A 72,089-nucleotide genomic window follows, 5' to 3' on the forward strand; every position below is an offset into this window, starting at 1 on the left:
TCCTATTTCTTAGTTCACTCATGAAATTAATTGAGCAAATCTAATGAACTGAATACATAGAAACCTTAAAATATGAACACAAATCATTAAACAGTGTATTTTCCACAAATTATAGTCTAATTTCTTACCGCAGGCTTATAGATTTGCAGATAAGGAGCTCAGTCAATTGAATTAGCTCCAGTACTGGAATGCTTTCATCAATTCCAAAAAGATGATTGGTTAAGGCAACAGATTTTAGTATAGACTGTACACTGACATACCTAATTACCAAAATGCATGTTTTCCCAACAAGACTAGATCTTTTTAAACACCTTAAAGCAGAGGTTACCAAAAGTTGCACCATGGCCAACGCTATGCTGTAAGATGTATCTAGGTCTGTCATATAAATAAAATTATACTTAAAAAACTCAAAAAAATACAAACTAAAACTCTCTAACAGCTATGTTACATATGTTGAATAAAGAAGTAAGTACATAACATTTTGTAGTTTAAAATTATTTCTTGACTTTATACACAAAGTGTACAAAAATATTTTTATTTGCTGCAAAGTGTGCCACAATCAAAAACAAAAAAAAAAAAGATGTTTAGGAACCACTCCTCTAACGTATAAGATACTGAAATATAATTTAGTTAGATATTATGGTGCAAATGCGTAACTTCCTCTTTAAGCAAATTTAGAATTAAAGAATTAAACACATTGTTGTTATACACACAGTCACATTTTTATATACAAACACCTACTTAAATATTCCAGTGTAGTTAAAATATCCAAATACACTTCTTTAAATAGGTCAGCTGCAAAAAAATATAATTATCATAGAGAAATATCTTCTTGTAAATATATCTCTACATTTGCAACTATGTTTACAAAAAAGAAAAGGGGCAGTTCTTCAATGAATATATATATATATATATATATATATATATATATATATCCTTTGTATTTTTGTATTCTAGAATAAGTCAAAGAAAATCAAAGAATTTCAGATTTATAAGGAACTGTTAATGAGAAATTTCAAATTGACAGACTGACAAAGGTAGATGCTTGTAATTTCTGCCCTGGATCAGCAGCACACTAGCACAAATACTCAAAGACCCCAGCAGAAAATTTAGACAGCAGCAGAGTCCAAGTGAGTTTATAACAACAGCAAAGTGGAAATACTTGGTTGCTAGAATGCTGTAGTATTTTGTTTTATTTTTGTGGTACTGTTCAAAATTGTTCAGTTTGGTACTTGTTAGGTGAAATTCACTAGTTGCTAGAATGTTTAGAGGTAGCTATTGGTAAGAATTTCCAAAAATTGGCTTTGGTGGTAACTGCGATGGATCTTCTATTATACTTCTGTTTGCTACAAGGATTAAAAAAAAAAAAACACAAAAAAGACAATTTAATAGCTAGAATGATGTGTGTTTGCATAAATGTAGATACAGAAACACTAAGAAATTGCAGTTAGAATTTATTAACTTTTGTGAAGATTAGGGAAATAATTCAAGCATGTAATAAAATGGTACATTTTTATTTAAGAAACACTTAATAAAATTCTAAAATAAGGTAATAAATATATTAGACATGATATTATGGAGGAGTATTTTTCGTCACAGGCAAGTGAATTTTGGAAGAGGGACCTTGCAAGTCTACCAGATAGATGGAAGAGCATTGTAGAAAATGAAGGGGAGCTTATTATAGAGTGGTTGGCATTAGGAAGGGCATCCAGCTGTAGAAATCTTGCCAAATCAGATTGGACCCAGCTTGCCAGTTCTCAGTCAAACCACCCAACCCATGCCAGCATGGAAAGCAGACGTTAAATGATGTTGATGATTGAAAGCATCCCTAAAAAAATTAGTATTAAGGGATTAAAAATGCTATAAAATATAAAACAATGATTAAAAAATACACAGAAATAAAAAGGGAGACACATTGTTGGTCTTTTATTTATAAATTTTGCTTATCAATAAAATGTCTAAATAAAGCACATAACTTCTAAAGGAATGTCTATGGTTTTATAACTGGACAAAAAGAAAAAATAAATGTCAAACTTACCGGGATTGAACTGTTCTGCAGAAAACCGGGTAATTAATATGCCTACACCTTCAATTAATGCAAGTAGTACACCACCTGATGAAAGAAAGAAGGTTGTATTCAAAGGATTTGTGACAAAGCAAATAGAGTGAACACATGGTTCAGGGCTGATAAATATCAAGGAGTAATGTGTTCGTAGAGGCCACACCTCATGGGGAATTAGCCCGTAGATTTAGGAAGGCTCTGAAGGACATCAAACTCAACATTAAGATTGCTGAGAAACCAGAGAGCTCCATCAGATCACAATTACATAGGACGAACCCCTTCAAAAATACTGGATCTTTTCTGTTTGGCTTCCCAATTTTCAATCTCTTCAGTTTCTGTTCAAATTGATTTCATATTTGGTGTAATGTTATAGTTTTATATGCTAAATCAATGCTTTGAAATTCATTTTTGCCATAAATCAATTAATAAAGAGTTAATAGCTTTTAAATTTTGCAAATCTGGGGTAATTTTAGCCAATTGTAGGCTACAGACACATTCACACCTGTCTTAAGCTAAGCATGATTACTCTTTTGTCTGTGAGAAAGCACTTGTTGACAAATATATTCTATTCATTGAGGTGGTGGTGAGTTGTGCTAAAAATAACAGCTAAATAGGCCTTTTGTTTTGGTTTTTGCATAATTGTATGAATTCCCATGTGCAGAATACAAATTGGCAAAAGTTTTCTGAAAATTCCCCAAAATAAAAAAATGTGAGGGGTTATATGGAGTGCATGAAGCAGAACTCCACCAGTATTTCATTTGTTTACAGTTGGCAACATGTGCAGTCACGCACAAAATGACAGCTTCCGAATCCTATTTTCTGACTGGGTGAAATTTATCAAACTTTAAACCTCTATACACAACAGGCACACATGCTTACACATACACAAACTCATATGCATAAACACACTCAAGCATGCACGCACAAGGAAGTAGAAGTACACATGCATATGCAAACATGTGCACACTGGCATGCAACAGGATCTCAAGCAGACAAATGCAGCCTCCTTAACGGACTAAATCAAAAGTCATTGAAAAGACTGCAAGCAGTAACAAAAGAGCTTTTGACAAACAAAACAAATGACTTACTGTTTAACCAAATTAAACAAACAATTGATAAGTTAGTTGGATATTTAACCAATTGACTAACAATAAAAGAATGGAACTGAACCAGTGCATGTGCTAAACAATGGTATAATGACTCTCACTAGATACAAAAAAAATTTGTTTCAACACATTCAACTCTATTCGCCAGTGCGTGTGCAGTCAGGCCGTGGAACTCTGCGTGCATTGTTGCTCCAGCGTCGCCGTTCGTGCTGTGGTACCCCCCCCCCCCCCCCCCCGTCGTTTCGGACAGCACAGTTCCTCCGGGAGTACATGGAGCTACCTTAATCTTATCAACTCTGAAACTGTAAACACATCTGATAATTATTCATGAAACAGCTTGAATGTTAATAAAGCTATATTTAGCTTATCTCTATTTATATATATCTTTTATTATTTACTTGTTTCAGTCATTAGACTGTGGCCAAACTGGAGCACTGCCTTGAAGTGTCTTTAGTTGAATGTATCAACCCCAGTACTTTTCCTAAGCCTGGTACTTATTCTACAGGTCTCTTTTGCTGAACTGCTAAGTTATTGGGACTTAAAAAAAACAATACAGGTTGCCAATACTTTTGTGTCTGATTATTAGACCTAAGAAATCTTGCTGTAGAAACACTGCCAAATCAGATTGGAGCCTGGTGTACCCATCTGGTTCACCAGTCCTCAGTCAAATCGTCCAACCCATGCTAGCATGGAAAGTGGACGTTAAATGATGATGATGATGATGATGATGATGATGAATAAAATGGATCTATAATTAGAGAATTAAAGCTAGGTCCACCACTCATGTATATTATCTGAAGCACTCTCCATAACAGTTGGAATAATATCTAAAAAGGAAAATTTACCCAAATGAAAGAATATCAACTTACCAATTATTGCTGAACCAACCATTGCACCAGCACCATCTGCAATATAAGAGTTTAAAAAACTACAGACAACAGAAAGAAACTCAAGTTTTATCACATGAAAGTTAGGTATCAGAAGATTCCAAATTAATTTTCTCCATTTTATGCTAAGAGTAAGAACAATATACAAGACATTTTCAGAATGTCTCCAAGACTGGATGCAGCAAAAGAGAAATAATCACTACAAGGTTACCTTTAAACTAGGCACTTGGTAAGAATCTTACAGTAGTATTAACTCTGTAAACAATATTTAATTACTAGTTGGAGGTGTTGAACCAGGTGGGAAACAAAGTCCATCCAGGTAATTCATCTGATGGATGGACTTCCTTACAGTTTCATGAGGTTTGGGTTAACTGGAAGCAATGGTAAGAGATCTCCTAAATGCAGTGCAATGGAACCAAACCCAGAAGCATGATTATGAAGTAAACTCTTTAACTGCTCAGTTATTCCTCTAACCACTAAAGTAGGCAAAAGTCTATATTTTAATAAATAATTTCTTTATGAAGTTAAAGAAGATACAGTTAAAATCTAAATTATACAATTAAATAACAAAATTTGATACATCTTTAAAGTATTAAAAATATTTTGTATGTAAGATCAATAAGGTATGAAGTTTGTGCCTAAAGTATATTTGGAAAGTTGTTTCAAAGAAATTTGTTGTGAGTGAATTTGTCAGAGAGAGACTGACAAGTAACCCACTGTGCATGTATGTTACTGTCTCCTTTCCTTGGCATCACATGATAGTTGTAAACAAGTGTTACCATCATGCAAACAGTGTTCTTCATTTCCAATCTTCTATGGAAATGTGTTTGTCATAGAGGGTTGGGAGCAGTAAGGGCATCTAGCGAAGGAAGTTCACTTAGTAAATTCCATCCAACACATGCAAGCAAGGAAAAAAGTATGTTAAAAAAAAAATGATGATAAAAGTAGAAGTAATACTAACCAATAAATTAAAACTAATTACCCAATGAGGTAAAACTAATAAGGTTAAAACCTTATTTTCAGATTATAATTAAAGCAATATTGGCTTTGTGTGTAATTAAAATTTTAGATATTCTAACCCTTCAGCTTTTAAATCAGACATATCTGGCCCAAATATTCTACCTGTTTTATGTTCAAAGTGAACAGATCTGGACACTCACAGCTATCCTTCAATGTCATTTTAAAACTGTACAATCACATTATCAAAATCTCAAAACTATGAGATACTGCTTGACTAATTTGAACAATGTGACTGAATAAGCATTACATTTGACATCTAAATGTAAAAGGGTTAACTTTCAATGGCCTAAATGAAAGGATGTTTGAGTTAATCTTAGAAAATTAGAAATAAAATAGATAACTTACTTCGAATAGAGAGCACGGCTCCTGTCAGTGCACCACTTGTGATTGAATTCCAAGGGTCTTCTTTTTTTCGAATATAAACTAAAGAGCAATCAATAGCTGAAAACAGGCCTCCCCAAACTGCAAAATTACCTGTGAGAAAACAAAAAGACAACTGAAAATAACTTGTACAACTAAATACTGAAATAATATATAAAGCTTAGCTGTCATTTGTTAGTATGACTAGGTAGTTTGTACCATGCTTTTGCTAATTGTTTTAAGTGCCTATGTAGTCATAGCAAATATAGGCATCTTGTCTGTCAACCTAACTTTGGCCCAGCAGAAAATTGAGAATGTGATAACTGAAGTGAGAGAGGACTATATCAGCAGTTGGCTGGTATTCATTTTAAGCTTAGTGACTGAAGAAATGTGAAATGATGTACTTTGCTCAAGAACAGCATGTTCTACTTGGTTCAGGAACTGAACCCATAACCTTACAATTGTGAGCTGATTACTCTTTATCAATAGGCCATATGCTGTTACATGATACACAATAATATAATTATCTCAAATTTTGACACAAAGCTAGCACTTTTTTTAGAGGGAGGAGATCAGTCAATTAGGTCAACCTCAGTACTTGACTCATCATCATTTAATATCCATTTTCCATGCTGGCATGGGTTGGACAGCTTGATAGAAGCTGGCAAAGCCAGGGGCTGCAGCAGGTTCCATAGTCTGCTTTGGTTCAGTTTCTACAGCTAGATACCTTTCCTAATGCCAACTACTTTACAGAGTGTACTAGGTGCATTTTATGTAGCACCATCACCAGTGCTTTTACTGGTACTTTATTTTGTCAATCTAGAGAAGATGAAATGCTAAGACGACTTCAGCAGAAATTGAACTCAGAATATAAAGAGCTGGAAGAAATGCAAAATACTCTGCCAGTTTGCTTCCTAACATACATAATTATATGTACCCAGGCCTATTTCCCATTTTTTTAGGAGAGGGTAACCACAATAAGATACACACCAGGTATTCCATTCAGTAATATAATACATGTGATACAGCTTTTTTGTGTATACTGAATTTTGGCACATGAATCATAACCTCAAGATAACGAAGAGAATAGTTTTAAAGATATATTTAGAAGTATAAATTTTGAACAGAGATTATTTTAGTCACTATCACTTACTTCACAACCCATGCCAGCACAGAAAACGAACGTTAAATGATGACGACGATGATGATATGCATACATACATGGAGTCAGAGAGAAAGCGTTGCATAATTTTTCAAACAATATTGTTATGGGAGTATGACCTGAGAACAACAAATGACATCATAAGTACATATAGATACATATAGCACTTACCACCAGTAACAGGAGCTCTCTGTTTGATGGAAACAAAACTGCCAATTAGTCGTCTGTAATGTCCCTGGAAAAAATACATAGAAATCAGATTAATATTTTTGAATAAATAAACAGTTCATAAAAGGACTTAAGGAATATTTGACTCTTTGATATCAACTGTAAATCATTTTGTAATGCTTAATGTTTTAATGGGTCACTAGTGAAAGTGTCACCAATCATATAATGACTACAGTCATAAATTGCAAGTAAAACGTAATGGCCGAACTGTGAATCAGACAAATACCATACTTTTTGCACTGTAAACAATATCTATTTAAATCTATGCACTAATAAATGTTAGATTATGAGAAAATCACTATATAGTGGCTTGTTCTGTCAGAAATAGCAGCCAAATAGCCCTCACATCACACCTCACTGTCTCAAAAAAGAAAGCCATAAAGGATGTCACCCTGGATACACTGAACATGAAAAATGGTGGGATTGTCATTGACAGAATGCTTTTTGATCACAGTTGACCTGGAGCTAACATCATGTGAATGGCATAATTTAATTACCAGCTTTTTTACATTGTACAGTAATGTCTTGATATATAAGTTAATTTGTTCCCAGAGACTGCTTGTAAAACGAAAACTCAAAGCAGAGCAATACTTTCCCATAGTAGCAATGTTATAAATCATACTTCATTCTACAAAAAATATTTTATCTATAAAATTTATAATACTTGTAAATAAATGGCAATAAAACAACAGTAGAATGTAAAGAATATTTCATGTAAAGTAAAAAGAATGTCAAGTTCATTTATAAAAAATATTACAATTGCATTCTGAATAACTTTCACTAGACTCACATACATACCATCGCTTGTAGATGCAATTGCCGATTCACAAGCACTTGTAGACAGACTTGTAGATTTCTTTTTAAAAAACAAGTCTAGAGTAAATGCTTGAAAGTATTTTTCTGCTCTCTATAAATTTCTTGGTAACATGCAGAAGCATTTGTTATGGTAGTAGAAACTTTTGCACTCAATTCAAAATTTGGAACTTGTGCTTGGAAAATATATTATAAATTAAAATTCGTAAACCTGGGGGTCTCATAAAGCAGGTCCTCATTAAGTGAGGTATTACTGTACCAAGGAAAATAAAAACAACAAAAAACGTCTGAATGGCACAACTCTTCTCACAGAACATTGAAACCACTTATCAAGGTATTACAGAATGATTTGAATCCAGAAACTATGTAGTTGTAAAGCAAATTTCTTACCCTATATAATCTTCAGAAACATGTGACAATGTACCTTAATGCAAAATACTGTCATCTGCTGCCCTCCCTCCCAACATATCAAAGACGACTGAATAAGTTGTAAACAAACTCTTTCATCAGCAACTATTTGTTTTCATCAATTACCAGTATGGCGCCAGAAGAGCTACAGGTGCTTTACAATTGGCATGCACTGCTTCTAAGAACAAAGATAGGGAAAACATTCTCTAATGAAGATGTAACAAACAATTCTATCAACAAACTAAGATTTTAGACACTATTGGTTACTGATACTGAACAATATTCAAGTAAGACTTATATTGAAATCCTGGTCACAAAATTTAGACAGTGCAGCTGTTACAAGTATAATGACACTGTATTCAAACAAATATCATCTGGCAGATTAGTAAAGACTCAATCCCCAACATATTGAAACTGCTGATACATAAACTAGCCAGCTGTGCAATACCTTCACTCAGGATCAGCTGGTGCACTTGCTTTTCCAACTCATATCTACTGTCTCAATCAAGAGCATATAATAAATACTTTGCTTACCCACTTAACAGTGTGGACGTAAAATGCATCCAGTCCACATTGTAAAGTGATTGGCATTTGGAACAGCATCCAACAGTAAAAACCTTGGCAAAAGTGACCTTGCCTGTGCTCATGCCACGTAAAAATCACTCAGTCCTCTCTGCTGAGTGGTTGGTGTTAGGAAGGACATCAAGCTGTAAAAACCCTTCCAAAACAGACACAAAAGTCTGATGCAGGCTCCTGTCAAATTGTCCAACCCGTGCCAGAATGAGAAGGTGGACGTTAAATGACAGTGATGAATCATTTTATCTCAAAACTGTCCATGTTTAACCAACAGAAATACAAACTGAACTCACCAGTCCTAGAAGGCCTATAAAATTCGCGAGTGTTGCTTCTCATCCAAGATTAATGTCATTTTAAATTTACAAATAGAAAGCTTTTCAGAACCCAGAGGCTACTTTGGTTAATCTAATATAAGTTTGAAGTTACTTGCAGTGTGTAACTGAAACCCTGTCCACAAAGAAGGAGCTCATTTTTTAGTTTACCATGAAGACAATATCAAATATAATTTGAAAGGAGATAACTAAGCTGACTAAAGGAGATAACTAGTCCCTTCAATCTCAGTGGTGCAATTCAAAACTATCTCAAATCCTTCATTTTGTCTGCTTTTTACTGCTAGAATGGGTTGGAAAAATAGGTTTCAAGGCATTGTTTTATAAATAAAACAGTAATAGAATCCTGAAACATTAAAACAACAAACAAACTTACACTGGGTGCATTCCTAAATCCTTTGATTCCATGAAATACAGACCCTCCTATGGCACCCATAGAAAAGGCACCACCACAATCATCCACTATTCTCCAAGGACTAAAAAAAAAAGATGCAAGGAAAAAGAAATTGAAAAGTAAAGTGCATTAATTGGAATATAAATATTTTTATATTTAAAAAATTAATTTTATTCATGCCATCAATATATGAAATTCTGAACAAAAAACACGGGACAAAATTAGAAATTCGTTTTGTTACTTTATCTGTAAATAATGAAAAAATGTTTCTGTATGGTCTATTAGCTTGGGAAATTAACAGAACACTCCTGTTTTCTTCCTTACAGTGTAAAATTAATTATCTTCTACTTATTTTTTTTGCTCAAGTAATAATTCTGAATTTTAGCAATATTGCAAGCTTTTTTAAAAAAGGTACAATCTGTCGTTAGATTTTCTGCCTTTATTCAGTGCATTTAAAGACAGGTGCACTTTAAGAAATATTTAATGCAGCGTTGTTTTCATTAGCAGCGCTCACGCAGCTGAAAGTGCACGACTTTGCCGAGGTGAACTTGCTATGAATTTAAAGGTGAACTGTGAATATCATGGCAGTTTACAAGTTTAAACCTATCAATAGCTTCATGATTTGTCTACAAACAAGAAGCGATTTGAATACTTTAAAACGAATTGAAAAATATTTTTTCATGTCTGTTGGTTAACCTTACGATATAAAGTGGAGAGAGGCACAGAGAGAGAGAGATGTATAAGCAATCTTAGTTGCTGAGGAATTTAGTAAAATAACTTTATTATTGAGCTGGTGTTTGTTACAGATTAAGAAAATTTTGATGGAAGATTCTATTTTAGATTACTTTAAAACAGTAACTTTGATTCATAGAACCAAGACGGTATCAAAAGGGTTAAATTGAGCTCGATATGCAATAAGTCTTCGAATAAAAGAAGATCGATATTTTGTGATCGCACATCAATAGTACATTAGTTTATCAATGAGAGTGACAAATAGATAGATTTCTGCTTTCTACTTCTCATTCGTAATTAAGAAGTATTTAATGACAAGTAAATACAATTTTAATTGTATTCAGTATATTAAAACTGTAACCTCCGTCTAGGATGTTAGCAGAAGATATAACGAAGGTTAAGGAGAGAATAAAAATGCCAAGGTCAAAAAGGGAGGAGATATATTTTTGTGGAAAAGCACGTAGACGAATGAAGCGTGTATAAATTTTCATACTAATGTGATAAATAAATTCGGTATGTCTAACTGTAAGGTATTACACTTTCGGGTTTTGGTTAGGAAAATACTCATAACTTACACAGATTATATATATATATATATTGTATGCAATGTATTTTTTTCAGGAAGAACATTACTAGATATATAACATTCAAAAAGAGTTTCTTTCTAAATACTGTTTTGACATATATGTCACCGTTTTCTCCCACATATCTGTTCGTTTTTTTGATAATCAATCCTGCTCATTTTCATATTTAAATATATAAATACTTTTTGTAAAACCTCAGCTAACAATCAAAATTAAACGCTGTTCAAACGGTATGTATATTATCTCTGAAACACTAAATGAAAATGAAGGAGTGAACAGGGTCCGAAAGTTTGAACTTGATCTCATTTAGCACGAGGCACTGATTAAAAATTCGTTACGTTTCACGAACATTGGCTTTTGGAAAAGTACCCAACTTATAGAAATTTCTTTTTACATATAAAGCAATTTCCATTTTTTCATTTTATTAACTCCTACAATAGTATAGTCAAATTATGAAATGATTTATTTGAACCGCATTTAATAGTGTTTATAGCCTAAGTATAAAGGAGGGGATAAAGTAGAATTTGAAGAAACTAGCGATGATCTGCATCAGCAAAAACAGCTAGTTAATACATCCCTTGAAATAGATGTATGTTGTGAGTAGAGGGCCCTTCTGAAAACCTGAAAATATTTACGAAGGTAGTAACGGACAGGAATATTTCGTAAATACATGTGGCTTACGTAATAACAAATGTAAACGGAAGTGCATACTATGTGATCAATGAGGATAATAAACACACTAGAAAACTAGAAAATGGTATATGTTAAAGTGTTAAGTTACTTTTAGTCAATCACAAACTTTTTATTAATAGAAAATCTTTGAGAAATGATTTAAAACATTAAGTCGTATTTGAGCAAAACAACGTATTAACGAACATGCTTTGTAGTCGACATAAACACTACGCAAATGAAACTATATCGTCATTAAACATATAGTGTAATAACAAATGAAATAACATATGTGATTACTAGATGTAAATTTCTAGATAAAGAAACCATGTAATTAATAAGCTATTAAAAAAATCAATTCTAATTTTACTGACCATGGATCACGTGCATACTCCTCCATTGCTGTCAGAAAAGGGGGTGCAACTCAAAATTGGCTTTATTGCTGGAACGAACAACTTTTAGTGAAACGAAACGTTTTAAGTATTTTATGGTAATTTATCAAAAGATAGGATTCACTAGCTCTGTTAATTATTTCAGCATTAAACATGCATACAACAGCTAAAATATCGGTGTATGCCAATTTAATTAATTTGAATAAAAATATTTAGCGTTGAATTAAAATATAAATATCAGTCTTAACTCTTAAAAACCATGTTGGTAACTTCCCTATTGCTGCCAATTTCCTGGGAAGCACCCATAGAAACGGTTTACGCGTCTCTTTCTCTCTCAGATCAAATCACACTAGACTGTAAATGATAATGTATCGCACGAATGAGCGCAAGTAAACTCAGTTTTAATTGACAACTGATTATAAGCTTTCCATAGTGATTGAGGTAAAGAAGCATTCATTAATCATTTATCCTTTTAACCCTTGCAGATGGTTCGATGTTTATGAGGAAGAAAATTAATTACACTTGCTTAGAATAGGAGAAGTTACTTGTATTAGATTATAATCGTATCGAGGATTAGATTTATTTCTCATCCGCTATATATTACAGAAAAGTGAGTTTAGGATCAGCTCTGCATCTCCACAATACTAGAGTTCGATATTGATTGATATCCTAACGTTTGTTGATCGGCTTCAGATCAACCTTATTGAACAAACCTTTCATCAAAGTTTTTCAGCCGCAACCATCAAATATTCTTAGGCATACATGTATTCAGAACTACTTCCCTCAACTCTCGTTTCAGATAATGATATCTAGAAAGAATTTTCAAAATTAGTTTTCCCTTGATTTGGAGAGAATATTAAAATAAGTAATTTATTCAATTTTCAATTTGATTTTAAAACCTTTATTCTTTGTGTACAGTTTATTTATCTGCTACCATCTTACATATGATACTAAAACAGGGTAAACATATTTTATGCGATTCACAAAGATGTTGATCATCAACACCATCGTAAACTTTGTCAACGTTGTTTTAACGTTTATGTTTTGATGCTGTCAGGAGTTGAATAGGTTTGTTATACTGCATAGTCTCCACATCGTGTTATCTGATATGTGAAACCCATAGGCTAAACAACAGTGCATCTGGCATGTGTTCCTTGCAATTTTTTTGTTTACGTAAGAAAAGAAACCCAGAATAAATCCCTGAGGTTTTTCTTCTAGATAACGGTAAGTTTGATGCAGTTGATGTCAATGTTTGCAAGAAACCTGTAAGAGAAGATTGGAATTCTGTCGAGGAAGAACTGGATGAAATGCTTCGTGCAAGGTCCTGGAAGTAAAAAAAATTAAAGCAAAGATGGATAGGTCTGGGTGGGGAGGGTGTACATCCAGTTAGTTCAGATGTCATTGTAGTTATGATGGAAAAGGCTAACTGAGAAAATAGTCTCTGAATTAGTGGTTGTTAACATGGTTGAATTGTAAGCCTATCAGATGACTTTAGATGCTGTTAAGGATGTTTGAGTGTATAGCAACAGTAGCAGTGTATCATAAATGTGAACAGGTCTTCACTGTAGGCTTTGAGATTTGTAGGTCAGCAACTTATTAAATCTGAAGTATTTCTTTATTTTAAAAATATAATTGATACAGTTTTGACTATGTTGTATATGCACAATCACCATCAAAGATCTCAGAGACAGTGAATCCTAGCATTTTTAGTGACATTAGTTGTGTGTTGTTTATAACCAGAGATGGTGAGATCTAGATTGTTTCCTGACTGGCTCTCGTGCTGGTGGTACACAGTAAGCCCCATGCATGCGTGGCTCGTTGTCAGTGTCACCTGACTGGCTCCCCGTGCCGGTGGAACGTAAAAAGCACCATCCGAACGTGACCGATGCCAGTGCCGCCTGACTGGCTCCCGTGCCTGTGGCACGTAAAAAGCACCCACTACACTCCCGGAGTGGTTAGGAAGGGCATCCAGCTATAGAAACACTGCCAGATCAGATTGGAGCCTGGTGTGACCTCCTGGCTTGCCAGTCCCCAGTCAAACCATTCCAGCATAGAAAACGGACGTTAAACAATGATAATGACGATGTATACAACAGGCTTCTTTCAGTCTGTCTACTAAATTTACTCACAAGGCTTTGGTTGGCCTGGGCTATTTTACAAGACACTGGCTCAAGGTGTCATGTACTGGGACTGAACCTGTAACCATGTGGTTTGGAAGTAAGCTCCTCAATCACACAACCATACCTGTGGCTATATATTGATAACTTCTTGTCAGCTGAGAAGATCTATTAAGACTGAAACATATCTGATGCTTTCATCAGTTGGCTTAAAGAGCACATCTTACTACATATATACATATATGTATGTGTGTGTGTGTATGTATGAAATTTTGAATTTAGTTCACGGACCCCCATTACTACCTTTGTGGATCACTCTGCTAGATGGTAAGGGTTCGCTCCCCCTGCTACCAATATATATTGTATATAGAGGGTGCAGCATTGCCCTGATAACCAGCTGGCAGACAATCTGCCTAGGGTTAAACTAGTAGTAACAGAACGGCCACTTTGAAGTGGCGAACAACTTTGTTAGGATAGTTACTACTATGAACTCGAGATTTTACTAGCTATTCTTATAGGAGTTATCTCCCTTCCTCATCAATTTTAGGGTTACCCTCACCTCTTAAAATTTTTTTATGCTAATTGTTTGATAATCGCACTTTTTTAGCTCACAATATTACATATGTAAGACCCTATCGTATTTAAAGCGTCAATGGTAGCCATAATGAATAATGTTGTTTAAGTGGAGAGATCAAAGGGGTTTTTTGCATATGGTGACTGTGTATGTAGTGGTGAGATAGAGCTCGAGAAGTATTCCAGTCATTGTCTTTTTGAGCTTTTGAGACAAAATCCCACCCTATTGAAAGTTAATTAGGCTGAAAAAATTCTTATCTTAACAGTTAATTGACACTCGTGCAATAGATGTGGTTTTTGAGCTCTGGTGAGGATTTCGTAATTTAATGTAGGCCAAAATAATTGACAAATGAATTGTGTCATTTCTGGGTCTTTACTGTTATCTTTGGTAAACCTATTTTACATCGCATTTAAATACTTTTTACTGTGAACTTTAAAGAGGCAGTCCTACATGCTTCAGCTGAATGGAAGATGACTTGTCTGATTCATCTAATTACTAACTGATCTCATCTGTTACCACTAAAACACAAACTGTCTCCAAGGATTGGGCAGCTATCATTAATACATATTTAAATTTTCTTACGCCACCTATCTACTTGTTTTATTGACACCCATTACTTTCTCATTTCTTGGAAGACCCTAAATTAAACAATTTTATAATCTGCCATAAGAACAGAATGACATCTCTGAAATTTCTTCCCACATTTTCTGAATATTAATCTGTACTTCATCTAAGCATAACTTGGCCTAGGAGACCACATGGGAATAGAATGTCTAGTGTTACCCCTTAAAATAGTTTAAATACATCTAATGCTGACTGATGTCATACATTTATTTATTGAATTAATGAAATATGCAATTTAGACTAGTAACTCTGGGAGAAAAAACCTAATTTTAAAGTCATTCAAATCCTTTAAGAAGAAACTAAGACAAATTGTGTATATTTTCTTTGCTATCATTATTACCATAATAGCTAGTTGATAGTGTTGTGTTCTGACTGTACTGTGGATTGTGCTTGTATCAGAAATCATGGAATACACTGGAAATGGTAAGGTCAGATCTAACTATCTGAGACCTTACAAACAATTACGGTATAGGATGAAGACAATTGGATATTAGCTAAAGTGTAAACACATATAATGGAAAAAAAAATTAAAATAGTGATACTGAATAAAAACAACCAATGTCAAACAACCACATTAAATATAATTTTAAGTTTACATACACATAGAAATTTTCTGAAATGAAAATGTATTGTAAATTTAATTTTTTTAAAAACAGCTTTCATAGCAAAACATAACAAAGAAGTATTTTTGATAAAAGCAATTTAATTTTTCCATAGTTTTTAAATGGTTAAAATTCTATATTGATTTGACCAGATTTAGGATGAAAAGTTAAAGTGACAGCAAATTTCCCATTAGAGGTAGCATCAATAGGTTGGTTAAGCAAATGAACTCCTTGGCGTGTGTGTTTATCCCAAGTAACATAGCCATCTGATGCTTTCTCTTCAGAGTTTGTTATGCCTGTACTAATCGTTACGTTACCATATTGGAATTCTACCCAGAATGCAATACCATTGCATGTTCCAGTTCTGAAGTGGAGAAAAAAAAGAATATAAATAAATATGAAAAAAAAAAAATGCAGCTACGATTTTTACATATACATGAAGTTAAAATGCTGTATTACTGACCCTACAGTCATGTGTTCAAACTCTACTATAATTATTCCATTGTGTTCAGGTCTCATAACTAAGGGGTTAAAATATTAGATAAGTCACATGGACTCATTTGACATTTTATCTAATGGTATTTGTGTGATTGTTATCATATAAGCTCTTCCTTTTTCCAAAGATGGTAAACTATTATTGAAAGAAAATCTTATTGCTGTTTCTAGCAGATCCAGAGGCCACACAGAGGCTCCCCTCCTGTGTGAACCCTTCACATAGTTTTCAGTTCAGCAAGTACAGTATAAAGCATTTAAGAACACAAGACAATGTTTGAACTTATGAACCTTACTAATTTTAATGATATAAATAATTTCAGTATATAACAATAATATTAATTATAAAATACTGACATTATATAATGACAGAAAACATTGTCAGTATATAATGGCGAAAATTACTCACCTGGTAAATGTTAGTGTGTGTTCCTTATACACTTTATTCTCTTTAAAAATGGAAGAAAGATCAAAAGAAGCAATTTCAAGAGGTTCAGAAAGTGCTTTGCCTGGATATTCCCAGAGTACTTCAGCTTCAATATTTCGGTCAACTCTGAGTGAGGAATCCTACAATTAAAATAAGATAATTCACACAAGATGCATGCGCGTGTGTGGAAACTGTCCTAAGATGTGCAATCAGACAAATATCTTCCGTCAGTCACTTACCATATCCTGAATGTATTGCTTAAAGTTTTGATGTATAGTAGTTGACTTAGTAGAAAGCCCACAAGATTATCAACCATCTTTCTAAGGATAACTTTGGCCACCTTTTGGAATTCAATATTTCTATCACGCATGGACAGTGCTTACCAAATCAAAAAACAGTGCAACATCCATGACTTTTAGAAACATTTTTTGACACTCAGATTTGTTGAAACTACCAATGTCTGGTGTTGGCTGTCAGGACACAGCACACTTTATATGTCTGCTTTCTGCCTCTTTTTTTAACCTCTTTTTATGAGCTGTAGTGCACCTGAATACTGTATATAAGAAGCTTGTTGTTGTTGTTGTTATTATTATCAAAAAGGTGGTGAGCTGGCAGAATTGTTAGTATGCTGGACGAAATGCTTAGCAGCATTTCATCTGTCTATGTTCTGAGTTCAAATTCTTTTGAGGTTGACTTTGTCCTTCATCCCTCTCAGGATTATTATTATTATTAAAATTTCCTTTTAATTTAATATGAATTCAACTAATATCTAATATACTTAAGTATAAGAATCTAAGTAACATACTGGACATCTTAACCATCAATATTTTAACTTCACTTCAATTACAAGCACAAGCTACAAAAAAAAAAGTTAGTCTTTATTAAATATAAAAAAATTCTTTTCTTGGCTTATGAAAATGTTTCTTTAAAGGTCATATGATAAATGTTGAAGTAACACTTCATAAAAACAACATATATTATAAACAACTTGGATATATTCAAATTTTGTAGCAGTCTTTAGGATTAAGTGATTAAATGGCAAAAGCACTTTTATAACATTCTTTATAGAAGAACAAATAGGATAGTAAACTCCCAATTAATATCAGCAAGAGCTGAGTTATTTGTTTTACATTATGTTCAGTGCTTTGTTTATTGTTTCAATAATACATGGTAGTGACTTTGATGTAAAAGCTAAATTAACCCTCAAAAAATAAATAATGAGGCAAGATCTATAATAAAATAAAAAGTGACATACATACAATGGTTTTTAAAAAAGAAGATTCTTACCTCAATCATAGAATCAAATTCCTCTAAACAAAATCCTTCACATGTTTTTACTGCTGAACGAATCTTTGAAAGGTCTCTAAATTGCATGGCCATTCCAAAGATTTTCATTTTGTTGGGGTAACATGCAAGTGTGGAAGACAATTCGCTGAGGATGTACCAGAAATGCAAATTATGCCAGGGCAGCAGGCAAGAATTAAAACTTGGTTCTCCTATGGCGATATCAACCTATGAGAAAATGAATGGACTAAATACATCAATGCTGTGAAACATTTATGTACATTACTGGATCCTTTTATCAATCCATAACTTATCTCCAACAGCTAACTTTTATCATCAGGCAACTACTTTGATGGTACTGATACAACTGTTTTTAACCACCTATCTGTCTGGAAGAAAGGGATATATATGTATTTATATAGTAATATGCAGGTGTTGGTGTAATATATATATGTAGTAATAAGAATGTGTTTCACTCTTGCTGATTTCTAATGATTCTCAGGCAGCAATTAAGTTATTAATGCTGTTAACACCACCAGATTGAATAGTACTGCCCAGATGTTGAAATAATAGTGATATCTGTTTGGCAGCTGATGATAGGAATGTATATTTAATATGCTTGTTTGTTAATTTATTTTATCTCCTGGGGCTTTATTATTCTGAATTGTCCTTCATTCTCATAGATTTGAAAGTGTTTGTGGATTCATGATTTATGGTAATTACTTATATTGATATTGGTTAATTTATTTCATAGATAATCTTATAAGGCTTAGTATAACACTTAGATAGCACTAGTTCTCTCTCTCTCTCTCTATATATATATATATATACAATGCTCTTAGCTTAGACTTTTTTGGGGAAACTATATCAAACCATCTCAAGTGTAACTGCCCGAAACAGTCGTGACTTCTGGTACTTGACTGAGGAAAGAGGGCCATGAATGACCCATCTTTTTTTACCTGTCCTTCTCTCATCCGCTTTTGTATTGTCATTCTGTCTGAATGTTTCATCATCCTCTATTGAGTTTTTGTTCCATCTTTATATTGATATATATATTAAAGAATTGCAGATGACTTAAGACCATAAAAATAGTGAAAGTGAGGAGGGGCAGGAGAACAGGAAGTGTGGGTGGGTGGGCAAAGATTGCAAGAGTGTATGGGAAAGTAAGAGATTGGTAGAGATAGAGAAGGATTGAGAGAGGAATATAATCAAGAACGTGTTGAGAGATAAGTAGTGAAAGAGAAAGGATAGGAGGAAGACAGGGAGAGAAGACATGATTGGGTAAGTTGTAAGAGGGCAGGTGTAGTGAATGGGGGGGGGGGAGAAAAAATGGAGAGATGTTGTGGAGGAGAATGTGAGCAAGGATAAAAACTGAGAAGGGAAAAGAAGGAAATATAATGAAGAAACAACAAAGGAGAAAATTATAGAATTTATAATTTTACCTTCATTAAATCAAACTGCTGCTTTGTAGGTATTTTGTCTAATAATGTGATAACACCTTCAGCATTGTTACTTTTAATAAAACTCTCTATGATTTGATGATTGTGTTTATGGGTTTCAACAGCAAAAACCTGATATAAATAGAAGTTAAAATGCAAATTAAAATGACATTATACATAATAAACACTTAATGAAATAGGAAACAGACCCACTGACTTGAACCGTATTACCATTGATACTTTAATAATGTCTAATTATACCCAGAGTGCCTAGTGTTCAGTTTCTCATATATTATGTACTTAAATTTAATTTTTCTCCCCAAAATAATTTGGCAAATTACTTAGCATAGAGTTATAATTACATACATAATTATCATCATATATTTAATATAGTGGAATGAGTGGGGGCAGGGAAACAGGAATTATGAGTAGTGGTAGAGACAATGAAGGGGTGAAATGGAGAATATAATAAAGAACACATGCACACACACACACTTAAATGTTCTCTGGACAAATTTTTCCAAAAAGTCCCTACACTTGGATATGTCTCTAACAGTAATAACTCTTTGCTAGAGTGGGCCATGGTGTCCCATATATAACTGAGGTCTGAATCATGATCTAAAAGGTTTCACCAGGTGGTGCTATTAAGTTAGATATGATCTGGGCCTATACTGGCCAAAACTTATCTAAGTTATATTCTATACAAACATAGAATGGTGATAGCTGCAATATATCCATCTCAGACTTTACTTGAGAGATTTTGTGTTTATAACAAAATACTACATCTTGTGCAGTTGTACATTTGGATATACATTATAAATGTTATACCCATCATTTCATGTGTGTGTGTGTGTGTGTGGCTCTGTATATTCTTATGTCTAACATAATGAAATTAGACATTATTAATTCCAATGTATTTTATGAGTTCATTAATAAAACATGAATTATCAAATTAAAATGATTAGGATGTATTTGTTCAATCAGTTGTGATACTCAATATGATGTCTCCCTATTTGTTGTGCAATAGTTAAAAAAAACTGAAGCAAACAAATTAAAACAAAATGGAGATCAGGAAAGAAATACAACCACAAAAACCGCAGGTTCAATTTCATGAGGTTATATTACTTCATCTCTGTAAAACTGATACAACATTGTGTAACTAGAACTCATTTGAGCACAGAAAAGAAAGAAGGTATTAACTGAGATAATGCCAACTGTTGTTATTAATGCATCTATGGAGGCAACAATGATAAAGATTTGATTAAAGGAAAATAAGAAACATCTTGTTATTTTCTGAAATCATCATCATCGTTGTCGTTTAACGTCTGCTTTACCTACTGGCATGGGTTGGATGGTTTGACTGAGGACTGGCAAGCCAGAAGGCTGTACTAGGCTCCAATCTGATCTGGCAAAGTTTCTACAGCTGGGTGCCCTTCCTAATGCCAATCACTCCGAGAGTGTAGTGGGTGCTTTTTATGTGCCACCAGCACAAGGGAATGTCAGGCAATACTGGCATCGACCATGCTTGAATGGTGTTTTTTACGTGCCACCAGCAGGGGAACCAGTTAGGTGGCACTGGCAATGACCATGCTCTAATGGTGCTTTTTATGTGTCACTGGCATGGGTGCCAGTCAGGCGGCACTGGCAATCTACAACCTAATGAAAACAAAGCATAAATAAAACTTTATACGATTTAGAAAAACCCAGTTGTAAGCAAATACCTTTTTGGCTCCTAACTTAGCAGCAATAAGAGGAATTAAAGAACCATCTCCAATAGATAGGCAAACAGTATCCTTATTGATAACCTGCAAAACATAGATAAAAAAATAAATAATTTGTCATTAAACTAACCATAACATCAATGAGAGTAAAGTTAGAGAATGTGAAAACCATAATCTGTAATTGAGTACTTTTGAATTAATAGCTTTATGCCCATGAATGACCTTTTTATTACTACAGTATTTTCAGTGAATTTCTATAATAAAAGAAATGAAATATGTACTGTAACTATAATCTTAATTCTCAGTGCGAACAGGGCTATAAAACACAGTTACACGCACTCTCTCTCTCTCTCACACACACACACACAATCCAATAGAGGAGGCCCTATTCAGTTTACTCAACTTGTGTGGTTTGGGAGCCAAATCTCTCCCAAACCACACTACACTGTTCTGAAACAGGAAGAGTACATTGAATAATGTGGTCCTAGATGATAAAAAAGAAAAGAAGGATTGAAAAATAAAGCAAAAAACAAAGATGCCCACAGTTTAAATGCCTTTGGTTACAAGATCAGGCCTGACTTGAAGTTAAACAGCAACATACACATGTAAACATGAAGACATTAATATACACACACACCAGGAAAATTATCAAGAAATATAGTCTTTGTTCACACTTTTAGATATTCCAAAATATTATAAAATTTTATGAAATTTATTAAACTAGATTTTAAAAATATTTTGGCAGAACTTTACCTTCTTTAGTTCATTGACGTAAACTTGGTTCCGAACAGGGTCATTCAGCATACCTAAACGGTTTCTGCCATAAGTTAAATGTATGCCACAACTACACACAGGCAAGACATCACTGATGGATTCTTGAGGCCTGGTTTTAAAATAAAGAAAGCAAATCATGAAATTAACAAAACTAAGGGGTCATATTGAAAAAGAATTATATTTGTACAAAGAAAGCTTCAATAAATGATGTGAATATCTAGTTTTACAATCTGTGTAAAAGTTGTTGTTGGTTAAACCCAGGTCAGTTTTGTTAGAGGCAATCTTATCAAAGCCATTCTAGCCATGTCAACAGTGTCATTTTCCCCCCAGATGGTGTATCCAGGACTGCATAATATAACATGTCCTTCTGTATTTTAAGATAAGATGTAATTTGATGGAGATCTGGCAGCAATTTCTAACAAACTGAGCTACCATATAGAGGCATCTTTGATGGCTCATTACATAAGAATAGAAAATAAGTGTAACTCAATTAAATAAATAAAACTACTAAAAACGAAAACATATTTTAAATTGATTTAGAATCTTCTTAAATTATTGGTTTTGTGAATAAGGAAGCATCCAAGACTTTCCAGTTTCTTAAATCATTTTAGCATCTACCTTTCTATGCTTGATGGAGTTTGTTGAGGCAGATTTTCTATGGCTAATAGCCCTTCCTGTTGTCAGCCCTCACCTGTTTTCAAGCAAGGTTATATTTCACCTGAGCCAGACATTTTTTGCAGAATATTAGAAACGAACGACACTGCTTGTATGATAGTGACACTCATTTACAACTAGCATGTAATGTCAAGACAAGGAAACATAAACATACAAGCATTCACACACACCTCTTATATGACAAACTTCTTTCAGTTTCTGCTTACCAAATCCACTCTCAAGGCTTTGGTCAACCCAGAGCTACAGTAGAGGACACTTGCTCAAGGTGCCACACAGTGAAATTGAACCTGAAACCATGTAGCTGGGAAGCAAAGTTCTTAACCACATAGCTATGCCTGCACCTGTCATAGCCACACCTGTGACCACAGCCAAAGCAAAAGAAAAAAAAAACTCAGATCATCTGTGATATTAGGAAGTAAACTATGCCTGTTTATGAATAAATAAGTTAAATGAATTCCAGGTAGAAGTAGGGGTCCACCAAGGATCAGCCCCCAGCCTCCTCTTATTCATCATAGTCCTCCAGGCAATAACAGAGGAATTCAAGACAGATTGCCCCTGGGAGCTCCTCAATGCTGATAACCTGGCCCTCAGCAGAATCACTACCAGAACTAGAAATTCCAGGTGTGGAAGCGAGGTTTAGAGTTGAAGGGCCTAAGAGTCAATGTCGCAAAGACCAAAGTCCTCGTAAGTAGGAAGATGAACAAATCACACACCCCTTCAGGTAGATGGCGCTGCTCAATCTGTAGAAAATCTATAAGATGTACACAGTGTAAGTTATGGACGCATAAGAGGTGCAGCAACATCAAAGGAAGATTAACCGAGAAGATAGCTTTCGTGTGTGGCAGATGCACTGGGGCAATAAACACTACAGATGCTCAGAAAATAAATTCCATCACATGCCAGGGAGAGAAACCAGAAGTAGTTTGATAGCTTCCGCTACCTAGGGGACCAAGTTAGTAGTGGGAGTGGATGCTCAGAGAGCGTTACCACTAGAATAAGAGTAGCCTGGGTAAAGTTCAGAAAGCTTCTACCCCTACTGGTGACAAAGGGCCTCTCACTTAGAGTGAAAGGTAGATTGTATGATGCATGTGTGCGAACTGCCATGCTTCATGGCCGTGAAACATGGGCCGTGACTGCTGAAGACATGCATAGGCTTGAAAGAAATGAAGCTAGCATTATCCGCTGGATGTGTAATGTCAGTGTGCACACATGACAGAGTGTAAGCACCCAGAGAGAAATGTTGGACATAAGAAGCATTGGATGTGATGTGCAAGAGAGACGTTTGCATTGGTATGGTCACGTACTACAGATGGATGAGGAGAGCTGTGTGAAAAAGTGCCAATCCCAAACAGTTGAAGGAATCCGGGGTAAAGGTAGACCCAGGAAGACATGGGATGAGGTGGTCAAGTATGACCTTCGAACGTTGGGCCTCACAGAGGAAATGACAAAAGACAGAGACCTCTGGAGGTATGCTGTGACTGAGAAGATCCGGTAAATAAAGTGAGATCACAGCTGTAACCTACACCAGTGTCGCATAACCAGCCAACTCAAATGTACCCTTGGATCGTAGGGCGACATGCTGTGCTTGAGGAGACCTATTGAGTCAAGTACATCAACAAATGAAATCAAATCACAATCAAATGGAAATTGTAGTTGTGGTCCCCATGCTGGTGGCACGTAAAAAGCACCATCTGATCATGGTCGATGCCAGCACCCTCTTGGTGTGGTTGGTGTTAAGAAGGGCATCCAGCTGTAGAAACACTGTCAGATGAGACTGGAGTCTGGTGCAGCCTCCTGACTTTCCAGACCCCAGTCAAACTGTCCAGCTCATGCCAGCATGGAAAACGGACGTAAGACGATGATGATGATAATGAAGTTTGTAGATAAGTTAAATAAAACTTACTCCTTTTTAGTAGACACATCAAACCACCAGCTGTACTCATCATGGCAACTGGTTAGGGAAACTTCTTCTCCAGCTTCAACTGTTATGTATTTCGATGGGTAATATATGGCTTGCATCCAATGATCTCTCCACTTGTTTGAAAAAGCGAATAATTAAATTACAATAAATGTGAAACGAAATATAAAAATATAACAATATTTTAAGAGAATAACTATGTAAGTATGTCAGAATATTCCTAATTTTTACTAAAATGAAAAACTACTTTTAAAGATCTTGGGTCTAATATTGTTCTGGAAACTGATATCTGATAGCAATGATGATGATGATTGATAACGATATAAATTAATAAACAACAATTTTACATTCCTATATGTTCTCACAAACAGAATTAAAACATTTGCATGGATGTTAATTGTAAGCTAACTTTAATTACGAGTTATTCATAGTAGCAAACAAAGAACATTGACCAGAGAGCATCTAAGTGGTTGCACAACCTGCTAAAAGTAGTACCAATTTCACTCAAATTATACCTTACTATCTAAGAGGATAGAGTGGAAAATGTAGTCGTACATAACCTTAAGAAGATAGGTTGACAGCAGTTGGAACACCTTTGATGAATCAGAGACAACCTGGATTATACAGCAACAACAACACTGACCATTTCAAGTTCAAGATGCAGCTTCTATGTAGTTGTTCACCATGCTAGAAATAGCAACCAACTTGCCTTCAGATTCCACTATATCCTCTTAAAACTGAAAAGGCACATTAGATAATATAGTCCTAGCTGTACTAGGTATAGTCATGGATAGAACACCTTTGATCATAAATCTGTTTGATAAAGGCTAGACAACAAGAATAATGTTACATTGGTTGACTGAACTGAAGAAAAGCTTCCAGATTAATTAGCATAATTCGTTGTTGATTAACTTCTGTTAACCCTAATGAAGTAGATGTATGATCAAAGATATTCCAGCCTTGACCATCCCTATGTTTCTTTCAGACTACATTGTCCAATGTCTTCCTATTCTTTTTTAAGCTGGTGAAGTGTGATTTAAGGGAAATTTATTTGCTAATCAGGAGTGGCTGTGTGGTAAGTAGCTTGCTTACCAACCACATCATCCCGGGTTCAGTCCCACTGCGTGACACCTTGGGCAAGCATCTTCTACTATAGCCTTGGGCCGACCAAAGCCTTGTGAGTGGATTTGGTAGACGGAAACTGGAAGAAGCCCGTCGTATATATATATATATATATATATATATATATATATGTGTGTGTATGTGTGTATGTCTGTTTCCCCCCCCCCCCCCCGCATTGCTTAACAACTGATGCTAGTGTGTTTACGTCCCCGTAACTTAGCAGTTCGGCGAAAGAGACCGATAGAATAAGTACTAGGCTTACAAAGAATAAGCTCTGGGGGGGCGATTTTCTCAACTATAAAGGTGGTGCTCCAGCATGGCCGCAGTCAAATGACTGAAACAAGTAAAAGAGTAAAAGAGAGATCAAGCAACTGTAACAAGTTGTGGTTCTCAAGTGATATATCATAATGCATTGGTGCACTACAAGGGTTATCTAGGAGCTCCACATAATTTTGAAAATATAATTTGTCTTCAGAAAATCAATACTTAATGGTTGAGCATCTTGAAAAATGTGATATTCATAATTTTATTGTTCATAAATATGATTAATGAAATAAGGTAATAAATTTTACTATTACTTTCAAGCAGTTTTTTTTTTAAACTCCAAGCAGTTTTTAAAAAAAAACTCCATGTGTAGAGAAACAGTAATTTTTCCTTTTTTTGGTTGACTGCCAATGTGCTGTGAAGTTAAAAAGATATATAACCACTGATGTAAGAAAGTGATGTAAACAGATCTCTGCTGGTTTTGAGGACAAGAATTCATTTGTTTGATGAATCAGATTATCTGCTCATTGAATTATCATCCAAGTGATTAAGCATTCCATAGACACATGTAGCACTAATGTAATTTTCAGGCAGAATCAGAGTAACATAGTATGTGATAAGGCTGTACCTTTGGATTACAAGTACAATCTATCCGACAGGATTTTGCACAGAGTTTCTGCCTACCCAAAGCTTGGGTTGGCTTGAGGCAATAAAAAAAGGACACTTGCCTAGGGTGCTGCAGTGGGATCAAACCTAGGACCTCATGATTGTGAAGCAAACTTAAACCATTTAGCCAGGCTGTATCTGCACCCCTAGTGTAGCAGCTCTTTCACTGGTTTAAAATGTAACTAAGAGAATAAAATGAAAAGTGAAGTCATCATCATTATTTAGTGTCTGCTTTCCATACTGGCATGGGTTAGATGGTTTGAATGAAACTGGTAAGCTGGAGAGCTGCACTAGGTTTCAATCTGATTTGACATGGCTTCTACAGCAGGATGCCCTTCTTAATGCCAACCACTCTAAGAGTGTAATGAGTGCTTTTTATGTGCCATTGGTATGGTGCCAGTTACATGACATTGGCATCAGCAACTATGATTTCGCTTGGTTTGATGAGTCTTCTCAAGCATGGCATGTTTCCAAAGGTCTTGCTTATCACCTCCATGAGATCCAATATTTGAAGGGTGCTTTTTACGTGCCACCAGCATGGGGGCCTGCTATGTGACACCAGCATCAGTTTCTAATAATATAACTGGTTACTTAAAAATATTTTAAAAAAAATATAAAGAACAATATTCAAACCAAGAATTTCATACCTGAACTTCTTTTTTCTCTGGATGGGCCCAGTATGGAGCACAACTCAATAGAATCTCTCCCTCTTTGTCCATATCTAGATCCCACCACATAAATAAAGTATCTATAGTACCACTGGAGTTTGCTGTGATGTGTGCCAATGATTTTGCATTAAAAGGTTCTGCTGAATTTAGATTTTTGTCGGTGACTAATTTTTCTTTGTCACTAAAATCAAAGCTAGAAAAAAATAATACAAATACATATATAAAGTATCAGTTTGAGATGCAGTATCTGGAATTATTCAAATTATTGAGGTATATACTTAGATAACATTGGTAAAAACACCAATAAACCATGAAGTGTTAGTATTATCTATCAAGTTTATGGAAGTGAAAAGTGTACTGTAATACACAAGAATTTGAAGAATTTTTTTCAACAGTTGTTACATTAGATACACATTTCTCCTCATGGCAAATCAATATACGCCATTTATTGCTTTAACTAAAAATAATAATGTATCTTACCCAAGGAGCACAGTATCTTGGTTTGCATTTAGGATCAGACATCAATGAGATGCATTTATTTCTATAACTTTTGTAGGAAGCTATACCAGGAACTTAAAACAGTTTCATAGATCAATCCAATGCAGAAGACTATGTAGTCAATTGACCTGCTAAAAGTAGCAGCTAAATTTCCATCAAATATTGCTTTATTGTTTTAGAAACCGAAGCCTATACTATATAACTTAGTCCTGTCTAAATAATATGCAAGGAAAACAACAACAAAACAAAAAACTGAACAGTCAAGATCAGTTGGGTCAATCTTATATAGTTCAAAGTAAGCACCTAATCCGCTGTGGAGAAGGTATTAATTTACAGTGGAGTTTTCTAGAGAGTATTCTAAAATGATCTGAACTCTGTTTTTAATATCTATCAAACAACTATATCAAATATCCAAATAATTTAATACCAAACACCATAATTTGATCATCTTAAGCATTTTATTAATCTCTTGAAAGCTGAGTTACTAGCTCAACTTTTGTGGGATTTGAAAATTTGAATCTCAAAATTGTAAACTGTAACTTAGGGACCAGCAAAATATATTCCTAAGACTCTGACCTCACTGACAACTGGACTGGCTGGCGAAAATATATTGAGAAAATAAAACTATAGAACAAAATATCTTACATACCAAAATACTGTGATTGGGTCTGTTATGAGCTGGAATTTAGACTGGTGCAATTGGTTTAGCTGCAGATCATGCAAATATAAAGCTCCACTGCAATTATGCATTTCTTTTGGTACAGAAATAGATTTGGTTTTATCAATAGTGATAGGCTGAATCTCATTCCAGTTTCTTCCCAAAGGACACTGTGCCAACTGAACATACACTCTTGCAGAATGAGGCACCACAGAGCAGTTAGGCTAGCAAAATAGAGAATGAAATTAGGAACAATGACTATTTTAGTGATGAAGGGGATAGTGATTTTTTGCTTTTTGTTATGGCTCTACTTCTAATAATTTCTAATGGCTAAAAGAAAAAAAAGATGTAATACTTTCATGAACTTTAAGGTTTATTAGGATCAGCACTTAGCAATGGATTAAGTGGACAAGAGCTAAAATATCTCTTTAGATAAGATACTAGTCTATCAGAAGTAAACTTCCAAGAAAAACAAGATGTTTGCTTTCTAGTAACATAGACTACAGCAGGCAGAAATACTATTTCATTGCTCAGTAAAGTCTCAATACAATTAAATAAAACAAGTATCATACCCTAATATGGTCTACTGTGTTCTAATAACTCTGCCCATAAGCTCTTCTGAAAGTAATCTCATTACTACCTTAAAAGGTGATATTTTAAAAATCTGCCTTATCTATATATCAATCATTATTTTCATTACCAGCTATTTGTTTATATTGTTCTACTTCAATATTTTCATGTTATTACATTTAAGATATATTTTTTGAAAATCTGGACATTTGCATATTGTTGGAGCAATTGTTTCTACAACTTAATACCCTTATTGCAGTTAACTAGTTAACTGTGTAGCATAAGTAGAATTTGCTGTCAACCACGTAAACTGAATAAATTCCTTTTAAATGTAAACCATATAAATTTCTTTTAAATGTAAACTCCTTTTAAATAATGAATTTAACATATTTCTACCCTTGGTAGAAATATGTTAAGAAAGACAGCGGTTGAAAGCAACCAACATATCCAACATACTCAAGTAAGTGAAATCTCAGTTTTATTTTTTATAGCATAACACATTCAGTTTGCTATTTCTTGCAGGTCAAGCAATCTTACAGAGGTACCATCATTTGGCTTGTTTTCCAGTTGTAAATTTCTTTGAGGCATAATATCAATTCTTTGAAATGTATCATGATTAATTCTCAACCCATCACAAAATTTACGGAAAATGAATCTTTCCAGTAATTTTTGTGTGAATATGTTACTTGTAACAAAAGTAAACTACTTTAAATTACAAAAACTACTGAACATTTTGGAAGAGTTTGGTAAAACACTTGTAACGTCTGTTCTTCAGATAATAAATAAATAATAATATTATAAATTGATATATAAAGGATTAAAGTTTGATTGAAAATTTTATTCAATGTTTTTACAATATTCAGTTAACTGTTGATGGAAAATCCTGTGACATTGCTTCTTTAACTTCTTCAACATTGTGATTCTACATCTTTAGGTTATGTATTTAAAGTTACTTATGATTTTTGATTTAAATTTATGGAACTAAAAGAAATAATGGTAGTTAAACTGATACTTACCTCAAGAAGATACTGAAGTGCATGGTAATAAGTACCAAGTGCACCCTCTCCAATAAGTTCAGTATCAAAAACTTCAGTAACAAGGATGTTAGCTTTTTGGAGCATGTCTTTACCTATAATAAATTGCATCATATGAAGATAAATCATAACAAAATGAAAAAAACAAACATAAAAAAAACTGCCTCTTAAATAATAGGTACTCAATTGTAGAATCGATGTCAAGCAGACACTGGAGCATGATACAGTCTTTCAGCTCATCAGATACTGGTCAAACCATCCAACCCATGCTAGTATGAAACATGGACATTAAAGATGATGATGATGATGATGATGATTGGTAATGGGAAGGGCATACAGCCAATTGGCATGTATGAACACAGTTTATAAGAGCAACGGCTGCCAATAAGAAATTACCCAGATCATGGTAATCTATCAAAATGATGCTCGCATGAAAAACAAAATTAAATGATGATAACTGTTAGCCACAGGAGCTGTGCAAGAATATAATTAGATGGTTATGAAGACCTTACTACAAACACCATACTGTGTTTTGGACAGGATATATATTTTAGCTTGCCAGTCAGCCTAACTGACACTTCGATGTCACATGTTAATGGTTGGTACTAAGAATAACATCTAACTGCAATTGTTCTGGCAGTAGTTAAATGTCTACATTTGTGAAAATCATCACCCATACAAGAATGTAAAATGAGTGTTTACATTATAAAAAAAAAAATTATTCTCATAGCGTAAAATTGAAGCTTGACACTAGAAACCACCAAACTATTGCAATTCTAGTCAAAGTGAGAGCCTTTTATGGTCACTAGGTCTTCTACGAATAGCAAACAAATTTCCCTTTAAAAAGAAGACTTTGGATAAAGTAGTCCAGAGTACATTATGTTTTAAAAATACCATCCAGAACTGTTGTAGCTGGAATTAGGTCTGACTTGGAGCAGCAATTTTTGGTTTGTTTAGTACTTGTTATCAGTTCTTCTGTCACAGATGAACCAAAAAACTTTTAAGTTTTAAGTTTTGTATGCAGTCAACACGACATCAAATCACAGTTGCTTAATAAGAGGTTAAGACCATATTTCCTTAATTAATGTAAATTCACAATAATTAATATAAAAAGCATGTGTATCTTTTCTTTTTAAAGATAATGGGTTGTGATTTGAGAGACATTTGGTTGCTGTCTTCAGTATGTCATATGACTACATAGAGGCTCCATATTGGCTTTGTTGAATTTTCATTTATGATGGTAGAATTTATCATTAATGAATATGAGTTTGTGTAGGTTATTGCATGTAGTTCTGGAATGCCTAAACCAAAATCAATAAAAAGAAATTGTAGAATTTATGTTAAATAATCTAGAAAATACATTCCAATTCAAATATAGACTTTTCTATTTTGATAAAGTTGGAGTATTTCCATAAATTATTGGTGCAAGTATTTTACAGGCGATTACCTTCCTAATACTATTCACTCAACCATGCAGTGGATGAACTTAATTTTAGCAACAAATATGATGCCCTGTCTTAAGATACACATTTTCAGGCAAGAATCAAGTTACAGATTCCTATTTTATGACACAAAATGATAAAAACAAAATAGAATATTAATGAAAAAATAAAATAAAAGAAATGAAAGCATAGGTAACTAACTACAAACCTTCACCAACAGTTAATTCTGTTGATCTTTTAGGAATTAATTTAATTTTATCTTCAAAACCATTTCTTTTTATCACTTTCTTTGCACATTCAGCCATAGGTGTGAATGCCTAGAGGAAGATTAAGCATAAAGATTAATTCAGTTTGAGAGAAAAAGAAAAAGAAATATGTAAATTCTTATAGATATACAACATTATTCACTCGTTACAAGAAGAAAGCACATCTGGGTTATCATTTAAAGTATTCTTGTTTCACTTTCCTCACAAATATACACAGTTATAGCAATGTTACAATATTTATCAGTATCAGATTTTCAGCAACCCTAGAGTAAGTTATTAGTGAGCCAAGCCAGTCATCTGGTTTTGATTTTCAGTTAAAATCAATTTATTTCATTTACGTTGTTAATGATTTTGGCATGGACATTGCAATTTGGCTTTCACCACCACTTTTTAAAAATCTCTATGTTAAAAATAATTTTTCCATTTGACAGTAACTTAACTTCATTTCATACTTGGAAGCACTCTGTTTGTATTACTAGTGTTCATTAGGAAATGAATAAGTAGTACAAATACCCCCTCTCCCCCTTCTCTAAAGCATCAACATATATAACACAAATGTCAATTCTTAATCATTTCTTCATCATAGCATTTGAAGTAACAAATTTTACAAACATTTGTGACTGAACAACAAACCTCACATGCTGTGATAGAATCTGCTCCACATTTAGCAGCCATCATAGACAGCAATCCAGTACCAGTACCAATATCAAGAACATTAACTGGTTCATTCATTCTTCGGCGTTGTTCAATAGCCTTTTTAAGGGCTTTAAAATATTTCTGGTTCTGTAAATGAAGAAAACAAAGGAGTTATTTAATTCAACACAATTCAATTTCTAAAATAACATTTTCTCATCATAAAAAATGGCATGACTTAGTTGCAGATCATACCAATATAAAGCTCTGTTGCAATTAATGTATTCTTTTGGTACAGAAATGAATTTTATTTCATCAATGAAATTTTATTCCAAGGTTTTTCATTTTCTAAAGAACATTAAGTAAATTATGTGGTTATTTAAACTCAGATATCTGTATTTATTGTCAGAGTTAATGTTTAATGCTTGTTGTGGTATGTATCATTGATAACAAAACAGTGATGTGAGATGCAATTTAATTTATCACTGAAGCATATAAAGTTTTGTTTAAAGTTATAGTACAATGTAATGCTATAATTTAAGGATCAATATTCACCATCTTAATCCTATATTATATGAATTTGATAACTCCCACGAACATATATATAGAGGGAGCTAAGGCCTAGTGGTTAAAGCATTGTACTCATGATTGCAAGATTGTGGTTTTGGTTCCTAGACTGGTGCTGCTGTGCCTTCTTGAGCAAAATACTTCATTTCACATTGCTTCAGTTCATTCAGCTGTAAATGAGTAACCTTGTGATGAACTGGCATTCTGTTTAGGGGAAATGTTGGCCTTCCCCTGCCTCAAGCCAGCAGGGTGGCATCATTTGAAAGCTACAACAATGTAAAGAAGCACTTGTGACTAGTGGTGTTTAGTTTGGTCAGCACTGTGATATATATGATAATGAAATACATCTAGAGCTAAGGAAAAATTATTTTCCATTTATGTAGATAAATTTATCTAATCCTTTAATGATCAACCCACCTCAAACTGCTTCTCAGAACATAATACAAAGCCTCTATTTTAAGAGGTTCAAATTTAAAATAAAACCACATACTATATGAGGGAGTGCTGAGAACTTCCAGGCTTTGAGTAAAAGACAATACAGCAGGATCAGTTAATTATGATTTTATTCAACACATCCCCTCTCAGATTCACATTCTTAGTGCAGTAGTCCTTCAGTTTTTCTAAGCCTTGTAAAAGAACTTGGAAGGTTGGGCCTCCAATCAGGCCTTTTGTGATACCCTTAAAGCCAGGAACTTTTCAGCATCCCCTTGTAATTTTATTTAATAACTCCTTGATTAGCTACGTTCCAAATCTCCAACTTAGAAATTAACAAGTTAATATTTTGCAAAATCTCTCTACATTTTTGATTATTTACAAAATTAACTGAAACATACAGGCTGTTTATTTTATAATTATGATTACAAAAGGATTACTTAAGTATTCAAATTTAATAATCATCAGTAAAGACATAAATCCTTAGTTTTCTAGATTTTCTGCTAAGATTGACTTTAATAATAAGGAAGTGGATTAAATAAATATCAACTGTATTTTAGAGTCAATAATCAAAAGAAGGAAATGATAGTATTTTCAAATTACTGGATCACAAGTTAAATTTTGGTTGGCTACAAATGTGCTAATGAGCTGTATGGTTAGCAGCAGATGCGGCATTCAAATCATGTTGGTTTTTTATTTACAACTTATTTCCTTCTTTTTCTGTAGTAGATATAAATATATAAGCAAGAGGTGTTGCAACTTACTCGTTCAGTATCATGGAGCATATCAGCATATGAAGAGCTGGAAAGATACATACAAGAATATGAAATAAAAGCAGAAAGCAATAATGGCTTTATGATAATCTTGAAGAAAATCTTTCATCAAAATTGCATGTTAATTTGTGTTCCACACACCAGCTTAATATGACAGTTATTTTATTAAATTCTTCGTTATTTTCAAAATTAATTAAAACATAGTTGTGCATTTCAACAGAAATATAGTAACAAAAGAGTTAAGTAAGAGAAAGAACTCATCTATCGTGTGGTACACCAATTGTTAAAGAACACACTATCACAACAACGACCCTCCTTTAAGAAAAATCACCAATCTATGAGATAACAAAATAAGTTACAATTTAAATGTCTCTGGTGGCATGATCATTCTTTTTGTTCATTAACAGGAATGACAGGCATGGCAAGGTTTAGTAAGACAATTTCATTACTTCTATTGTAGAAAGAATCTCCCTTGTCAAAGAGAGTATTATGGGAAAAGGAATGAAAGTTGAGAATATTAATTTGGTTAATCTGACTCTGCTAGCTTGAATGTGCCCCGTGGAGATGTCAGGCATTGTGACAATCATGGAGTATCTACTACTCAATTGCTTCTGTGAATAACAATAAATTTAGGATTGTATTCAAGTAGCTCAATTTCTTCTATTAAAGGATCACTTTTGTATTGTGCATTTTTTTTTATAAAGACAAGATCAGGAGAAATTGATCAAGATGTAAAAGAAAATGACAACTAAAATGAAAAAAAAAAAATTATGACGAATTTCATGGTTGGCAGTTGAGAGCAGAAATCACGGGCAAAGTTTAGAGAGCTCTTACCCCTGCTGGCGACAAAGGGACTCTCACTCAGAGTAAAAGGCAGACTGTATGACGCATGCGTACGAACAACCATGCTACATGGCAGTGAAACATGGGCTGTAACTGCTGAGGACATACGTAAGCTCGCAAGGAATGAAGCCAGTATGCTCCGTTGGATGTGTAATGTCAATGTGAATACCCGTCAGAGTGTAAGTATCTTGAGAGAAAAGCTGAACATTAGAAGCATCAGTTGTGGCGTGCAAGAGAGACGATTGCGCTGGTATGGACATGTGGTGAGAATGGAGGAGGATAGCTGCGTGAAAAAGTGCCACACCCTAACAGTTGAGGGAACCCGTGGAAGAGGTAGGCCCAGGAAGACCTGGGCTGAGGTGGTGAGGCAAGACCTTCGTACATTGGGCCTCACCGAGGCGATGACTACGGACCGAGACCTTTGGAAATGGGCTGTGCGTGAGAAGACCCGGCAAGCCAAGTAAGATCGTTGCCAGTGCCCCTGGACTGGTTCTTGTGCGGGTGGCACATGAGATGCACCATTTTGAGCGTGGCCGTTGCCAGTACCGCCTGACTGGCTCCTGTAGGATTTTCGAGCGAGATCGTTGCCAGTGCCCCTGGACTGGCTTGTGCGGGTGGCACATAAAAGACACCATTTCGAGCGTGGCCGTTTTCGTGCGGGTGACACGTAAAAGCACCCACTACACTCTCTGAGTGGTTGGCGTTAGGAAGGGCATCCAGCTGTAGAAACTCTGCCAAATCAGACTGGAGCCTGGTGTTGCCATCCGGTTTCACCAGTCCTCAGTCAAATCGTCCAACCCATGCTAGCATGGAAAGCGGACGTTAAACGATGATGATGATGATGATGATGAAGTACTCCAGCATGAATATCTTCCAATAGGGATTTGAAAAAGTTTGATAATTTTAGGCAAATAGTACTGACTTCCACATTGTTTGATTTGTTCTTTAGCAGTGTTCATTTCTATGGCTGCAAAGGGTGGTTTTACTTGGTACAATTCCTTATTTTAGAAAATTTTTCACTTTCATAGACATGAAATGAACTCCTTTATCATGGTGGGTAACACTGAGAGTTTCAGCAGGAGAAAAGAGCAGTTTGAAAGGTGATATTTGCACAAGGAAATAAAAAAGGTTAAATATAAATATTCATAAATCTAAAAAGTATTTCTTTTGAAATATCAACTGTTTAGGTCCCACAAAATTTAATGAAATGCTTTCAATAGCTTCCTTGAGATAGTGTTGCAGCTAGAGTAGTGTTGACACGTCAGTCTCATCTGTAAGTAGAATGGAGTTGTCAACTTCAATAATTTTGAAAATGATAACTTCTAGAGGAATTTGGAAACTGGCATAAGATTTGCTTTAATAGACTAACAACCCAATGATCATTTCAAGTTCCCTTTTATAAGTAGGAACTTTAAATGGAAGCAACATAGAAGGATTGAAAGTTATTCTGTGATTCTGATTGTAATACCAAGGAATTTTATGTTTGTTGTGTTAAAATGCATTCTTTGCTAGATAAATTTAAATTTAGATCTTTGGCACATGACAAGAATGCAGTATAACATGATATATATTTAAATTATTGCCTGAATATGAATTTTTCAATAATTGCATTACAATCTGTAACAAGAAGTAAAAATAAAAGTGATTCAATAAGAAATTGAGGGTTTTTTGTCAAAGAATAAATAAATATTTCCCAGTTTATTAAATTATATTGGCACTGTCATGGTATTAGCTGTCAGAAGCGAAAGTAGAAAAATCTAAACAAGGAATGTTACTGCTGGTTTGAGTTGAAATCTGTTTCTTTGGCTACTGACTGGCCGGAGCTATCTATCTATCTATCTTTCTGTCTGTCTATCTCTCTATCACTCGTCCACCTTCGTTTGTTTCCGTAGAATTTATCAAATTAGAAAAAAAAAAAACTTTTTGGCTACTTCCATCATGCTAGCTCCACACGAGAGGCATATTTTTCGGGTATTTAAAAGTCCATGTCTCTTAAGCCAATTAATACTATTTTCTGTTGTAGCGGTGGCGATGGCAATATCGCGGTGATTAATTCCAACTTTGGATTACGCGTGGTGGTGGTGCTGATTGGTGTATGTGATTTGTTTTTAAAAACAATAATGAATAATGCAAAAATATATTTATTTATAAAGTTTAAACTGAATTTCATTTGTTTAAATTCTACGAGGGAGAGAGAGAGAGAGAGAGAGAGAGAGACAGACAGACAGATAGCTCCGGCCAGTCAGTAGCCAAAGAAACAGATTTCAACTCAAACCAGCAGTAACATTCCTTGTTTGGATTTTTCTACTTTCATTTCTGACAGCTAATACCATGACAGTGCTCTTTCAGGGTCGATAAAACAAGTTGAATACTGAAGTCGATGTAATCGACTTACCCCTCCTTGAAATTGCTGGTTTTGTGCAAAATTTGAAATCAATATTAGTTTTGCATGTTCAGTCGATTGTGAAGAAGACAATTCCACTGCTGTTCAGTCCCGGTCAAACTTGATCAAGCAATCCTATGATGAAAGACAATTCAGACTAGACATCCTGTCTTTTAGGAGATATCTAAGACTATATCAACAAACGAGATCTTTTTTAAAGACAGTTGGGGGTTGATATTTAAGGGAAATTTTGTTGCTACTTCTAAAAGATCGGGCGACCACTTAATTTATGATGTAAACAATATTCCAGACGAAAATAAAGAAACTTGATTATTCTTCAACAATCATTCCGATTCACATATGATATTATATAAATACAAAATAGGAATCAAGCAGTAAATGTATTTTGAAAAAGGAATGAAAAAATAAAATATTACATTAATTAAACGTTTTCACACCGCAAGTGAATAAAGGAAGTCATTCATATTTCTCTAATTATTAATATACTAACCGAGCTATTTCTTGGTGATAATCATAATTTTCGTCTTGTAACACCCATTCATTCTTCCCCAGGAGTGGATTGAACTGGGAAACGAATATACTCATTGTAGATCGAAGTTGAAAAGCCGTCAAAACTGATTTCAACATTAAACAACGTGCTCCAAGACAAAATATCTAGCCAAAAGGGACATAACTCTAGACCATTGATTTCACCCCCTCCTACCATCTTACTCACGCAGTTTAATCGACTCAGGGAACATTTTATTGACTTTGAAATTAAAACATCTTAGGGAACGATTGATCTTAGGAAAAGTTAAGGCCAAAAGTGCAAAATATGGAATGAGGTAATCAAAATTTACATTTTAATGAGTAGATCACAGGCATACATACACAAGTTTGTCCCTTGAATTTATTTCCTCAAAACTTTCAGAAACAGATATTTTTTAACGGAGTCTTCTGCAAATATAGATGGTACAGATTCCGATTATATCGGATTTCCTTTTTTTTTGTGAATTTCCAAGGGTTAGTGAAAGGAGTTTCGGAAAATTCACACATGTTAATTTTGTTTCCTCATAACTTTCAGAAAAATGGGTATTTTTTTCCTGAAAATTTTCCGATACTCCTCTCTCGATTCCCCGGAAAAAAATTTCACAAATTTCTTACATAATTGGAATCAAAACCATCTGAAAAGTACTGTAGAAGATTTCATTTATAGATTACGATTTATTGGAATTTAATGCGGTGGGAGGGGGAGGGGGGGCTACACATACATATTGATGCCACAATTTTTTCATAATTTTAAATTTCATTTTGTAGATATATGTGATGTGTGATGTGTGTGTGCGAGCATACCAGTTTCTTTTCTTTTCATAATAAATTCCTATATAATCGTAATATATAATCGCACCATATGAAAGGTATTTGTAGAAAATTTCAGAAAAGATACCCATTTTTCTGAAGGTTATGAGGAATCAAAAGCCCACTCAGGTAAATTTTCCTATACTCCTCTCCCGATTCCCCGGAAAACTTTTTCACCACAAATTTCTTATATAATTGGAATCTAAACCATCTGAAAAGTACTGCGGAAGATTTCATTAAAAATATCTATTTTTTCTAAAAGTTATGAAAAAACAAAGTTGACGGTAGGGGGAGGACCACACTCATGCTTAGATGACATTTTTAAAGGCGTTAATAAAATATAGTTTAAAAAGACATTTATCTAATGAACTATAATGTTAAACGTGTCGATTCTGGCGATCTCCATAGACTATCGTCCTCCGCAAATCTCAGACAACGGAGATCAAGGGACATCACTAACTATTATCGGTGCAGTGTGGATGTTATCTATTGTTGGGGCATATTTTGGTTGCAAAAAAGTCATCCCTTGCCGAATATTCTTGGCAACATAACCAAGTCTTCAAAATCTTTGCAAGCATACTAAAATATCTATGTATCATTATTAATGAAACGAGATTCAATTTCAAGGTGGACCCTACAGTCTTTCACAAAGTAGGCGAGAAATGATAATGTAGAAGCGTAAGCAAAGAAAACTTCAAACCCCAATTGTAAAGTCATCCACATGTCTCTAATTATCAATGACATGAAGGTTTAGATGGATTTGGAAAAGTTGCTCCTCTTCTGAAACCATATTGAAGTAACTTAGCAACATTCTGACTCATAGGCCTGACTTGAAAAAGATAGTACTGATTATTTACTTAACTGTGTTATAGGAAGGTACTAAGGACTGGGAAGTGTTTAAAGTAGAAGGAACTTACTGATTCGTGATATACGAGGAGTGTGAGTGTACAGTATTTCAAAAGGATAAGGGATGTTTTGGGGTTGTAACTAAATTTGGCTACAAAGTTAGACATTGGAAGGATAGCAGAGCACTTGCTGAAGAACCACAAACGAAAGCAGAATATGCTTCATCGTAGATATGCAGAAAATGGAAATGTATTTTCGACCTGTCAGAATGTTTCTGCAAGCTTCTTTGCATTTACTTACTGTTTATTTTTGCTCTTGCAAAATATATTCCTTTTCACTGAATTATTGTAACAAACAGAATTTATTTTGATAAGATAATTGCTTCTTTGTATACATTTTAAAATTCTTAAATTAGAACATATTTTATGTTTTATTCAATATACCAGTCAGTGTTCTGAATAATATAATCGATTAAAACACTTTTAGTACCACAGCATGGTTGCAGTTCAATGAACGATATTAAAAAGACAATACAGCATAAAATTTTTTAAACTAAATCTATTTGAGAAATACAAGGTAAAACGAAAAAAAAAAAAATGAATAGAAAAGTGGAGGGGCTAGTTTCACTGAGCCTTCAGCCTTTATCAAATTCAAGGGTTTTCAAATTGACATCACCAAAATTTCACTAACATTGGACGGGAGCGGGCTGTCCCGCGAAATTTTTTTCCCACTAGAGTTCCGGACCCTAACTCTTTGCGAATAGCCAATCAAAGCAGAGCCACCTTTATCCTTTCTAGTCAGCACCGTGCATTCTTTACTCTTTCCTTCTCTACTGGTAGACAGCAACCGCTCCGTCTAGGTTAATGTTTGTTTCTTTTCGTCATTTGAGAATTGAGATGGCTCTGAGGTGTGCTGAAAATAACAGCTAAATAAGATTTTTTTGATAAATTTTCTAACTTAAAGTTTATTAGCTAACATCTGGCTAAGTTTTCCTTAGGGACAGTGCAGATTCACAAAACTTAATTGTTATCAACAAAATTAATAACGTTAGCATGTCGGACGAAATGCTTAGCGGTATTTCGTCTGTCTTTTCATTCTGAGTTCAAATTCCACCGAGGTCCTCTTTGTCTTTCATCCTTTCGGGGTCGATTTAATCGACTGGCCTCCTCCCTCCAAATTTCGGGCCTTGTACCTAGAGAAGAATTAATCAATGAAGCGGAGTGACCATGACAACAATTTCCACTTCTACGGTGCGGATAGTGGCTTAAAATTCATTGTCTAAAAATACGTAACATTAAATGCTTTCAACTTCCTTATAATGGGGCTCATTTTGCAAATGAAAAAGATTAGATCCAAAAACGAAAAAGATAACTATTCATATTTTCAGACTTATCTCATGAATGAATAATAAAGTGGATTCTGACGGAATGTTTGTTATAAAATAAAAGTACACTACCGGCAAATACCACCACTACTACCACTACTTTTAATCATTAAGACAACGAAATGACTAGCGCATGCGCACTGTTTTCAATTTGCCATGTGAATTACTAGCGTGGTTTGTGGCCCATTTCTACGCGAACATGAGTTATTGTCGAAAAGAAGGTAAGAATTAAAAGAGTGATTATTAAATTACGAACTAAATTCCACTTTACAATGTCTAACGGTTAAAATATTTTATAGTTATATTGCCGATCCATGTTTTTGCTGTCGTTTAATTTATATGCAAATGTTCTGACGACCTGACCTTTACGTTATTCTCAATGACCTGACCTTTACGTTATTCCCAATAATTAAAAAAATGTTTCGGAAATAAACTGCAAAATTCTGTTTCTATTATTCAAAAGGAAAAAAATAAATTAAGGGGTACTGATGAAATAGTTAAGTGAACAAAATATGATACGTCTAACATAACTGAGTATATCGTTTAACTTGATATGACATTTTAAAAACATCATTACCGTAAAAAGGTTTTTCTTCAGTATCATTTTAACATTATTTACAAGTGTTTATTGGTTTAATGTTGATTTATATTAATATTAGTTACATGTCTAATATTGACATTACTTCCAAATCTAACGTCGTGTCTTATCGAAATTATTGTTACCTTACCAAGTGTATACACAAGTTCTGGTATTGGCTCCATTCATCTTATTCCTCAGTCCAATTATCTGTGTTATATAACCCTAATAAAATGACCCGAACCGACTAAGGGGACCTCTAGTTCGTCCAACGTCCAAATCTCCTTCAAACTACACTTTCGTCTTAAATCAGGTTATATTGCATTATGTTCATAAAAAGGATGTATTTATGGAATTGTTGTTTAAAATGCTTTATGCAATTAGTTAATTTTTTTTCAGCTTGACTTTTCAATTTGTTTGTATTTATATTTTCATTTCCTTATGAGGATTAGGATTCGATAAATAAAAGAGGACATTTATTCACAAGCGCCAAATGAAGAAACAGTTTTGTTTATATTTATGGACTAGTTTAGATTTTACTCTCTCAATGAATGGGAACCGTAATTTTAACTATTTAGTTCTCGCTTTGTTTATGTATGTATTTCTATGGGACACGATTCCAATGGGCAAAAGGGTACCTTCAATTAAATCGGCCACTACGAATGAAATCAAAGTCAGATTTGAATTCAGGTCGTAGGTACAAAGCCGGTTATATCACCCTTATATACTGCAGCTATATATTATTTTAGAGTAATCTCCCCTGTATCCAACCTGTTTTTTTTTTTTCTTCACCAAGTGATTGTCATTACTTTGTCATTGCGCAAACTATGCTGTACCATGTTTATAATTTTACTGCTATTTTTAAGATGTTAGGCGATGAAATTTATTTTTTCCGGTGCATAAAGATGTTTCTAATATAAATGCAACATAAATATACACACGGGCGCAGGAGTGGCTGTGTGGCAAGTAGCTTGCTTACCAACCACATGATTCCGGATTCAGTCCCACTGCGTAGCACCTTGGGCAAGTGTCTTCTGCTATAGCTTCGGGCCAACCAAAGCCTTGGGAGTGGATTTGGTAGACGGAAACTGAAAGAAGCCCGTCATATATATATATATATGTGTGTATATGATTGTGTGTGTGTTTGTCCCCTCAACATCGCTTGACAACCGATGTTGGTGTGTTTACGTCCCCGTAACTTAGCGGTTCGGCAAAAGAGACCGATAGAATAAGTACTAGGCATCCAAAGAATAAGTCCTGGTGTCGATTTGCTCGACTAAAGGCAGTGCTCCAACATGGTCGCAGTTAAATGACTGAAACAAGTAAAAGAGTACATGCTCCCTAATCATGTTTATAATTTTTAATGTTATTTCTAGCACGATGGGCAATAAAATTCATATGATTCCCACAAACACACATAACCTTTGGCAGTAAATGAAGAAAATTGTTGACTACAAACAAGCAAAATTTGCCCTGCTCAATACTCTGTATTCGTTGGTCGATAGGTACTCTTGTAAAAGAGACAGAGGTACTACTTAAGAAGAGTGGACCCGACTCGCTCGTCAGTAGACGCATGCACCTGCGCTAGTCAAAAGGATGCACGTATACGCACAAGTCAGTGGCATAAAAAAAACAAAAGACCCTTCACATGTATAAATATGTGTAAATTGTAAATCGGAGCAGGGGTGGTGGTGGTGGTGTTTGTGTACTCTCATCATACTCTTGAATCTGGTTTTATATACTTTCTGATAAGGGTGAGCAGAGCTTTGGAGGAATGATCATTCACAAACACTAAAAATCCTATTTTGTCTATCTATCTATCTGTGTGTGTGTGTGTCTATTTTCATTCTTTTAGTTGGTTCATTATTTACATTTGACGGGTATTTGTCCTCATCTTGTTTGTTGTTAACACGTTTCAGCTGATATACCCTCCAGCCTTCATCAGGTGTCTTGGGGATATTTTGAACCTGGGTTCTCATTCCTAAGGTATTTTTCGATGTTGTTGTTGTTATTATTATTATTATTCTTGAAGGCCAACCACAAATGTGACTATTGACTTCTTGGAAGAATTGTTTGCTTGTTATGGAGTGCCAGATACGATTGTGTCAGATAATGGCACACAATTCACAGTGAAGGAGTTTAAAATATTCTGTAAGTCAGTCCAGATGAAGCATGTGTTAACTCTGCAATACCATCCAAGGTCAAATGGGTTAGCGGAAAGATTTGTTGACACTTTCAAGAGAGCCTTAAGAAAGACCAGATGGGAAGCTTTTGAAGATAGAAGTATGACAAAGTTCTTACAGGTGTACAGAATAATACTGAATCCAAATACAGAGTCGAGTAGGTCACCCACGGATTTGATGTTCTTCAGAAAGATTTGTTCTGTGTTTGACAAATTGTTGCCAAGTAGGAAATGGAAAATACAACATTTGGGAAATAGAATGAAATTTTAAAACTCGGGTGACGAAGTGTATTTTAAAATGTATAAAAATAGAAAACAGGACTGGGAACAAGGTAATATAACTGGACGTCTGGGTAATGTGATTACGTGGTAAAACTAATTAAAGAAAATATATACCAAAAATCAAGAAAGGTGAGATGAGCCAATGGATATATGGTATGACTTGTTCAAGGTCCCAGAACCACAAGTGAAAGCAGAACCGACATGTAGGTCGAACAGGAAAAGAAAATATACAGAAATGATGGAAATTAATGTCAAGAGAAAGAGATATGCCAGTTTCTCACCAAGGAAATAAAATTATGATAAAAATAAATGAATAAAAAAAAAAGACAAAGCCAATCTCTAAAAGGAGAGGTGTTGTATGGGAGTAGAACACCCCTATTTGGTTGACTCCTAATGGACTGTGCCACAATATAAATGGACATGCACAGAGAGAATCAGTGAGCTGTCTAAAGCCGAGAGTTACGTATTGTTGAGTGTAATTACAAGTATTGTGTATCTTGAGTAGAACAATTTGCAAGGACATTATTAATTATCCCCTTACATCGTATGTCGAATGTGTGGTACATCACAAATAGATCCGGTAAATTACGCCTTTTGAGATTCACTTCCTTTCGTCCTTGATTAGAGTCAGTTGAAACTCTTCTCAGCTTTTTCTGCCATTACTTTGTGCTCTGGTTTTCTTCCAGAAATTGAGAACTGCTTTATGAGATCATATGCAGTTTTAACCACAGACCCTTTTGCACCAATCTCTATGTCAAGGACTTTGCTTTGAAAGCCAGATTCTCTCAGTCTGATGGCTAAACTGTCAAATTTTTCAGTCTTGTGGATCTGAGCTTCCTCCATTCTGCTTTTAAATGACACACTGAGCTCAGTCAGAATCACTTGTTTTGATGAAAGTTAATATAATGTTTGGTCTCATACTATTCTTGTTGATAATATTTGGGTGATTCTTTCATGGAAGGTCTGCTGAGCACAACCCAATCATTCACTCCATCTAGTAGACCTAGCCTCTATGATCCAATTGGCACAGCTGTTCCAGGATACAGTTTTTTGCTCCCTGCTGTATAGAACACTGTTGGCACTTCTGATGTCATCATCTTCCTTCTTGTTGTACAAATCACATGCAAGATTTCTTTAAGCATTTGTTTGTGCTGCTATGTTTACCTTCCTTGTGGCTTGACAGAGTGGGCATGTAGCATCAGCCAATCCCCCATCCCCTGCCCACTCACAGAGATAATACACACACACACACACACACGTACATATGCATAATTCATTCACCTCATGCATGTGGTATTTATGCTGTGACCTCTCTCTCTCTTATAGTTCAAAATTGAAGGAGCACCCTTCTGTAATAATTTCTTGTCATCATCATCGTTGTTTAACATCTGCTTTCCATGCTGGCATGGGTTTGACGGTTTGATTGAGAATTGGCAAGCTGGGAGGCTGCATCAGGCTCCAATCTGATTTGGCAAGAACACTGGTATACCTTGAAGGATGAAGGAACAATCTGACTACCCCGGCAGGACTTGAGTTCAAAACAAACTAAATACTGTAAACACCATGTCTAATGCTTTAATGATTTTCCTGTAGTCAATTATTCAACTTCAATGTAAACTGATTTATTGTTAGTAAAGTGGGTATAGCATAATCTCAGTTAATGGGAATAAATTTGAGTCATACATTGAATTAGCAAATTTAGAAGTAATATAATTTTTGATTTTGAAGAACTTGTCAAACTCTGAGTGTATGAATCCTTATGAAGCAACCATTTGTATATTTAATAATGAGACCTAGTTATTATTGTCTTGAAGGCTCCTTAATTTGGGAAATTTGACATCTGAAATCATCAAGATCATTGTGTGATTTTCATTCAGATTCAGAAATCATTTTTTCTGAAGCATTATGAAGTAATGATGAGCATCAATTGAACAGTTAATTTACTGGTCTAATTTTCCTTGGTCTAAATTCTTCTACAGATATAATTATGTTTATGCTTTATTATTCTAGTAGCATACCCAGTTTTAGATGAAGCATACTATGATGCCATAGTATGTTTGTAGTATTGAGTAGCTTTCTATAGTTTTCCCCAAGTTTGCTCTTGTCTTTAAATTTGTAAGAGAAGAGATTGTATTGTTCATGCTGTTCTTCAAAGTATTTGTAATATAAGATAAAATGGTAATCAACAATAAAAATCAGGTCTTAGGGTAGGATCACATGGAGACCATTTTTACTGTGTGGCATTTACCCAACAAAATAAAATTCAATCTGTACATGGATTTTTGAATTTTTTCTCTTGAAGCACAAAGGTTTCAACTACAAAACTTTGAATGATACAGGCAATTTGAGTTATATTAAACACTGTAAGAAAAATGAATTTATTGAACAATTTGCTTTGCGTATTTAAAGTTATTTTTAGCACTGTAATGTAATTTGAATTAGTTTTCTAATTGCTTGATAAATATTAATTATAGCTATTCTGTTTTTTTTAAAAGGGAAAGATGAAATAATTTTTGTTACAAAAGAAGATTATGAGAAACCCAGCACAGCACTTGTAGCATCAGCTAATGATGAAGATGAAGAACCAGGTAACTTTAATTGTAGTCACTCTGATTATTTAGTTATTGATTTTTCTTATTTCAGATATTGCTGCAATCCAGATGAAGTATTTTGAAGGGATTTTTCTTTTTAGTTTACCCAAATTTTGCTCATAAAGGATGTTTGCAACACTTTCATGGAATTATTGTTTCTTGTTTGTTTGTTATTTAAACCAGCCATATCTGGCCAAAATATCCAAACTGTTTTATGTTCAAACTGGCCAGACCTGGCCTCTCACACACCCTACAATGTCTAAAAACCAACAATCACACTATCAAAATCTCAAAGCTATGAGATAATGCATAATTAATTCAAAACAATGTGAATAAATAAGCATTACATTTGACCAAGTAATCTGAATGCTTTCTTGTTGAAAACTTGTTTTAATTACTTGTTATTTAAATTTGAACAGTTTTGAATAATTTTAATATACAGGAGTTAAGAACTGAATCTATTGCATATCTCTAATGTATAGATAAACCTAGGTGTTTGCTTGTTAGTATAAGTGCAGCATGGCTGTGTCGTTAACTTTGTAACTCTATAAGATGTACCCGGTGCAAGCTATGGACACATAAGAGGTGCAGCAACATCAAAGGCAGGTTAACTAGCAAGTTAGTTTTTGTTTGTGGCAGATGTTCAGGTGCAATAAAGACTGCAAACAAACAGGAAACAACTTCTATCTCATTCCAGGGTGAAAAACTAGAGGTAGTCGATAGCTTCCGCTATCTGGGCGACCAAGTTAGTAGTGGGGGTGGGTGCGCTGAAAGTGTAGCTGCTAGAATAAGAATAGCCTGGGCAAAGTTTAGAGAGCTCTTACCCCTGCTGGCGACAAAGGGACTCTCACTCAGAGTAAAAGGCAGACTGTATGACGCATGCGTACGAACAACCATGCTACATGGCAGTGAAACATGGGCTGTAACTGCTGAGGACATACGTAAGCTCGCAAGGAATGAAGCCAGTATGCTCCGTTGGATGTGTAATGTCAATGTGAATACCCGTCAGAGTGTAAGTATCTTGAGAGAAAAGCTGAACATTAGAAGCATCAGTTGTGGCGTGCAAGAGAGACGATTGCGCTGGTATGGACATGTGGTGAGAATGGAGGAGGATAGCTGCGTGAAAAAGTGCCACACCCTAACAGTTGAGGGAACCCGTGGAAGAGGTAGGCCCAGGAAGACCTGGGCTGAGGTGGTGAGGCAAGACCTTCGTACATTGGGCCTCACCGAGGCGATGACTACGGACCGAGACCTTTGGAAATGGGCTGTGCGTGAGAAGACCCGGCAAGCCAAGTAAGATCGTTGCCAGTGCCCCTGGACTGGTTCTTGTGCGGGTGGCACATGAGATGCACCATTTTGAGCGTGGCCGTTGCCAGTACCGCCTGACTGGCTCCTGTAGGATTTTCGAGCGAGATCGTTGCCAGTGCCCCTGGACTGGCTTGTGCGGGTGGCACATAAAAGACACCATTTCGAGCGTGGCCGTTTTCGTGCGGGTGACACGTAAAAGCACCCACTACACTCTCTGAGTGGTTGGCGTTAGGAAGGGCATCCAGCTGTAGAAACTCTGCCAAATCAGACTGGAGCCTGGTGTTGCCATCCGGTTTCACCAGTCCTCAGTCAAATCGTCCAACCCATGCTAGCATGGAAAGCGGACGTTAAACGATGATGATGATGATGATGATTGCACTGCACATCATGTGCAAGTACCCTCCATTATTGCCTTTAGTTCACCAATGCCTTGTAAGGGGAATTCAATATATGGAACTTGTGCAGAAGCTCATCTTGTGTGTGTATATATACATACAATGGGTTTCTGTACAGTTTCCATCTACCAATTCTATAGGCCAGTGTTATAGAAGTCACTCGATTTATGTGCTGTGTAGGGGACTGAACTCAAAACACATGGTTGTGAAGCAAACTTCTTAACTTCTCACAGTTATGCCTATACCTATTATGCCAGATCTGCCTAACTGGCTCCCGTGCTGGTGGCACATAAAAGGCACCATCTGAATGTGGCTGATGCCAGTACACTCTGACTGGCTCCTGTGCCAGTGGCCTGTAAAAAGCACGATCTGAACGTGATCGTTGTTGGTATAGCTGTGGAATAGTGGTTATAATACATCCTTTTGATATATACATAGTGTATAGAAGTGTTTTTATGTACTTTTGTATGTGTATCAACTAGAAAAACTGTTAAACTGGTACTTTCCAGCCAAATTAATCTGTAGTTGTTCTGCTTGGGTTATATAGACACTCAATACAAACTTCTTTTGGGAAATCCCATTACTGAAAGCAACAAATTTGTATTTTTTATTGTATTTTGATAAATGTGTAACTCTTTGTCAAGGATGGAGTTTTTAAAGAGGAAATTGTATACCACATAGACCTGACCTAATAAAAAATGTTACAAACTTATTTGGATTCAGCACAGATAACATAAAATCAGGAATTTTCACTCTTGGAATACCAATTTGTTTGTCTTTACCTGTGTAATCACTGATGTTATTGTTCACAAAACATCTTATAAAAAGAAAAATGTTTCTGTTTAGATTCAGATCAGTCATAGCCATTCATTAAATTAATGAATGAATATGTGTGTGTGTGTATGTGCATGCATGATGAATGTATGTATGTATGTACATGCATGCATGAATGCATCCATCCATTCATCATGCATTCATGATGAATTTCTAAAGAGTTTATGTTTACCAAATTCCACTCACAAGACACTGGTCAGTTCAAGGTTATGGCAAAATACATTTGTCTCAAGTTGTGAAATTGATCTCAGAACCATGTAGTTCTAAAGTAAGCTTTTTAACCATATAGTTATGCCTGTAGGAATCAGATTTGTTATCAGACAAACAGACTACAAGAAAACCTGTCAGATTTATTTCTTAGAGGCATAGCTGTGCAGTTAAGAAGTTTGATTGAGGAGACAGCATAATGACTGTAATAAGCTTTAAAGTTTTGACTATGCAGTCATGGTTTTGAATGAAACAGTAAAAGCTTTTAATATGTAAATAAAGCAAATAAGCTGCACTTTAATTTAAGAAGAATGATGTCTTCCTTAGTAAACCACAAAACAGCTCTTAATTAGTAGTCTATGTATTTGTTTAAGTTATACAGATACTTCTGTTCATTAATCAATTTGAGCTTTTAGAACAATTATTCTTTATATGTTGCTGTTATAGTTTCATATATATATTTTTTCTTGATTATAGGATTGATTCTTAAAGATGGGAGCATCAACTGGAATTGTCCCTGTCTTGGTGGTATGGCTTCAGGTCCTTGTGGTGTACAATTCCGAGAAGCATTTTCCTGTTTCCACTATAGTGAAATGCAACCAAAAGGTTCTGAGTGCTATGATGCCTTCAAAAGAATGCAAGAATGTATGAGCGAATACCCTGATCTTTATCCAAGTAAAGATGAGGAGGAAGTACCAGGAAGTGACTCTAAAAAATTAGAAACTGTTGAAAATAAGGATGAGTCTCAGACTAATGTGACATCAACACCAGTGCCACCAACTGCAGAAGTATCTTGACCTATCAATTTAGCTAGCGAAATCATTTATTATTATTTAATAGCATTTAGGTTTGTTGATTGTTTCTAGGATTATCAGATTTGATCTGCTAATGTCCTAATGGAATCAAATGTAAACATTTGATTTGTTCTGAGTTTGTTACCCTTGGCATCACTACCTATACTATTTTTGGTTTATTGAACCAAGTCATTGCTCTGAAAAATCAGGTTGGCTATAGATGAATTTATTTTCAGGATGGTAATATTTTTATTCAGAAATTCATTAATTAGCTTTATGATATGTATGGTTTTTTTTTTTTTTTAAATTACGAGTAAACTTTTCTAAATAATTTTTTCATCTAATATTTTTATATATTTCAGTTTTTTTTTTATTATCAGTTTATTTCAATAGGTTTATGGTGCATAAAGTTTAATTTTCATTTGCTTTTCATTTGTGAGATTCATTGAGAGGAAGATTATATCCATTTGAAACTTTTTTCTGATTGTTATTGAATCAGGAATCAATTAAAATGTTAGCAATATATTTACAAAACTCATTAGAAAATACCTCCAACAGATTTCGTTTGAATGAACAAATTCAACTGCTGTTTTTGTATGTGAAATGTTTATTTTATACTCTGTTTTTTTCTCCTGTTAGTGGTGCAGGAGTGGCATCACACATGATTTTTGTAAGATCTTACAGACTCATACTATTGCTGTGGTTGATGTCAGCATGGCATTCTGTAGGATGATTCTTGTAAAAATGTTTAAAAAAAAAAAAACCTATTAGGAAGGATTCCAGAAAGCAATATTTCTGGTGAAGAAAGATTCACTGAAATGTATAGTTTAGAGAGTGAGATGTATCAGCAGTGATATGAAGAAAGGCAGTTTACATTGGATAGGCTTGGGTGTAGCAGTATGCAGTTTACTAATCCAGAGGTACTGAAACTGTAGTAGTATTAATGGTAAAAGAGGCAGAAAGACGATACAACACATGGCTGAAACACGTTCATGATTCATCTGAATGTGGTTTAAGATGCTTGGCTGTGTATCAGAAGTGCTCTCAGACATGTGAGCAAATATTTCTTGTTTTGCAATATTAGTTATTATAATTAAAATAATTTTTGTATAATTTACAAGCCCCAAAAATGCAACCGTATTTAAGACATTTCTACATGAATCTAATCATAACTGTCATCAAAACAAAGTGATAGAAGTTTAGAATATATAATTTTTTACAAATGTAAATGCATTTAACAAAATATCAGGCTTCAGCATGAAGAAAACAGGTTATTTCATATTTTGCAACCTGATTTTAGGTTTCTTTGTAATCAGGTTGCATATTATAAAAGTTTGTCTTCTCAGCCATGAAGCTTCTAAAATATTCCAGATTCATTTTTCATATATTTTGAATTTAAGCTAGTAATAAAGTTAAATTGCTAAATAACAATAAGATGTAATAGAACTTTATTCTTGTTTACAGCTTTTTAATATGCATATTTCTGAGTTAGATGGCTGTAGCATTTATTAGTTTTTGTTAAAAGTCATAGGATAAATGTTATAAATAAATATATTTACTAAAAGTATTGGTTGAAATTATCAGTAAATACTAATTTTATTTTTTTTTGACAACTTGGTTGATAACATTTTAAACATTTATATAGAATTTTAATTCTTGAATTTATTAATAAAAAAAAGTAAAGAGTTATTAATGCGAGATGCTTTGCAGTTTGTATGTTTCATTTAAAATATTCTTATATTTGTCTTTAACATTGTTATGTGATTTATGTGTTATGTTGTAGGTATATATTTAGGTCTTCAGGTCAGTTCTAATTCAGCAGACCTGTGATCAATGGGTTTGAGTTGTGAACCATCTCATTTCTTTTTCAAATATATTTTATTGTAGATTATCCATATTTCTTAAGATGGTAGTGTTTTAGTTGGCTTAATGTGTTACCTTAGTCACCAGATATTTACATGAATTATTAGAAAATTCGCTGTTACAAGTGACTGTTTTCCTTAAAAAATAAATCTGCAATGAAAATGGAAAATGAAGAGGAATCTACTTTGAATAGCATTTGATCTCATGCTCTTTAATTCTATAATTTTGAAATATACGTTATCTTAGGAAGTGCATCAAGATCCTAACACATGCAACTGTTTTTAAACCATTTGTATCTTAGTGTAACATTGATTTCTAGATTCTTTCCAGTTTCTGTGTTTTGAAGCAGATAAGACCTACTCCACCAAAGGTAGTGAACTCAATGCTACAAACCAACATACTACTTGCAAATTCTGCTGCAATACTGCTGTTGTAAGCAATGAATTTGTTTTCAAAAGTTCTGTTGGAGGGGCAGTGCCACTTAACTTTTCAGGGCCCTCTTGGAGTAGTGAGGTCATGCAGCACATAGATTGACCCTTGTAGGAAGTAAGTGGAAAAGGATAGAATTCTGGCTGGACAAATTTCTAGGAAGAAAGGGTTGAATGAAGTGTTTGGTGTGTGGTTTGTGATGGTGAGAAAGAGAGTACAGGGCGTTCAAAGTGGGCTTCGGGAGAGATGGTATGCAGTTTTTTGGGTCAGGCAAATAGAGTGTTGTTGAAGGTCTAGTAGGAAAGGTGAGCATTTGTGTGACATTTTCCAATCAGCAAGAGATCCTTTTTAGATATTATCTTAGACTTTGGTTCCAAATAGGTGAGGTGTTCAGACATTCACTTGTAGTACTAACTTAGAGGTCGATAGGTTTGGCTACTAGAGAGTAATGTTTCTTGGGTACAAACAACCCAGTGATAGTGACAAGAAATGAACTGCTGACCTTTTGGTTGTCCAGAATAACTGATTTAACCATCTATGCTTCCCTTGTATTTATATGGAAATGAAAATGAGATTGTGACATATACACTCTTCTCAAGGTTGTATGAGCAGTTAAATAGCTATCACTAAATTAAAATTCCACTGAGAATTAAATCAATTCTAAGATGCTACTTTTGGCACTGAAGATAAATCAATATGTATTATTTACAATTGAGCAGTGCATTGGCAGAATTGTTAGCATGCTGGGAAAAATACTTAGCAACAGTCAGTCACTCTGTTTCGAGTTCAGATTCTGCTGAGGTTAACGTTGCTTTTCATCCTTTTGGGGTTGATAAAATGAGTACCTGTTCAGCACTGGGGTCAATATAATTGACTTACCCATCCCCTGAAACTGGTAACCTTGTGTCAAAAGGTGAAACCAATATTATTATTTTCATTATTGGTTTGTTTTTGCTAGGTACAAGCACATTTTGTGTAAGTGAAACTGTAATGTTGAATACATTTCAGTATATTGTTGGTACTTACTTTATTGATATTCAAGGTTGAAAGGCAAAGTTTAACTCAGCAGAACTAGACATCAAAGTAATGAAATTGTACAAAATATGACAAAGCTTTTCGCTCTCAGCATGTTTCTTGAAGGAGACATCTTATAGGAAGGTGAGAACAGCTGTAAAGCATTACTTTTTCCACTTTGATGCTTCATTATACCGAATAAAAAAGTTCTGCTGCAAAACTGTGTATCAGTAATAATTGATAATAGTATGAAATCAACAAAGATTCTTACTCATTGATTTATAGTGACTGAGTATACTGCAGACATTTCTCCCTTAGAGTGACCCTTCGACAGATTCAGCGTGAAACTATGAGTTGAAGGTTTCACCTTTTAAATTCCAAGTACAATCCATGTATGTATATATTTTTATTCGATTGAGATTTTAATGAGTTTTAGTTATTGAAACGAGATTAATACAAAGTCGAGCATCCAATTTATAGATGTCGTCAAATTAGTCAACTTAATCTTGGAGAGTTATCTCCCTTTAGTAAGGTCGCACCCAAAGCACAAGGCATTGGTAAATTCAAAGCTTGTCAACACTTGCCTCACAGTGAGACCGAATCCGAAACCACGTGGTTTATTGCAAGACTCCTGATATGAAGCCGTGTATTGAAACAGATATTGTTCTATTTCGGGATGGTAATGTTTTTTTTTTTAATGCCCAAATAAACTATATATTCGTTCTTCACTCGTTTATTATTGTTCTTATTTTAACTCCTGTCCATTGTCCGGAAATCTTTCATCACACATCTGTGACTTCTTCAGCTACACTTTCCGACCTCGTGTGTGCTCCTGCTCCGCTTAGTCCATTTTCTCTCTCTCTCTCTCTCTTCTCTCTCTCTCTCTCTCTCTCTCTCTCTCTCTCTCTCTCTCTCTCTCTCTCTCTCTCTCTCTCTCTCTCTCTCTCTCTTATATGTATGTATGTTTGTGTATATATATATATATATATATATATATATATATATGTGTGTGTGTATCGAGGGTATGAGAGGTATTGGTGTCAAGAAGACCCAAAGGTGTCAGGTAATGCTGAATAAGTGCTATGGACAGACTATAGTTAAACTCCAGGTTCGATAATGATACGAAGGAAGAGTCCAACGTACGTCGTGTATTAGCATGCATATATATATAAATTAACAATGAGATAAAAAAAATCCAAGGCTGTGAATAGTTTACAGAACATAAAGAGAAGGTCTTACAGCTATTTCCGGGATACTTTGTATATCCCTTCATCAGAGACGGTGCGAGAAAATGTTTAAGTAATAGTTATTATAGAGAAGATATGAAATACAGAGTGGAGTGGAGGAATGAAAAAAGACGTGAGATACATAAGGATATTGTATTTGCCGTTCCATTATTTAAGCAGAAATTTGAAATAGGTACAGTGAAGACGTGTCAGAGTTATCTCCCGTACATCCTGAAATAATTTGAAATTACGACGTATCCTTAGAGATTAACCAATAGTTTGTGAATAGAATTTAATAAACAGAAATTGCCGGAACCGTGTTATATACTTCTGTGTGCTTACCCGTGGGTTGAGTTGTGTTTTTTTTATGTTAGAAACCCCAAAACTTTTCAAATTCAATAATAAAGAAAGATAAAATAAGTGCCAACTTGAAATAGATACTGGGGCTGCGTAGCTGTGTGGTAAGTAGCTTGCTTACCAACCACATGGTTCTGGGTTCAGTCCCACTGCGTAGCACCTAGGGGAAAATGTCTTCTACTATAGTCTCGAGCCGACCAAAGCCTTGTGAGTGGATTTGGTAGACGGAAACTGAAAGAAGTCCGTCGTATATATATATATATATATATATATATTTACATACTAGCTTATGTAAATATATGCGCACGCGCGTGCGTGTATATCTTCATCATCATCAATATATATATATATATATGTTGTTTCGTTCTATTTGGATCATTTAGCGCTTCTTGCCCAACTGTCATTCTTCACACGCAAAACATGTCTCTGCCAACTCAGTCTCCCCTCTTACACGATACAGCCAGTCCCTTTTATACACATTTTTTTTTATCTTAGGTCATTTGTGCTCCGTTGTTCATTCTAATAATACATACCTTGCTGGAACATATTCACCTCATTTGTTCCCAGTATTTGAATATCTTCCGTTTTCAATGCCATACTTCGTTATGTAATACTGCACCCACTATATACAATCCGCTAGAATTGGTACAGGCAATACTTCTCTGGACTTTTCCATCCCATTGTTTCTATGGCTACTATGCTTTCAGAACACTCACCTTCAAACCAAGCGGCAAATTTTAGTGACTCTAAAAAAAAAAAAAGTGAATGTTATATCAATAAATTCAGAAATAATTTCTTCATTAATTCTGATAAAGCTTTTGTTATTTTTCGCAACTTGGTCCATCAATTTGATGCCCATGTTGATTTTTTTTACTAGAACTTTTCTGTTGTCCCTGTAGCAGTTGATGATGGTAATAATACATCACATATCAAAGATGACACATAACTGTTGTACCTGATTTAGTGAGGGACTAACCCGTGGTGTGCGTAGCGGAATGCTTTCGGTATCTCAGCAATTATCTCTGATGGTCTAGCTGATGATTTTTTGTCTTCTCATCCTTAATTTACCTTTTGTTGGGCCTACTTGTAGTAGCATTTCCCTGCGTCATTCTTCTCGATGTCTGTAAAGGTAGCGAACAGTTAACATTCCATATACAGTTTTCTCCAATATTTACACTGATACACTTTGCAATTTGGAACAGCTGAAACTGTTGGTCATTTTATCGCAGAACATTCACTAATCTTTCATTTTTATCTTACTTTGCATGACATCGAGCTGCCCTCAGTTTTCCTCCCAAGCTTTCCAAATTTGTTTCTTACCTATTATAACTCTATACTCTACATCATTCCACTGCCATTTCACCTTCCATCTGGATGGAACCTTGCTTCATTCAAAGACATGGTCTATGGTTAGCTAGCTGTTTCGTAAAAATCTTCCAGTTTATTTTATATTATAGGTCCATATACCTTTTCCCTTCATATCATAAATGTCACAACTTCTTTATACTTATATCTGACTGAGAAATGTTTGAGATTCTGTACTTTCCTTTTCCAGATTATTTTACGTCTCTGAATTCGTCTAACTGATCACTCTTCTATGTTGAGTAGTACATCCTTCATCATGAAGGACTTAGTATTCGCGGTCGGTTGCCTTATCTCATTTCCTGATAATTACGAAGCCTATCTGGTCCGTCTGGCTTGCATGCTGGTCTGATTTGTAGATGATCAGGTGGTCATCTGTTTTTCTGAGTTGGTATTGCAAAAGGTCAGATCACTCTAAGTACCTTGATTCCTTTTCATTTCTCGTACCATATCCATATCTTCCATATATGCCGGAGAAGTTGCCACAGTGTTTCTCCATATGTCCATTAGAGTCACTAGATATAACAAAGTCTCTATTCGTTATCGAGGCAGTCTAGAGGAAGATCTCATAGAAGCGATCTGTTGGTTCATCTGGCAGCCTAATTGTAGTGCATGTGCAGATATCACTGTCACAATCGTCTTGCTTATTACTCGTTCAAATTTATTTGGTCTATCACATACTTCGGCTATCTCAAGTAATTACTTTATCAGTTTCTTTGCCAACAATATATACATTCCACTTACTTCTTTGCTGTTACCTACTGAGAAGAATTTGTGATTTACCCGCGTGGAGTCAGTTACAGAAGGTTCCATTTACCCTTTATTATACCAGTGTATTTTTGCATTAAGAATGTAGAAATAACCTTAACAACTCTACCACTACTATTTTTGCATTTGACAGGAAGAAGAGAGTTTCTGATAGTAGTGGTTAGAGTTGTTTTTATTTCGTTTTCTGTACCTGAAAAAGATAGTATCGGCACAGTTGTTTGATGTCAATCGTGAGATATCACACCTGGTCAGTTGTTCACATCTTCCAACTCTGCCGCTAACATGGTAAGTGATATTCCTGTATACACAATCAGAAATTTTCAATGTATTTGTAACTGTCATGATTGGCATGGTGTTTATGGCTTCATGATGTTCTGATCACTAACCACTTTACAGTATGGATTGCGAAATTTATCGCACTACCAACACCAGAGAGTTTGTCCCATAAGACTAAAGTGCTCTCGCCATGGTGTCAGTTTTAATTCACAGTTACTGTCCCTTTGACGAGTTGCCTTCTCTATAACTTGTGACTACGTTCTACGTTCGGTTATGGCAGCTCGTTTTGTTAACTATTCGAATTGTGCGGATTGTCCAAACGCCTAGAGAGCTCGTCTTCATTACAACTGTGAAACTATGTTTTTGCGTGACTAACACGATTTACCATGTAACCGCAACAGTTTAGGGCAGACAGACAGGTTGTTATCGAAATGAGATGTGGAACTAAATAGGAGGTAGATCTATCTACTAAGGTATTTATCCCGCCGGAGCATTGTGGTTACGGAGCTACCTCTCTCTCCACAATGAAGATAAGTGAGGTCAGTGGAAGACTGTGTTTAATGTAGTTGTATAATGTAGCTATGTTTGCCTCTTAGGCGGTATTTAGCGGGGAATTGAGATTGAGGAGAAACGACTTTCCATAATGTTGCTAATGGCAGTCACATTGTCTTAGCACGCACGCACGCACGCACGTACGTACGCACGCACGTACGCACGCACGCACGCACGCACGCACGCACGCACGCACGCACGCACGCACGCACGCACACACACACACACACACACACACACACACACACACACACACACACAGAGCCTCATGCACATAGATACCACGTACGGACATGTAGTGTATTAAATATTATCATTATTTTGCATCCACTTTTTCATGCTGGCATGAACCGGACAGGTCTACTTTATTACAGCATTTCATTACTTGTTACAACCCTTGGTCACCTCCTTCGCAACTTATTCCCAGAACTTTCTAAACTTCCTCCCTCACAAGTTCCTCCTAAATAGATCGCATGGCTCTTCTTTCTCGGTTATCATTCTTCATATGCCTCACATGGTCGTACCATCGCAGTCTTGCGTGTTACGGGCTTCATTCCTTTAATGTTCAGTTTGTCTCTTAAATCACATGTGTTCCGCCGTTTATATATACCGACACGATGCATTTAATGGAGGACATTCACCTTATTACTTTCTATCCATCATGCATCCTCTGCAGTTTTTGTGCGTATGTCTCGCTGTTATGCAACATTGCATGTTGTGTGAAACGTCATATTATTTGTACCTCTTCAGGAAAGAGAAATCCTTTATTGCAACACCTTTGAATATTTTCTACCACGGTCCTGATTCTGTTTTTTTTTATGCTTTCGCTATATTTTCGTTGTTGATTAAGTAACCCAAGCAACAACAGAAGTCAACTATTTCTAATGAGCTTTCTGGGCTGTTGAAAGTTTGTTGAACATGGGCCTTCCTATTGCTATACACTTTTGCGTAGTCGCTAAATATGTAATCCTTTGTCAGCGTGCTTTAGGCTCCACTAAACATTTATATAAATATAGTTTACAATGAGTATACAGTATAGACCTCCTGCCGACGCCTTTTCTGGATATAGTGTATAGGCGTATCTCAAGAGGCAGTAGAGTTACTGTTTACATTTAGTTCTCTCAGTTCTAGGCTTTGCTTCCACATTTTCAACGTATCCCTTATTTCTTCGACTATAAGATCTAGGTCGTAAGCATACATGAATTTCCATAGACAGTCGGTCATATATCATATGCATCTGATGCATACATAATACATACATACATACATGTATGCGTACTTACACACACACACACACACACACACACACACACACACACACACACACAAACTGTGAACTAATGCGCAGACACAACGCGCAATTATTGAAATCTATCGGTTAGTGATGGAGTGCCAGTCAGCCGAGTGGTCTTTCTCTGGATGTTATTGTGCATAACAGCAGCACCAACTTTGTAACTTCTCGTTACACCCAAATCGATATTGCAGTTCTGCCTTGCAAAGTATATAAAATATGTATGAGACAAATTACTTTGATCAGTATAATAGATATAATTGACTAAAGCTGTTAAAAGGAATATTCCAGATGGCCACAGTTCAATGGCTGAAACAGTTTTATTTAAAAATCTTTCACTTTTACTCTTTTACTAGTTTTAGTCATTGGATTGCGAATCTACTGAGGCTCCACCTTCAAGCACTTTACTATTTAGTCTAGTACACATTTTATCGATCTTTATTTATCGAATGGCTCACTTAACCTGAATTAAGTCTCTTTAGAGATAACAGTTCAAGTGAATCTTTTTTAGGAACACAGCTGGACTCCACCATGATACAAAATTATTATTTTGGAATGCAGAAATTTATCTCTTGTCTCCCTAAACATAACTTAAACAATTTCTTTATAGTTCCTTTTCTGTTATCTTTCTTTCTTTAAGAAGAAGAAGTATAATTGATTGACCTTATTCCATTACTATTGTTTCAAAGGCGGCGAGGAGGCAGAATCGCGAGAGCGTTGGAGTAAATGACGCACAGTATTTGTTTCGGATATTTATATTCCGAGTTCAAATCCTACCGGGGGCCAATTTTACCCTTTTCAAGCCCCTGAGGAGTAATAGTTAAGTAATAGTAAAGTAACTGTTAAGTGATGGGTCGATGTATTCGAGTAAACTCCTTCTCTTTAAAAGTGCTGGCCTTGTACCTAAATTAGAAACCATTACTATTGTTTCATCGGCACGAAGTGGATTTAAGCCTCGCACGAATCAATACTTTTAAACATAGTCTGAATATTTAACTGGTGACGTCAACTTCCCTTCACTGTACGTTCTCTGCTCAGACATGGGACCTGAATCTTAAAAGTGTGGAAAAATGTGAAGTTTATGGCTTATGAAAATTATTGCTACCGTAAGAAACGTAAAGTTGTTCCAACTGCAAATTGAAATGATTTTTAAAAACTGAGACTAGCAGTCAATTTTGAAAATATAGGATGTTGTGTCAATACCAGATGTTATCACTATTTATTTCATTAAAATTGGAAGTATAGTTGGCGCAGGTATAGCTGGGTACTAAAAGGACTTTTCTTCGTAATCATATGACTCCAGGTTCGATCGCATTGCGTGGTTCTTTCAGTAAACGTCGTCTCTCATACTTTTTCTCCATTGGATCACTCCATGCCTTGAGTGAAACTGGGTAAATCAAAGATATGCCTATTATTAAGTGATTTATTGACTGCACCTAATAAATCGTGGTTTCGCTTCCTATTCCCCACCTCCACTAGTCTCGAATTCCATCCAATGGCCATGGGCAGCCACTCTGCTTTCTCTGACGAAGAAATAATACAAAAGACAAGAAAACCCCAATCAAATGAAAAGCATATCTGGCGACTATTGTAGGATTAGATTGATGTAAGAAACATGAGTGTCATAGGAGTTACTATTGACTACATGACCCAATACTCTAATATTTGTGCCAAATCTGTAAAGAGTGTATATATTTCAGTAAATCCTCTCAAATCCACTGAGATGAATAGACAGCTAAGTGAACCCTGGTGGAATTTGAACTTGTAACATAGAGGGAAACTAGATGCCATCAAATCTGACGTTCAAAATTCTTGCTATTTAGAATAATGACATGTGATGTGTATGAGTTTATCTAGAATAATGACATCTAAGTGTATTTTACATTTTGTGCCTGCAATATTTTCTGTCTAGTCAAATACATTTTCACTAACTGAACTTCAACTTGTGAAATGCTACAGTCAACTTGTTAGATGTGCTTCAGTCATCCTTGATCTTGTGTTTTATTGCATAAATATATTGACAAAAGAGAAGAAAACAAACAAAGCAAATCAAAATATATTGACATGGGTTTCAGTTCTGAATTATTCATCGATATTCAACATTTTTATGGCTTTAAAAACAATATTTAATGAAGGTTACGAGTTTATTTGCAGATGTTCTTATTTAGCCCCAGGCTAACCCTAATCGAGTAGAGCTATGGTTAAACGCTTTTCGCTTGTGACCATCCTATCGTTTTTAAGTGTACCTAGGGCCATAGATCCATAGTACATAATGTGTTCTTCCTGGTTTAAGACAGAAGAGTATGATCTGAGGGAGATTCGGCTGCTATTTCTAGCAGGTCTAGTGATTGTGTCATGTAGCAGTCCCCACATGGCTCTTTGTTCACCAGATTGTCTTGTGCTGTCAAACAATATTCAGTTAATAATTTCTGACATTTGTCACACTTTTGCAGGGAAATTGGCAATTTAATCAGTTCCAGTTCATGTCATTAACATTTACTTGTCATTAAACATTATAATTACTAATTCTCCAATAAGATGTGTCCTTTCAGGGACAATTTTATTGACACTACAATGGCTTCTGTTTTTCTTACTTCTACGTACCCCTACCTAAAACCACTTGTTCCACTTGAGCCAACGAGGGAGCCTCTCGATCGACCGGCTAGAAACAGTAGTCAAATCTTTCTCATATAATAGGATAATGTAGATGTATGATACAGTCTGAAAAAGATGGGATGGTCATGGGTTACGATTGGAATGTCTTACGATTGGAGTGTCCTCTATGTGGGTTGGCCTGGACCAAACAGCAACAACCTGTGCAGTAATTTTTTCTTTTGATTTTATCACACTCACTTTATTTTACTTCAGACACCATATTAATCACTAATTAATTATTTTCCTTTCGAAATACAGTTTTTGAAAGCACCAACCTAATATCAGCTTAAAACGGCTCAACGTGTACATTAAGTTCACACACAAATCTCACCCAATTTTCCTTCTATACCCTAGGGTAAAAGAAGTTAAAGTATGATGGATACCACATATTTCCCCCAGATTAATCATTAAAAGAAATATAACATGCCAGTTTAACATTTCCTGTGTATCATAAATATTAATAATCAAAACTCTAAAAATTAATCATGTTAATGTTATTGTTTTTAACAAAGGTTTCAAACGTCACCTTTTTTGGAGCATGAAGTCAAGATTTGTGATGCTCAGTATTATTTCTAAGGGCCACTAGTAATGAAAATATTTCCAACAAAGAATTGAAATGTATCTTGGACAAAGTTGGGTGTTGTATCAATGGTGTTTATTTCTATATTATCAATAGTAAAGCCACATCATCTTCAGTGTGTGTTTTATTATTACTTTCAATGTAAATATGAACAAATAATATTTTCTCATATTTGCTGTAATCCTAAATTTGAGTTCAAATTAATCAAAGCTAATCAAATCATTTTAGTCCATTGCAGCACTAAAACTATATTATTTTAGTCTATCACACCAGTAGTTTACATATCAATATTACGAACCAACTTGAGGTGTCGAGCAGGTAGAATCGTTAAGCAGGCCGGATAAAAAAAAATAGCGACATTTCATCCATTTTTACGTTCTGGGTTCAAATTCTGTCGAAATCGACTTTGCCTTTCATTCTTTCGGTGTCGTTTAAATGAGTACCAGTTGAACACTGAAGTCGATGTAATCGACTTTCCCTCGCCCCCGAGGGTCAGTTTAATCGACTTAGCTCTTCCCCCGAAATTGCTGGCCTTCTGCCAAAATTTGAAACCAATATTACGAACCAACGTAAGGCGACGAGCTGGCAGAATCGTTAGCAAACCGGGCAAAATACTTAGTGGCATTTCGTCAGCCTTTATGTTCTGAGTTCAAATTCCGCCAAGGTCGACTTTGCCGTGCATCCTTTCGGGGTCGATAAAATAAGTACCAGTTGAGCACTGAGGTCGATGTAATCGACTTTCCCTCGCCCCCGAAACTACTGGCTTTGTGACAAAATTTGTCACAACAAACCAGCGTGGGAATATTTCCATTGTCATTCGAACTGCTAAAATAACAGCCAAATTTGCCCAACTTACAGTATAGTCCTAGATATACAAAAATACGACATAGTCACGGCTTCGATCACAGATATGCTCTATCAAAGATGACTCGAGCAAAACAACAACGAATGGGAAATCTTTTCTCATGCAAGCATCCGATGCTTCAGATACCTGATTTGTTCTCAGCTTGTTCATAGACAATCACTTTTCCACATTAAGATTATGCATCTGGTGAATTATATAAGACTTATTTAGATATAGTCACTAAGGCTCTTTCTTTTATTGATTATGTCAAAAGCGATTCACAGTACCATGCTTCTAATGCATAGTTTCTTACAGTTTAATTTGTATAGCAACTCAGCACCAATAGTTACTAGGATAAACAGCAGTCTTTGATGTATTGAGAGAGAGCAATATGAAATATAACAGACAGGCAGAATGCAAGTGAGCAATGGAAACGACTGAGCATTAGAAAATGTAAATGGTTAAAAAATGGAATAATAAATTGGATTGTTGTAATGAAGAGAAAACATCTAACATCTCGGGTTCTACATTTTACTGGAGAGTGATAAACATTAGAAACATTGGGCAATTTACACGAGCAAATCTATGGATTATACATATAAAGAAACTATTTAGAAACTATGCAGATATCGTTAAATTAACTCTTAGACGTCAGAACTGTGAGAATGAATTGGACACAGATACATATAATAATGTGTAGATCTATTTAAACCATGCTAAAACGAAAGAGATGAAACGAAAATGTCATCTAGTACGCAAGCACATGCACACACTTATATACACTGTCAGAAGTGTATAAGTTCGCTTATGTCGGTGATAATGCTTGTATGCAAGCGCACCACTATAATCTTGATCTTAATCGTTTAAAATCTTAACCTTCTCCGACGATGAATGTATAAGTACATGTATATATATATATATATATATATATATATATATATATATATATTTATCATTATAAATATACAGGGATTAGCAATTGAGTTGCTTCTCCAACATACTGAAAATTTAGAAATAGCAGTCAAAGAACTACTGATTCCAAACTACAAATTTTTCTCTAAAGTGGATGGCGATATTTATGGCACACATAGAACAAAAAACCGGAGGGAAAAGCGTAAACAAACCAAGCCTTTAGTTAATTGGATACGAATCGTTTCATAGTTTTACCGATAAAGGTTTTTTTCATACTGAACTACTTGGCAGAATTGTTAATTATTAATTCTATTATTAATTGACGATTCTCTGCCCTTATTCTTGTATATATATATATATATATATATATATATATATATATATATATATATATATATATATATGTGTGTGTGTGTGTGTGCGTGTGTGTGTGTGTGTGTGTGTGTGTGTGTGTGTGTGTGTGTGTGTGTGTGTGTGTGTGTGTGTGTGAGTGTTGGTATATTTGTATGCATTTCGCGAAAACATGGCTGCGTGATTAAAATGTTCGCTTTGCAACCACCTGATTTCAGCTTCAGACCCACTATGCAGTACTTTGGGAAAGTGACTTCTATAACCCTCAGGTCAATCAATGCCTTATGCATGTGAATTTAATAGGCAGATACTGTATAAAGCTGTCGTGAGTACACACACACACACACACACACACACACACACACACACACACACACACACACACACACACGCACATACACACACAACAGTAGTATAAAAATATAGAATCACAGAATCATGCATCTATCACAGTTAGCATTTCCATTCGGAATCGCGTTAATCAATTATGCATTAATTGATTAATCTATTACACTGTAGTATAACGCAATCTATCCGTATAACTGAAAATTTGGAAAATCTGAGCGATAAATTTTTCAGTGACGAGCAAATAGGCATAAAGTCAGGAGGTATGTGAGGTGAAGATAGATTTTATTTTTCCATATCACTTCCATATGATTACAACCCTTTCATAAACTTCTTCAGGCTGTATTAAATTCAGTATGCAAAAAATATACGTATAATATCCTTTTATAGATATGTATGCTCAGTATTATACAATTGTATATTGAATTAATTAATGAAAAGAAACAAAGTTAACTCTTCAGATCATCAAAAAATCATGGTTACGTCTACAATTCAACTCGAGTTGAATCGTAGATGTAACTATGTTGTTCCGGTAATCTATCTATCTATCTATCTATCTATCTATCTATCTATCTATCTATCTATCTATCTATCTATCTTTATATGTATTTATGCACGTATGTTTGTAAGTATGTACGTGTGTATGTACGTATGTATGTATGTATGTATGTATGCATGCATGTATGTATGTATGTATGTATGCATGTATGTATGTATGTATGTATGTATGTATGTATGTATGTATGTATGTGTGTATATGTCTATGTGTATATGTTCACGCACGTATACATGCGTGTGTGTGCATGTCTTTGTGCTTGTTCCCAAACTGCTTGACAACAAATGCTGGTTTGTTCATGTCTCTGTAACTTAGTGGTTCGGCAAAAAGACCGATAAATACGAGATTAAAAAAAAAAGTCAAATCGACTTAACCTTTCAATGTGGTTCCCCAGTATGGCCACAGTCAGATGAATGAAACTAAAAGAATAAAAGAATAATTTACACAGAAATGCTTCGATCTTTCTTATTCTTCCTCACTTCATTACTCCAGTCCACCTCCTGCCATTGATTTGTTCCTTCTTCCTTTCCTTTTCCCTTACACTCTTTAATTTTACTTTTGTCCTTCAAAACACTTCTCGTTTCTTCTCTGAAGAAAATCTTTGACTGAAATGTTTAGAATTAACATCTCTTCCCAACTTTAAAACTTATTCAATTCTCTCTTTACTCTTTTACTTGTTTCAGTCATTTGACTGCGGCCATGCTGGGGAACCGCCTTTAGTCGAGCAAATCAACCCCGGGACTTATTCTTTGTAAGCCCAGTACTTATTCTATCGGTCTCTTTTGCCGAACCGCTAAGTTACGGGGACATAAACACACCAGCATCGGTTGTCAAGCAATGCTAGGGGGACAAACATAGACACACAAACACACACACACACACACACACATATATATATATATATACATACATATATACGACGGGCTTCTTTCAGTTTCTGTCTACTAAATCCACTCACAAGGCTTTATTTGGCCCGAGGCTATAGTAGAAGACACTCGCCCAAGATGCCACACTGTGGGACTGAACCCGGAACCATGTGGTTAGTAAGCAAGCTACTTACCACACAGTCATGGATTTTATTAACTTTTTTAGAGGACGGGAGTGACGACTATTTAAAATAATTTAAATGTATACAGGCTTGGTTTTTAGCCTTGCAGTATTTATAACATTTATCAATAGTTTTCTCAGAATCTAGCTATTCCCATTGCTAAATACCTATGAAACCAAACCGCTCGTGTCTTAATTCAACAGTCTTCTCCCCCATCAAACCCACAATAATTCGTTTACTTCTTTTTAGTTTGATCCCTTTATAAATAAAAAGTATTCAATATATTCTTATCTTGAATCGTTTCATCAAAAGCGAATCTTCTGCATTTGTGACCCGAGTTGTTTGCCGCACAATAACTCTGAAAAGAAGCAATTGTAGCATCGATACGTTCTATAAGACATATAACCTGTTTTCCTTCTCTTCTTTGGTAATTGATTAGGATATCTAATATGAAAAATAGAATACTAACGAAAAAAACAAACAATCAAATTTTCTGAATATCTGTCCCCGACATTCTAAATACTGAATTTTTGCTATTGATTTCCCCATGAACACAAACTGTTTGAAGTTTCTTGGCAAAAGAATCTCAGTCCAATCTTTTGAACTGTTCGTTTTTACTACGTTATCGTGCTTTGCCGGCATAACTGGAAAAAAATCATTAGAAATGTTTTATCTTATGTATACATGTATACTTATTTTATTTTGGTATCAAGAAAGTGTTAGCGGTTAAAGTGCTGAACTATTGACCTTTACGTCATGAGTTCAAAACTCTGTCATCAATATCATATGCCCCATTTTCATAATAATTTCAAAATCGTTCATCTTCATTAAATAAATTAGTTGATAGCATGCGGAAGGTTGTCTTGGAGCAAAATTGCAGCTTCAATCATCAAGTTGGTCTATTTGTTTTGATTTTTCACAACTATATAGAAAAAAATCTGCGTAATTTAGTTAAATTATTATTAAAGGTGAGGCATTGGACGAGGGGTATTTGCTTTATAGTATCGTATTTATTAAGAGAAAAGAGAACACAAATCAATGGAGAGTGAGTGTTCACCAATGTTGGTGTCTGAAGTTTTGTCCATTCCATCTATTAAACATAACATTTTTTTTAGATGTGAGCTAGAATATAAGTTATTTTAGTTGTATTGCCCAATAACCATGAACGAGAAGACCTGTGATGAAAGACGTTTGAGTCATGACCATCCCATATTTTTTCGGATGCTATGTATCTAGGACCACCTTAAACAAAGAATGCTTCGGTTTTAAAGAAGTTAGAATGTGATTTGAGAGAATTAGCTTCGTCTACCAGCTTATTGAAAACCTACTCCTCATTCAACAATTTTTCCATATTTTTCTTCATGTCTGTAAATATTTTCTAACTTTTTGTCGTTTCTGCTTTTTTACTATCCTTAATCTTTTTAAAACCTCGGTTGGATGTAATTTGAGGGAGATTTAGATGCTAATCATAACAAATCGAGCGACCCTGTAAAGCCTCTTATGTTAGCTTGCTTAAATATAGGCACCAGAGGCGAGAACAACGTCTCATAAAACTGTGAGCATTATTCCACTCTTGTGGCTTACATAAGGTCAACAACAGCTTTGAACTGGAAGAAAGAAACTCAATCTTCCTGAAATAATTTTGGTTATGCGATATATCTAAGCTTGCCCTAAGAGATAATCGGAGATTATTAAGCCTAGCATTTGCATGACATGCAAGGGCCCTAGATGTGTATCACTCATGAGTAGTGAGGGCATGTTGAGGGTTTATTTTTATGGCAATAAACGCCTGTTGTGGCTGGATAGCCGCAGGTTAGCGTTGATTGAGCTGATCTTTAATCAAAGGCATAATAGCTGTAACCATTTTTAGTTACAATGTATATAGGTCTACAGTATTAATCTAGCTTTCTTTCTTTTTTTATTTGTAAGACGGTAGTATTATTTCTGGCGGTGCAAGCGACCATATACAGACTTCGTCATTAGTGCTGTTGAATAAAATTAGCTTGTCTGGCTGTGTGGTAAAGAAGTGACTTTGGATTCACTCCTACCACGCGGCTCTGGGCCTTTTGAGTGAATTTTGGTACACGGAAACTGCGTGGGATCCTTCCGTATCTATCTATCTATCTATCTATCTATCTATCTATCTATCTATCTATCTATCTATCTATCTAGCTGTCTGTCTGTCTGTCTGTATGAGCGCGTGCGTGCGTGTCTGTGTTTGTCCCCAAACCGCTTGACGACCAACTTTTGTTGGTTTGCTTACTTCTTTTAACTTTAGCAGTTCGGCAAAAGGGTCTGATATGATGCTATCCTTACACAGGTACACATATATCTATCTGCATATGAATATAGGTATGTATATACATAAAGGATATATTTGTCTATTAATAGGAAGTAACAGCAGTCGAGGTGGTGTGTGAATGCGGTATGAAGATGTATGGAAGCGTTGTTGTTTAGTTCCACTTCAACCCTGATCGAATAATTCTATTATTAAAGTCATTCCAATCGTGACCATCTCGTCTTTTTTGAGATACAATGTATTGAGAGCTACATTATCCAATATTATCTTTTTTTTACGATGGTAGGGTGTTTTATAAGGGTAATTCAGCTGCTATTTCCAGCAGGTCGAATGATCTTGCAGAGGCCTTTTCTTAGAGACGCTTCTCTCAAAATATATTTTGATGAAATTACCTGAGAAGAAAGCATTGATCCGAGTTATAAAAGATGAATGGAAGTTATAGATAGACAGCTTTGTTAGAAGGTTTTCTTTGTAGACACTGGCTCAGTGGATACCATGTCACTCATTACTAATACTGTATCAATTCAAGAGCTTATATTTCCTCTTATATGATATATCTTGTTCCTTGGCAACATAATCTGTCTTTGTTATTATAAAAATATTAATGAAATGTATGATTTCTACCTTACATTAAATATGCGACATAAAAATAATCTGTAGTGCATTAAAAACCAAATGGCTTACAGAGCATTCTATAGATTTAATATTGCGTATCTCCAAAAGTTCTTATTCAGAAAAAAAAAGTTCTTCGAAACAAAAACTAATCAAATACAATGATGCTTGAATTACTTTAAAATTTAGTTTGATTATAATTTGAGAAGATTCAATTTTAGTTCTATGTGCCAATTACCGAATTGCTTTCTCTCTTTTTCTTATCTGTTCTGCTGCCAGGAGAATTGAACTAATATTACCTAGAGCATAGACAAGGCTAATGATGAAATACACACAGACGACTCTTCAATTAAGAGGCTGACAGCTTAACTGGTCAGCTGATTTCTTCATAGATAAATAATATACATCTTATCTTATGTGATATCTTACTGTTTTCTAATATACAAAATCGCAAAAGCCACAGCCAGATATAAGTTAGTAAGTCTCTTGTTTTCCAGGAAGGTTGTATATTGAGTATAATAGTTGTGATAGTTATAAAAGCTGTAATAGCTGGGTCAGATTTTCATTGCTTTCAGAGTAATGTTTCATATGAATTAATTTATTTATAGTTTATTTTTCAGATTAATGAAGAACAGAAAAATATGAAAAAATTCGAACTAAATTTGGCTTTTGGATAAAATGGAGTTGTAACAGATTCAATTTCTTATTTGGACCCAAAGTTACAAACTTGTGAAGGTGAAGTCCAGTGGATTGAGTTGGCCGTATAAATGATTGAGAGTGTTTCGTATCAACTATGGCAAGAAGAGAGAATATAGAATGGCGAAATTAAAAAGCATAGTTTAGAGCGTCACCATAACTGCCCCTTTTCCACTTTTGATTAATTTTACGATATTTAATTTTCATGGGCACAATGTTATATTGTCTTATGTAAGGTTGAAAGAAAAATAATCTGTTGACTCTAGTAAAGTACCGGTGTTTGCTTCATTCACCCTGATTTGATGAAAAATAAAGCCATACTTCGATATTTGAGGGAAACAAAATTAAAGATTTAGATCTCGTCTGTGAGGCTTATATATAAGTTTATATTTGAGGAAAAATAAGCCTTGATAATTACTAATGGAATTAACAGAGCAAAGAGAAACGATTACTAATCACCCCAAACAAAGTACTGCTGTTAGTAATTAACGGAAAAGTGTAATCATTGATACAAGAAAAAGAATCATTCAGTCATGTAATAATTATTTCGCTTCGTTGAATAATACGAGCAATTTTCATTTAATTCTGATAGAGACAGTATATCTTCCCATGTGCACAGACACTGTCATATAACTCTGCATAATTCAGCATCCCCCTAAAATATTTCAACTTCGAATTGTATGTAACTAGCCTAGAGTTTAATTGTATGTGTGGAAGAAAGCATATAAATTTACATCACTCTTGTTTTGAAAATCACTTTAATGGTTTTTACTACACAAAATTTATCCAAATATTCATAGCATAGAAATATTTAAAACAGAAAGATTTTTCAAAGTAAAATTGAAGGCTTCTGACCTCAGCATGCAAAGGACTAATAACTTCTCTATCACGATATCTATCTGTCATAAAGGCGGCGAGCTGGCAGACACGTTAGCACGCCGGGCGAAATGCTTAGGGGTATTTCGTCTGTCTTTATGCTCTGAGTTCAAATTCCACCGAGGTCGACTTTGCCTTTTATCCTTTCGGGGTCGATAAAATAAGTACCAGTTACGTACTGGAGTCGATCTAATCGACTGGCCTCTCCTCAAAAATGTCGGGCCTTGTACCCAGAGTAGAAAAGGATATCTGTCTGTCATCAGTGGAACACCCGAAAGCAGTATTATTTATGGAGGAAAATCTTCTATACAACAGAATTAGAAGAACCATAGTAGTAGATTCAGGAAGACTTTGACAATGTCATTGAATGGGCACCTTTAAAATAACTTTAGTTTAACGGACATTCTAAGCTTTTAATAAATCTCAATGAAACAATTGTGATGCAAGAAAAGAATATAATATATGTATATATATATATATATATATATATATATATATATATTCATTTTCATTTTTTTCATTCTCCCTCTCTGTTTATTTTCTCTTATTCCTTTCTGTTGAAGAGCGTAGGCTCGAAACGTAAAAGACTTTTTCATTTTTCCCGATCGTCAAACTAATACACTTACTTGTTGTTCATACACCTGACTTCGTCTTTTGTTTTTCTATAAATTTCAACTATATATTCATTCCATCTTTAAACTTCTTTCCTTTAACACCTCAAATATAAGACCTCTTCCCTGAAGACAGCGGCTCGTCTCATCTTATGATGGAATCGATCTACAAACATAATTATGGACCACTGAGCCCCCAGAAACAGTTGTTGGATTTGTGATACTTTTCCTCAACCCCTTTAATTCACTATATCATTTGTATTCTGTGGAAGTCGGACCTTTTTATATGTATACATATATACATTTTTTTGTATTTCATGTATTTAGAATACTTTATATATTGATCTGTCAAACTTGCTTATCTCTATATTTATTTCTCTCTCTCTCTCCCTCTCTCTCCATATATACATATATATATATATATACACACACACACGCACATATATATACATATACACCCCCCCACACACACATATACATACATTTTAATTTCGTTTACGGGAAACACTTTTGAATACGCATATAAAAGCTTCTATTTTATTATGTCGGCTACAGCCTAATGATACAAACTGGCAATAACAGTTTTATAGAGTTGTACCGAGCTGTGCTGACATAAAAT

At 34.9% G+C, this 72,089-nt stretch overlaps 3 protein-coding genes across 8 annotated transcripts; 1 reads left to right on the forward strand and 2 right to left on the reverse strand.

Moving 5' to 3' along the window:
* Positions 1-479: 479 nt before the first annotated feature.
* Positions 480-11,825, reverse strand: LOC106869166 (mitochondrial import inner membrane translocase subunit Tim17-B). The gene is made up of 7 exons (XM_014914785.3): positions 11,705-11,825; positions 9,328-9,427; positions 6,769-6,832; positions 5,421-5,549; positions 4,038-4,073; positions 2,039-2,113; positions 480-1,346 (listed from the first exon to the last, which is right to left on the reverse strand). The coding sequence occupies exons 1-7, from the start codon at positions 11,728-11,730 to the stop codon at positions 1,276-1,278; spliced, it is 501 nt and encodes a 166-aa protein (XP_014770271.1). The 5' UTR covers positions 11,731-11,825; the 3' UTR covers positions 480-1,275.
* Positions 11,826-15,722: 3,897 nt separating this feature from the next.
* On the reverse strand, positions 15,723-41,563 carry LOC106869174 (protein arginine N-methyltransferase 7). Of its 6 annotated transcripts, none has more exons than XM_089350804.1 (15): positions 37,700-37,869; positions 37,201-37,323; positions 33,954-33,990; positions 32,196-32,340; positions 31,500-31,608; positions 29,832-29,944; positions 28,237-28,469; positions 27,069-27,282; positions 24,355-24,485; positions 21,756-21,885; positions 21,003-21,086; positions 19,285-19,413; positions 17,846-18,070; positions 16,541-16,698; positions 15,723-16,003 (listed from the first exon to the last, which is right to left on the reverse strand). In XM_089350804.1, exons 5-15 carry the CDS (start codon positions 31,594-31,596, stop codon positions 15,766-15,768), a joined length of 1,752 nt encoding a protein of 583 aa, XP_089206930.1. In that variant the 5' UTR covers positions 31,597-31,608; positions 32,196-32,340; positions 33,954-33,990; positions 37,201-37,323; positions 37,700-37,869; the 3' UTR covers positions 15,723-15,765. The 6 variants fall into 6 exon arrangements, with proteins under 6 accessions (XP_089206930.1, XP_014770300.2, XP_089206917.1 ...); XM_014914814.3 differs by having other exon boundaries at positions 32,191-32,340; XM_089350791.1 differs by lacking the exons at positions 37,201-37,323; positions 37,700-37,869 and adding an exon at positions 41,506-41,563 and having other exon boundaries at positions 32,191-32,340.
* LOC106869192 (mitochondrial intermembrane space import and assembly protein 40-A) lies at positions 40,915-53,981 on the forward strand. Its single transcript, XM_014914828.3, has 3 exons — positions 40,915-40,998; positions 46,314-46,406; positions 49,631-53,981. The coding sequence occupies exons 1-3, from the start codon at positions 40,977-40,979 to the stop codon at positions 49,948-49,950; spliced, it is 435 nt and encodes a 144-aa protein (XP_014770314.2). The 5' UTR covers positions 40,915-40,976; the 3' UTR covers positions 49,951-53,981.
* Positions 53,982-72,089: the final 18,108 nt, after the last annotated feature.

Source organism: Octopus bimaculoides, chromosome 1 (genome assembly GCF_046866305.1).
Source record: "Octopus bimaculoides isolate indiv1 chromosome 1, ASM4686630v1, whole genome shotgun sequence".
NCBI lineage: Eukaryota > Metazoa > Mollusca > Cephalopoda > Octopoda > Octopodidae > Octopus > Octopus bimaculoides.

Bases quoted from the DNA above. Each gene is read 5' to 3' on its own strand.
- LOC106869166 (XM_014914785.3), bottom strand. From the start codon at position 11,730: ATGGAGGAGTATGCACGTGATCCATG. The intron at 5,550-6,768 runs GTAAGTGCTATA...GTTTTCTCACAG, and splicing joins GAGAGCTCCTGTTACTGGTG to GTAATTTTGCAGTTTGGGGA. The intron at 2,114-4,037 runs GTAAGTTGATAT...TTCTTTCATCAG, and splicing joins GGTTGGTTCAGCAATAATTG to GTGGTGTACTACTTGCATTA.
- LOC106869174 (XM_014914797.3), bottom strand. From the start codon at position 37,836: ATGTTGAAATCAGTTTTGACGGCTTTTCAACTTCGATCTACAATGAGT. The intron at 33,991-37,699 runs GTTAGTATATTA...GTATCTTTCCAG, and splicing joins TATCACCAAGAAATAGCTCG to CTCTTCATATGCTGATATGC. The intron at 27,283-28,236 runs GTATGTAAGATA...ATTTTTTTCTAG, and splicing joins GACCCAATCACAGTATTTTG to CTTTGATTTTAGTGACAAAG.
- LOC106869192 (XM_014914828.3), top strand. From the start codon at position 40,977: ATGAGTTATTGTCGAAAAGAAG. The intron at 40,999-46,313 runs GTAAGAATTAAA...TTTTTTTAAAAG, and splicing joins GAGTTATTGTCGAAAAGAAG to GGAAAGATGAAATAATTTTT. The intron at 46,407-49,630 runs GTAACTTTAATT...TCTTGATTATAG, and splicing joins TGATGAAGATGAAGAACCAG to GATTGATTCTTAAAGATGGG.